Here is a 72,089-nt window from a genome sequence, read left to right as displayed (position 1 = left end):
TTAAGTCATAGCATTTGGATGTGTCGTGATCGTGATCCCAATGAAAATGACAATACTTGTCTTTGGGCCTTTTGCTGGGATCTCTCTTCATCTTGCCAGGCCATGTCAAGGTTGTATCATCCATGATTAGCATCAATACCTGGTCAATCAGAGTAGTCATTAGGGTGAAGTTGGTGAACCTTCCAGTGGGAGGCTCGAAGCACCTATCCTCCCGTCGGTCTCCGGTTCTAGTCATCTTCCGTCCCCCATCTTGCCATGCATCTTCTACCCTTTCCCTTTTATTGGGTTTCTCCTCTCAAGCTAGTAGCGCGTCCTCTACATTCATGTACTTAGTAGCCCGATAAAGTACATCTGACATGGTCATTGGGTCATTCTTGTACAAGGAGAACAAAAACTTCCCCTTCCTCAAACCATTTCCCTTTCCTCAAATCATTGATGAACGCAGCAACAAGTATCTTATCATCAGCTTCTTCTATTGAGAGGGCTTTCTTATTGAAACGAGTTAAGACCTTAGCATCTCGCCCTCTTCGTTGCTTGATGCTCATCAAGCATGCGGTGGACTTCTTATATCTATGCCCCCCGATAAAGTGTAAGGCACATGATGCGCTCAACTCCTTGAAGGTACCGATGGAGTTGGGCGTCAATCTGCTAAACCATACCCTTGTGAGACCCTTCAGTGTTGTTGGGAAGGCTCGGCACATGATCTTGTCCGCCACACCTTGTAAGTGCATGAGGATGTTGAATGACTCCAGGTGGTCCAAGGGATCTTTTGACCCGTCATAGGCTTCAATCTATGGTATACGGAACTTTGCAAGAAGGGGGAACAAAGTGATGGGTGCCATAAATGGCGAGTCCGTCCACTGGACCAACTCGACTAGGTCATTTGACACCCGACCCTTAAGGGCGTTTATCTTGAAGTCCATCATCTCCTTCATTATCTGCATCTCCGCGACCATATATGGTGGTGCTGTATCTATAATGGATGGACAGCTAGTATCTTGTCGCTCTTGTCTGCTCGGGGCATTACTGCATTCTGGTCCTTCTCAATCCCTCCTTTCGGTGCTGGTGCCATCTTGCTCCTCTCCACGTTTGTTGGGCCCACCATCCCTTTGGCACAGTTGTTCCTGCAGGTTGTGGTTTTGCTTAGTAAGGTGTTCCACTGTCGTGGCTAGGGTCTGTACCTATCTTTCAAGGGTAGTAGTGCATGGTTCATCTCTGTTATTATTGTTGTTGCCATCAAGCGAATGAGTACCATACAAGTATTTGTCTGGGAAGTGTTAATATGGCTACTATTGCTTTCTTGAACTTCCCCACAGACGACGCCAACTGATGATGTCAAAAGTCGTCAGTGAGCCGTACAGTCCTCACGTGCTCTAGACAGAACCTACGAAACAGAAACAAAGAAGACCTTGAAAAGAGTACCATTGTGGTATCGGCTAAATGCCCCCCAAAGGTTAAGTTAGAGAGAATTTCTACAACTCTAGAGTGTTAGAGCTAGGAGAATTAAGTGTACCTTGATTTGTAAAGGTTTTGGGGTATTTCCTTGTAGGGAAGATCTTCATCAATATTTGCAATTTAAGGGATTATTTCCTTACAGAGATGCCTATAATTATGGTGGGGTATGGAGCACAAGATATTTCCATACTAGAATCCTTGGAAACTACCTATGCCATGTGGATGCCATGTAGATGCCATAAAAGTGACACGTGGATCCAACAGACCGTCTCCTTTTTATCCGTTCACTTAAAAGTGTTTGTCTGTCTCCTTACCTTTTTGTGTGGGTCTCGGATCTGTCTACCAACTATACTATCTCTTCGGGTTACCTTGTCTCTAAAATCTGAACCCGTTAATTCAATCTTTCTACCTTGGGATTTACCCCTATCAATATATATATATATATATATATATATATATTTATATAATAACTAATAGCCGAAACGTTTGACCTTTTGATGACTACTCCTCATTACGCCACGTGATTACATAAATTACTAACATGTTCACTTTAAAACACTAAACAATTGTATCTTTTAAGTGAGGTGACTTTTGGTTTAGTGGTTTATGAGAAACAATTTTCTGATTCTCTTCATATTAAAAGTTTCTAAAAAAAAAAAATTAAGTTCTTCTTCTCAAAGAAAAAAAAAATACAACGTTTTGACTCTTGGGTAGTAGTTACAAATCCGTTTCATATTCCTACCCATAAAAAACCTCTATTAAAAAAAAAAGAAAAAAAATCAAACACTTTACTTTGTCTCTCTCCCTATACGCTCCTCTCTCTTTTTCTTTCTCTCTCTCTCACTCACTTCTGAAATGTTTTTCCTATGCACAATTTTGAAACAATTTCTCTCTATTTGGTTGAAAAACTCAGAAAAATGGCTTCGTTGCGTCAAAATTTCCTAGTTCAATTTCTCCAAATGACTCCACCAGCTTTGAATCTTTCTACTCAAGATACCCCAAACGCATCAGATCAGATCTCCTTGAATCCTCAATTTTTGTTGTTGTTATCCTAATCTGTTTGCTAATGAATAATTTGTGGTTTTTCGTTTCCATTTTGAACATTCTTGATTTAGGATGAAAGACAAAATAAATTTGAGGCTCAAATGTTTGGGATTTGGGGTTCCTAATTAGGGTTGGCTGTAATTATAGATTTCACTTCCTAATATGTTTTCCTCTTTGTACTTTTTTTGTTTTTCCCAGGGAAACACCATTACAGTGGGTAGTTATAGATTTTATACAGTTACAAATAAATTTCACTTTATATTTCTTTAGACAAAAATCAAAAACAAAAAATTCTACTTCCTTCTGATTCCTCACCCTCTCTTTTTAAACGGTGGTGAACCTTTGGTTTTTACAAAAACTTTTTCGGGGTTGTAATGCTATGTTCCATTTTAGTTTTTCGATTCAAGTTATTGTCAAATTTTTGAGTCATATTACAGTCTAGGAAATTTTAATTCTCTTTTACTGGACTCACTTTTTTCAGATCTCCAGTTGAAACTTCCAAATTGGGCGAAGGTGCGTTGTTCAGAAAAATTTCTCACACACCTCACACAGTCGCACATCTTTAGAGAAACAAAAGAATGCCTAAATTAATCTATAGAAGCAACGTTCTGCCTAGGTAGTTACAAAAAAAATTCTGTGGTTTCATCTCTCTTCCAAAAACAAAAAAAAAACAAAAACTTCTTTCTTCTCCCTCTGTTTCTTTATATTCTTCTCTCTCTGTTTCTTTACATTCTTCTCTCTCTCTCTCTGTACTCTATTCCAGCAACAACTTTGAAACATTTTCTCCACACAAGTTTTTCCCTATTTGCATAAATACTCAGAAACTAGACTTCTTTTCTACTTTTCAAAAATAATTAAAAGAAAAAGAAAATTGAGTGAGAGAGAGAGTCTGTAAGATTTTGAAAGGTAAGTTTTTACAAATTTTCCCCTTTATATTTCTGGTTCTTAATTTATTCTTCTGTTAATAAATGGTTGATTTTGTATTTACATAATTTAAATTTTACTATTAATTGGCTAATGAAATTTGAGGGCATTTGTCGACGAGGAGGAGGATAATATGTGCTATATGTTCAAAGTCCAGCAAGATTTGGCTTTTGAGATTCGTTTTACAAAAGAAATACAGTTGACAGAAATCTTGATAAATAATTAATGAAATAGAAAAAATATATACAGTATATAAGAATTTGTTTTTGTTGCATGTAATACTATAGGTGTTGAACAATTATTGTATTACAATGTTAGGGGTGAATTCATTGAATTTTGTGTCATTGTTATTCTGTTTTAGTACAATGCAGCCATACAGATGCGTTGAGAGTTGAAAAGAGTTTTAGTTTCAGTTATTTCAAGCATTCCAATTTAATTACCTGCTTGGTAAATCTTTGTTTTAAGGCATTGAATAAAAAAAAGATATGTTATCTATTTGTTTATTATTTTTACTCAACCTATTATTTGAGGATTGAATATAGTGAAAATGGCTGCTTTCCTAATTGTTGCAAAAAAAAAAGAAAAAAAAGAAAAAAAGAGCAATCATTCACTTTGTTTTTTTTTATGGGTTTGGTTTGATACTCTTCAAAATTTGTATTACATGCTGAAATTGGTAACATAAATGTGTGTATGTATGTTTTGTTTGAAATGTAATTTTCCAATTAGTTTTTGTTTAGATGGTTTTCCTCGCCCTAGTGTTCACATACTTGTGTTGGAGGTCCTAAATTCATTGCCTCCATAAATTTTGTACGCATTTTATCTTTGCATCTTATAAGCCTTCAAAGAGATTAATGGTAATATCCCTTCTCTGATCTTGAAAAATTGCTAGTATGTCAGATAGTAATTAATTAATTCATCAATCTTACTTATTTTAACATAAGTGCTAATCAAATTTAGAAGGTTTGCATATTATGCCAAGAGCAGCAGCTTTTGTATTTAGATTTTTTCGAGATTAGCATGGAGTATTTCAGTTACAAAGGAAGTGGGTCTACCACAAGCCAAAAATATATAAATACATAATAAAGAAAATTGTTTTCGAGATTACATCTGATGTAATTTGCCGGAGCTTAACATCTAAGAGAATGTGGAGTACATGATATTGCTCCAATATTCATGTTAGCTGTAAAGGATTAGGAGTTAAGTTTTAATTTTGGAAGCTAATAACCTGTTGTTTTACTAATTTACTTTGTTCAAACACAATCTGTATTTTGTATGTTTCTTTCAAGCCATAAATGGAAAATTGTTGTAATACCACTTTTTTGTTTCTTGTGTAGGAAAAAAAAAGTTTCCATCATTGGTATTGAATTTTTTTGTATCATCCAACTCAAAATTCATTTAAAAATGTGTAATATACCTTTCAGTCTTGCATAGTGATAAAGGTGTTCATTAAAGCTTGCTATTTGTTAAGTCTCTCTCAACCGTCTCTCTGAATCTTTGCTTCAAATTTATAATATCTAATACCATGCCCATCCTGCGTAATCATATATAACTAAGTTATATAACTTATATTGTAGACCAAGTTGCAATTTCAACAGCTAATACTATGATGGGAATTATATCCGTAGCCTTTTGTAATTTCCTATGTTAAAACAGAGTTCCATACATTTTTATATCTATAATTATTTATAGCTGTGAATTGATTTTCTCATGCTTAACATTTACCCCTCCAATGCAAAGAATTATTGTAATTCTTAGCCTGTATGGATTGTATCATTTGAGTTTTGCTTTTTCCTTTGTCTCTGTTCTTCTGCTTGCAATATTCCAGCTAAATATAGCCATTTTTTGTTTCTTTGTATTACTATAGTTCTTAGCATGTATGGATCATTCTTCTTCAATTGGTTTATAGAAAAGAGATGAGATTTTATAAGGAGAATGCTTGGGTCAAGATTGTCATAGCATTGAGTATCCGTGATAGCTAATTGCTGTTGCTATTGGTTTATGTGTAAATTAAATGTCTAGAACTAAGATAGATGTGGCAATAGTGTTTATTGAAGTTCTTTATAAATTGAATCTTTAGCTGCATGATTTACAATTAATATGAAGTTGTATGTTTTTATTGTTGCAAAATTTTATTTGGATTCTAGCTTTAAGCCTAGCTAGGTAAACATGCAACGGTTGCAATTCTTTGTAAATATTTTTCCCCTTTTTTTTTTTTTAAGATGTTTTCTTCATGGGTAAATCAACCTCTTAATGATTCCTTTAGCCTTTTCTTTTTATCATAAGGTTGATTAATTATTTTTTTATTTAACTATCCCATGCATCGCACGGATTAGTGACTAGTATATATATATATATATATGTATATAAAAGTAGTTATAATCAGATATTTATTTTTTTTAATGTCAGATTATCCATTCTTTTAAAGATACCTGGTGCAACAGTAGGAGTACTTCAATTATTCAATTATCTTCTAAAGTTTGTTAGATCATTAAGCAAGTTAAATTTCGGACTCAGGGAGGACAACTTTATGCTAGTTCCAGCGTGAATTAAGAACTCTGTTATCATTCGGGATTTGTAAATTGTTCTTTTTAATAGGACTTCTTAGTATTTGGACAACTTATTATTTATTTATTTTTTTTGGAATTTTTATGTGGATAAATTGCAGGTTTTGTTTGAGTCTAGTTATTTTAGTGCTATTTTGTTCTTTGGCATTTGGATTTCTTTGTTGTTGTAGCCCAATTGTAGTTAGTAATACGTATTTATATTTAGATTTAAAAAAAAAAAAAATGTCAGATTATCTATTCTTTTAAGCATATGATACCTGGTATCATGGTAGGAGCACCTCAATTGTATCTCTATAGGGCATCATAGATTTCACTCAATATTTTTATACTACAGAACTCAATTTTCAAAATCACAGAGTACAAATGAAATTTTAAAATAACAAATTATATTGTTCTCAACCCTAAATCATCCCATCTGAGAGAAGAACAAAACTTAATCCAAGAAATAATCACTAACAAACCCAAAATGCATGTGGAATTTTGTTTCTTATTCTGAGTTTGATATTTTGAGTGCTAAACCCACCAACCAATTTTTCAAACAACACATCAGAGTAAAAAAAAAAGTAATTAAGTACAAAATTTAAAAGATAATTGGAGACCATACCATAGGGTTTCAAGCTATGGCTTAAGGTTTAAAAAACCATATTAAAATTATGAAAACAGAGAGAGGAGGAGAGAGGTATGAGACCGTAAGAGAGAGATCAGATGGAGAGTATCGGGCAAGATTGAGAGAGCTTTGTAGTTGTGAAGAGAGATGGGCAGATCACCGGAGAGTGACAGATTTTGAGAGAGACAAGTGATTTCTAGTGAGGGATATTTTAGAGAAACAAGTGAGACCTCAGAAGAGAGACGAGAATAGAGAGGAGAGAGAGTTTAGAAACTTAAAATGAGAGGAGAGTAGAGTTTTCTTTTTTGAAATTCATTTCATGGGAACTTGATCTCCAATAAAATTGAGCTCCACTTAAAATTTTTGTTTATAGTAGCGTTGAGTTTCACTTGACAATTTTTATTTATTAAATAGATCCACATCATCCACTGCCTCATGGCCAAATTCGCTTAAAACTCGATTTTAGTAGGGTCAAGATACAAGTAAAACTCAATTTTATTAATGTTGAGTTCCAAAAGAGTGATATTTGATCATATATTATAGTTCAAAACTAGGGATGTTTGACTACATAATTTAAAAATAAAGGTTAAATAGCCATTTTTCCAATAAAATCTTCCCGAAAGCAACCTTTGCTTTAAACCCGTTGTTTTTTAAGCAATACTTCAAACCCTACAGCTTTAAAACCCTTTATTTTTTGTAGTATAAAGCAACACATTTGATCATTTTTGTAGGAGAAATTTGTTGGTTTCAACGATTCATTCACCTATGTTAAATAAGTTGACTAATATCCAATTTGTATTCGTACAATGTTCAATTTTCAATTATTTTTATTCACTTCATTAGACTTAAAATATTTGTGAATGTCTTTCCTATCAAATGGTTGTGAAGTGGTTTAGCATACACTTCACACACTTGAGTTTATTACTCTAATTACAGATGTGTACTTCAAGATATAGGCTTGGATAAAGTTTGGCTATAACTACCACTCAAAAAATTAACATAGCTACATGTTCTGAAAATATAACTAGTGGATTGTATGTTCTTAGCACATATGTCAAATTTTATGTCAATCAGATGTTATTTACTGTTTGATTTGTAAACTTATTTTCTATGCATAATTTTAGAATACAAAGAGCTTGAAATTTAAACATTTAATTAATGACATAACTATTATTTTGGAAATTTTAGATGCATGAAAAATATAAGAATAAAATGTAATCTAATAGTGAATTTTTCAAAATTCATCACCAATAAAAGATATTAAGTGGAGTTGTAACCATTGTCTACAAACAAGTTTTTACCCAAACTTTGTCTTATACTCTTTTTTTTTTTTTTGGTGGAAAATAAATCAAAATTGATGGATAAGGTAAGAGAAAGGAAATGACCAAAATGTCCAAAATGCTCAAGTCATTTTAGGTAAAATGACCAAAATGCCCCTAGTCAATCCAGGGTTGACCGAAGGTCAAAATGGGTCAAAACCACACCAAAACAACATTTTTCATCTTTTTAAGCCAAAATCGAGGTCATCAGAGATTTTAGTCAGCTTTGATCAACTTTGACCACATTTGACCTAAGGTTAACTCTTAAGAGCGATCGAAAAACCTAATTTTGATTTGACAGTCATAATGAGTTGGAACCAATGCCATTGTGAATATTATTTAATTCCCTTTCCAATGACTTCTTATAGGTCGAAATCGGAATTAAAACAACTGAGATATCTTGAAAACCGTCTTAGGGCGCGTCAATTTGCTTCATGAGGCCATAACAGTTGATCCAACCGTTAGATTTTCAAAATGCCAAGTTTTCTAGAAACTAGACATCCGTAGCTTTCCAGTACTACTAGAATCAACTCAATTGGAGTTTGGAAAATCCTTCAAATGAGCAACCAAAGTCAGAACAGAAAAGCTAGAGGAAAAGACAAAGTTACTAACGTCAACATGACATAAGCGGCGTGCACGAAATGGACGCTGTAAGGTTGAAATTTGATCAACCATCTTGTTGGCTTTATTTCGTGCAAAATTTGCTTGTATTTTAGCAATTAATAACGTTGTATTTAGGTGGGAATCATGTAAGGGTAGTGTGTGAGAGAATGTGAAGAAATGCTCAAGATTGTGAAAAGAAACAGGGACTCGCGACTGGATCTCATGGGTGGCTCGTGGCTTGTAAGTCGCCAGAAGTTGCACATGTGCCAAGCATGCCAGAAGTTGAAGCATCATGCTAGCTGTTGCACTACAGGACAAAAGTCCTAGGTTGGCTAGGCCATTAGCTCGCGACTTGAACTCACGATTCAGTCTAGTCGCGAGGCCAAGTCGCCAGACCACTCTATTTGGGAAAAACTAACTCTTCGCATTCCTTTCTCACCCCAATATATATAGACCCTTATACCCACGAAATGTAGAGAGTTTCTAGAAAGAATTTTGAGAGAGAAACCCCAAAGAAAAACAAGATTGACTCATCCCCAATCTTCACATAGAGACTCTTCAAATTCCTCTACTCTCAACCTCTCTATTGTTATATCCTTGAGAGGTTCATTACCAAAACCTTTTCTCACCATACCCACATCTGTGAGAAGGCCATTTGGTGCTTAGAAAGCACTTAAGAAGGGACCAATTTCATATTGGTTGATGCTATGGTTTATAGCAAAATCTGGTAAGCTAAAGAAGACAAAGGTTCAGCGCAACCTCGTCGAAGTAGAAGCTTGGAGGGCTTAAGTACACTGGGTAGATTAGGCTTGGAGGGTCTTCTGCTATTCATGTATCCCAACTACATTCTTTAGTGAATTATTTACCGCTTGGAGGGCGGCGGAGAGGTTTTACGTCGAGGGCTTTGGTTTCCTCTTTGATTACACATCATTATGTTGTCCTTGTGTTTGCATCTCTCTTCCCTTAATCTTTGCCATTTAATTTCTGCTATGGATGTGATTTTATTTGATTTAGATTGTTTATCAATTCTGTATTAAGCTTATGTTCATATTCCGCACATTAATTGTTTGATATTAAGCTTGAATTAGTAATTTGTAAATTGGGGGTCTAAACGTTTAAGGTGTTTTATACACTAATTGAACATTCAAATGCCATCCGTACAGGGCGTCCACTTAGTGCACGCAAAGTCTCAGAAAGCATGCCAAGTAGTTAAGCATCTTTCTAGGCAATCTCTCTCTCTCTCTCTCTCTCTCTCTCTCTCTCTCTCTCAAACACACACAAAAACCTTTGATTCTTCATTTTTTTTTCTATACATCAAAAGGTAGTTTTCTTGCTCACATCTCCCTCTCCTTGGTCCATATACCTTAGATTTGAGGTTTAGGGGTGTAGATGTACCTTTTAAGCTACAATCTACACCCATTTTATTTCCTAGCATGTTTATTGCTTTCTTAGCATGTTTTACCGCTTTGATGTTATTGGCCTAGCCTTCTTGGGATAGGATATGTCTAAATAATTTGTTTGTGCTCTTTGCAATGTTTATGTGCTCGGTGCTTTGTTTGGATGCTATGCATGGTGTTTTTATAGCTTTTAACTTCTTGTTCACGCATTTTTATTATGTTTTGCTTTTTTGGGTAGGGTGTAGATTTAGATCTAGTGGTCTAGGCCTACATCCATACAACCAAGTTCAATTTGCTTTTTTTGGATTCGTTTCTATTTGCATGTTTGTGATGCCATATTTGGGTGTTTTATGCTTAGATCTATGCTTTTACCTTTAGGTCTGTGCTTTTATGCTTAGATCTCATTTTTTGCATCCTTGCAATGTTCATGTTTGGTTTCCCTTTTTGGGTTTGTGTTCTTCCACCTTTGGTGCCTCTTAGTTGTGTTTGGTTGCATTCTTCCCCTTTTGGCTTGTTTGGGTGCAATCATGTTGGTGAGATTATATCTTAGTGATTTTAACTAGCTTGCCGCTTGCATTTCTCTCCATTGCTTAGTGTTGCATGTTCGAGTTTCTCGTGTTAGCCTTGTATGTGCCTTATAACATTATTAGCTTTTCCCTTTGTGTGATAACATGCTTTGCTTCCTTTGTCCTTGCTATGCTTACTTTGTGTCATCTCGTGTGGTTTTCTTGCTTTTTTTTTTCACATCTTTGCATCTTTGTTTACATGTACATGCATGTGTCTTTGGGTGCTTATTTGTGTCATCAAGCATAGTTCCTACCCACAATCTTGTGTTTTTCATTCCCGTCTTTGTACATGAGATCCCGAGTCCCTTTAAGGAACTTTTCTTGATGGACACATGTCATTCGTACTCCAATCTAATGGACTTACGGACACCAAATCCAAACCCACATTTGTCCTTCTAGGACACCCTATCTTGCTTGCTTGCTTGATAACATGCTTGTTTTCCCCTTTGCATGCTTTCTTTCCTCGTTTTCTTGTTAGCATGTCTCCTTTCACTTGCTTGATTGCCTTACTTGTTCGCTTAGTACTTTCTTTGCTTCTTTGCCATCTCTTTCGCTTATCCGCTGGCTCTGTGTTTTCTTTGTTTATTGCATTTACACTTGGAGCATAGATGCAATTTCTAAAATGCAAGCAAAAAGGGCAAACCCAAGAGGGTAAACATTCATAAATTATGGGGCTTAGAGTCTCCGTGGGGTCCTCTTTATCTCTCTCTTAGACTTTTCTTTTAGAACCATGTATATAGCTTTCTAGATTAGGGTTTCTTTTTTTGTACCTTGCTTGGGTCGCATTCTTAGGGTATAACAATATCTGATTCTTTACTTTTTCTTGTTCCTTGCTTCAGCCATACCCTTGGGATATTGGCAATGTTTGGTTTATTTTCCTACTTTGTGTGTTTTGCATTGTGCATGAATATATATATATATATAGGGGGAAGCCTAAAAAGGGAAGATCACCCAATAGGCTTAACCCGAGGAGCAGTTGGGTTTAACTGTTTATCACACTAGGCCTAACAAAATTAGGAGAGTCCAGTTAGTGAAACCGAGGAAGGCAAACCACTTGAGGAGCCTGAGAAGCAGACATTCCTCAGGAGATCGGAGACAAACCATCAAGGCCAAAGGGGTGAAGGCCAAGGAAGGAAGTGGTGATATGCAAGCAAGGGAAGGAGGAGGCTTCCAAATGAAACATCCATCACCTCCATATTTAATGTACTATACCAACTCAGCAAGTTGCATGAATGGAAGAATGACCCCTGAACAGTGCCCCACAGCCTCCAACCTACTCTACTACCATCAGCAAGGCAATAATGGGATAAGTATCTAAGGAGGGATCAACGGCCCTCAAAATGGAAGGTTGGGATGCAATCCAAGCAACCATATATAGGAAGGAAGATCCTTCTAGAAGGGGGATTGAAAAAAGTGGAGAGAGAGAGAGAGAGAGAGAGAGAGAGAGAGAGAGAGAGAAATAAAGAAACAAAGAGAGAAAGTGATCACTGTGTATCCAAAGACTGTGTATTAAAAGAACCATCCCTCCTTGACTAGGTCAAGGAAGAACTTAAATAAGAATCTCTCTTTCATTGTTGGAATTCTTTATTATTGTTGTCCTTACCAATTTCCTTTCTTCAAATTATTATACCAATGTTATCAAGGCTTAAAATGTTGACCTAGACCATCCATCTCTACAAATTTCTTGTATTGGGCCTCCATTCTAACCCATTCTCATCCACCTTGGGCTCGACTGTTTTTTTTGCCCCCTGCAATTGGCACAGTCTATTGAAAAGGGTTATCTTGAATTCGTGTTCATAGTTTCGAGTAATTAAGAGATAGCAAATTCAAGTGGAAGCAGAACTATTGCTCAAAGTGAAGGACTAGAATCAATGAGGTCTAGGAGTGGGGAGGAGTTTGTGAATATAGAGCCTAGAAGGGATCGAGTGCTAGCCCAATCTCCCAGCATAAGGGCTTCACTTGTTTGCCTTGACCACATAAGTTAAAGCCATTCCATTTCCTCAAGGCATGCCCTACGAGACCAAAAGGTGCATGATCTTAAAGCAGAAGTTCGTCATTTGTGGTAGCAACTTCATCGACGGGTGTATATAAGGGAGCACAAAAGCCCCACACTAGGCTCAAGCTCTAGCTAAAATGATGAGCGGAGCCACATAAGGAGAAAAAGAAGCCTATGAAGCAATGTTCATGGGGCACCTCTCACTCAGTGAGGGGAGAAAGGCACCCCCATAGAAGGAACGGGACACTTCCTAAGGTAACTTGGGGGGTGATGCCATAAGCAGGGCCTTGGGCCAAATCTCTCAGTCACTGTTCTCTGGTTATATTGAAGATGTGGAGCTCCCTCGTCGCTTTATACAACCAGCCTTTACAATTTACCGTGATAAAACAGACCCAGTAGAGCATGTGAGTCATTTCAACTAGAGAATGGCCATTCACTCTAGAAAAGAGGCCCTCATGTGTAAAGGTGTTCCTTCGAGCTTTAGTCCCACGGCCATAAGATAGTTTGATGGGTTGGAAGAAGGGTCTATAAGTTCGTACAAAGAATTGAGAAGGGTGTTCGGTGCCAGATTTGTCACATGCAGCAGAGTTCCTAAACTGCTAGATTCCTTGCTCTCTGTGGCGATGAAAGAGGGAGAAACCTTTAAGACATATTCAAATAGATATTGGGAGCTCTTTAATGAAATTGATAGGGATTTTGAGGACGTGGTGGTCCGTGCCTTTAAAGTAGGGCTTCCCATAAATTCGAACCTAAGAAAGTCCCTTACTATGAAGCTCACGCAAGATATGCACTAGCGGATAGATAGGATAGAGAAGTATAAAAGGGTGGAGAATGACCAAGTCTAGGGCGAAGGAAAGGCTAAGGTCTTTACGCCCGAGCATAGAGACCCTCAACTTGACATTTCGGCCCAAGTTGGCTGAGGAGAAAGTATTTCTACCTAAACCCAGATATAACACCTAGACAGTGAACTCTATATTCAAGGAGCCAGTGTACTAAGTGTTGGAGAAAATGAAAAATGAGCAATACTTCAAATGACCAAACAAGATAGGTGGGGATCCCACTAGACAAAATCCGAGTCTATACTTTTAGTTTCATTATGACCAAGGCCACACGACTGAGGTATGTAGGACCTTACATGATTTCTTGAATCAGTTGATCAAAACAGGAAAGCTAAAGCAGTTTATGCACCAAACGTCCAAGCAGGGAGAGTAGTCAGGTTTTGGTGGGGACTATCAACGTTATTTTTGCCACTCTAAGAAGGGAGGTTAACCACTTGTTTGGGATAATGACCATCTCTCCACAAGCTGCAGTTGGAGAAGATCACAGGGAATCCAAGCGGAGGAAAAGTGAAGATGAGTTAATCTTTGGCTTCAAGCCCTATGACAATGCCCTTGTGGTCACACTTCGAATTAGGGAGGGGGGGGGGTTTAATGTCAAAAGAGTGATGGTAGACCAGAGAAGTGGGGTTGAAATTATATACCTCGACCTATATAAGGGGCTAAGTTTGAAGCCTGAGGATCTTAGTAAGTATGATGTCTCCTTAGTTAGGTTTCATCGAAAAGTATTGACCTCCAAAAGGATGATCAATTTGCCAGTACAAACAGTAAATGAAGTAGTGGAATTAGATTTCATTGTTATGGATGACTATTCTCCTTACACGGCTATTTTGGCAAGGCCTTGGCTGCACACTATAGGGGCTATTTCCTCCACCCTACATGTGGAAGTGAAGTACTCAATGGAGGGTGTGTCGGGGAATTGCTGGGATGCTAAACTGTGGCTAGGCAGTGCATGGTTGTAGTTGTGAGGTATTAAATGCTATAGATAAATCACTTGGACCCAAGCCTCGTATCATAACAATCAATGACTAGTAAGACTAGGGCTCTAGATGAGACAGCGAGAACTAATGTACAATTCAAAGAACTAGAGAAAGTGGTCCTCGGAACAAACGAGGAGAAGTTTTCCAGGTCGGGACACAATTACCACTAGCTAAAAGGGCTCAGCTTTTAGCCTTCCTAAGAAATAACCTATATGTTTTTGCATGGAGTACATATGAAGCCCCTGCGGGTTGATTCGGATTTTATATGCTATCACCTTAAAGTATACCTAATAGTAGTACCAAGTAAGCAACAACCTCGGCGATCCTCTAAGAAGCATGTTGATGCGGTGAAAGAAGTGGTCAACAAACTAAAAATGGCAAGGGCTATCAAAGAGGTCTTTTATCACGAATGGCTTGCTAACACGGTTATTGTCAAAAAAAAGACGGGCAAGTGGAAAGTTTGTGTGGACTTCACCAATCTTAATAAAGTCTACCCTAAAGATCCCTTCTCGGTCCCAAGGATTGACTAGTTTGTCAATGCAATCTTTGGCCATCCATGGATGAGCTTCTTAGATGCTTTCCAAGGCTACCATCAAATTCCATTAGCATTACCAAACTAGGAAAATACTACATTCCTCACCCCAACAGGAAACTATCATTACTGAGTAATTTTATTTGGTTTGAAGAATGATGGATCTAATTACCAAAGGATGGTAATAAGGATGTTTGAAGCTCAGTTGGGTAAAAATATGGAGGCCTACATAGACAATATGGTGGTGAAGATCAAAGAGCTATCTGAGCACCTAGGAGACTTGAATGAAGTCTTCTTTGGCCTATGGAAATACAAGCTGTGCTTAAATGCTTCTAAGTGTTCATTCAAGGTGGGATTTAGAAAATTCTTGGGTTATATGATTACCCACCAAGGAATAAAGATTAACCCCAATCAAATCAAAGCCATTCATAATTTGCACCCACCTTAGAAACCAAAAGAGGTATAGCGCCTGATGGGAATGACAGTCACTTTAAATAGATTTATATCTTGGTTGGCTAAGAGATGTAGGCCATTCTTCCAATTGCTTCATTAATGGAAGGATTTTACATGGATTGAGAAGTGCGATAGGGCTTTTAAGGAACTAAAGAAATATCTAGCTCACCCTTAATCTTATCTAGACCAGAAATAGAGGAAGTCTTGTATGCTTATGTAATAGTCACGGCCCATGCAATGAGCCTAATTTTAGTTTGAATAGAGGAAGGGGTGCAAAAACCCATCTACTACATAAGTAGATCCCTCCAAGAAGCGAAAGCAGGGTATCTCCCTCTAGAGAAGGCTATCTTAGCCATTATACATGGTACTGAGAAGCTTCCCCATTATTTCTGGGCTCACACGGTTATCATCCTTACCTAGCTACCTTTGCAAACTTTGCTTAGGAAATTAGACTTTACAGGGAGAGTGGTAAAGTGTGGGTCCATCCTGGGAGCGTTTGATATCAAATATCTCCTTCGAATAATCGTAAAAGGGCAAGTTTTGGCCAACCTATTGGTAGAATTCACTGAATGGGCAGAGACAGAAGTGTCCAAGGATTATCTTAGGCAGACAGAGAGGTGATGACCATTTTTGTAGCTCCTCTACCATATTGGGAGTTGTACGTGGATGGGACCCTAAATCAGAAGGGCTCAGGGGTCGGAATAGTTATGATCTCCCCAGAATGAATTACCATCAAGAAATTCTTGAGATTGGACTTTTTGGCCACCAAAAATGAAGCAGAGTATGAAGCCCTCAAAGCTGGCCTGAGTTCTGTCAAAAAGTTTTGGGGGGGGGGGGGGAGGGATCCATTAAAGCTTTTGTGACTCAAGGCTGATAGTGGTGTAACTCCTGGGAGAGTTTGAGGCCAAGGATCAAAGGATGCAATGGTATTTGGGCTAGGTAAAGCATCTACAAGCCTACTTTGGAACTTTCACCATAGACCAAGTGTCTAGAAGCAAGAACACTCATGTTGATTCACTAGTAAACCTAACCACTTCTGTAGACACTCAATTTTGCACCCATAATTTAATCTTGGAAGATGACTAGAGTAAACATTCATATACCCAAAATTTAGAGTTGCATTACATACATTAATTCATTTACTGCATATCATAAAAATGATCTTGAGATTCTAATGGTCATGATGGTATACCCAATTCCCAAATCGGACTGTCAGGTCTTCACGGTCTGCATGCATTTTTTTGGGTGGAACTAATCTTACATGATTAATTTAAATTAATTCTGATTGGTTAAACAATTAAAATTAATTAAATAATTTTGTGATTGGTTGTTGGTTAGTGTCAAAAATAGGCCTGTTTGCATGAGAATAAAGTGGATAATCAGATAACAAAGAAGTTATAGATAATCAAGTTATTTTGGAATATTTATCTATAAGTTAATTATCACTTTAAAAACTTGAATATCAAGAAAAAGGGATTAATTTTTAGAATACAAATAAAAATGCGTCTAGGTGCAATTTTCAGCTCAAAAATCCTTAACCCAAGAGTGCTTGTTGGTACTCTAGGAGTGCCAATCAGCACATAGCGAGTGTCAACTGGCCCAAATGCTCAACTCGGCCCATGAGTTTCCTGATTGAGATAAAGCCGATCTTTTTTGGAATTTTGAATATAAGGATGCATTCCAATTCGTATTTGATCTCATTCAGTTTATTTTTTAAGCATCCCAATCTCTATAAATAGAGGAAAAATATCAGAATTAAGGGCTCTTCTTTTCTAACTTCTCTACTCCCCTTACATTAAAGATGTTCTAGAGGCTTTTGTTTTAAGAACTTCTTTTTTGTAAGTAAAATATTTTAGACCTCAAAGAAGTGAAAAGTTCTTTGATTTCAAAAATATTCTTTTATTTAAAGAGCATGCTCATGTAAGAGATATTTAGTTATATTCTTCTATCTTTTATTTTTCTTCCATTAATTAGTATGTTGTGGTTGTCCGTTGCATGAATGTGGTTAATATGTTTGATTTTAATTGTGCCTTGTTCTTAATACATGATTGCCATGCTTAGATTTTGTTGAAATTTTCGTTGACATGTTCTTTAGTTGATTGTTTGTTTTAATTTTTTTTCTTTGATTTCAAAATCTGCTAATGGTCATCAAAACCTTTCTTTTTAAAAACTCAAAACTGATATGTGTTAGGTTCTAAAGTCTTAGGATTTTATGTATTTAGAACTCTAATTTGTATAGTTGGCAAACCATGATCAAAACAATGTGTTTAGAAGTGTTTTAGTCTAGCTCAAAGTTGTTCTTTTATGTAAAGTTGGAATCGAGTTAAAGTAGGAAAGCATTGTGCCTTTTAGCCTGACTCGATCGATCGAAAGACAAGCTCGATCGATCGAAGCTCGGGCAGAATGATTTTCTGCAGATTTGTCCAACTTAGCCCTAAGTGTTTTAAAATGTTTTTAGGGTTTCTTATTTATCCTAAGTATAAAAGGCAAACCCTAGCCACGTTTTAGTGTTACTCATAATTGCGGTTTGTGTAAATCTCTTGTGAGATCTAGAGGAGCTTTCCTTTACACAAACTTAGGGTTTTCAAGGAGAAGATTTATCTACACCTTGATGATCAACTTGGTTGCTGCCATTGAAGCTTAAAGAAAACACAAATGGGTGTGCTTGTATCTGGTGGTGAATCCAAGAAAGAAGGAGTCCGTGGATTCGGAACTTGCACGTGGTTGTGTTAGTAAATTCTACTGGTTGGTAGCAATAAGAAATCGAGTGTGGGGGCTTGTAAATCCTATTGTATGAACTTCGATTCTTTCAAGATAGTGGATTCAAGTTTACCTTGAGGATAGCTAGGTCAAATCCTCCCCAGGTTTTTACCGGTTTGGTTTCCTAGGTGATCATATCTTGTGTTATTTATTTTCCGCTACTTTGCATGATTTGATCTTTGATATTGTGATTACCTAGACTTATTTAATTGGACTAAGTAACAACTTGGCTAATTACCAAGGTTAACTCAATTGTTTAAGGGGTCTAAAAACTATCAATATTTATTTTCATTAAATACAAATCTAAATTTTTTCTAGTCTCAAAATTGATTTGTATTTTCATTAAATACAGATATGTATTTTTTTCTAGTCATAAAACTGTATTGTACTGTATTTTTTCAGCCACAAAACTAGTTTGTATTTTCATTAAATACATATTTGAATTCTTTTTTGGTCACAAAACTGATCTGTATTTTCATTAAATACAGATCTAAAAATTTTCCTTTTAAAAATTGCATATTTTGAAATTTCAAAGAAGGAATTAAGAGTTAGGTTAAAGTCTTTCTTTTTAATATGTGATGCATGCATAGTAAGTTTGTCTCATGAATGTGAATCTTCTTTTATAAGTCTTTTTTATTTACTTTCAAAAACAGGTTTGATTTTTACAAATCAAATCTCTTTTTTTTTTCTTTTCTTTTTTATCCTTTACAAAAACAAATCTCATTTTTTTAACTCTACCAACAACAGATTTGATTTTTCTTGATAAGATCTTTCTTTCTACCTTTTACAAAAACAAATCTGATTTTTACAAATCAAGTCTCATTTTTTTTACTTTTCAAAACAAATCTGATTTTTCTTTAAAAAGAGGACATTTTTCATAAGGCAAATTTATTTAAATTAATTTTGTTGAGTGTTCAATCAAAAAAAAAAAAATGTCAAGTGATTGTCATGTGTGTTATAACGTATCATTCAACATCATACAAAAATGGTATATAATGGTTATTAGAGTCTAGAAGACCAGACTTTGTTTGGGCGAAAAGGGTGCCTAACACCTTCCCATTCCGTAACCTAGCCCCCGAACTTAGGATTTTGGTTAATAGATTAGTGTTGTCTTTAATTTTGGTAGAATGTAACTAGGACCAAAGCCTTGTAAGGTTAATCTACCAAATTGTACTTTTTTTATTCAATCAATGACATTTGATATATTTTGAATATGTAATTTTATTTATTTTTTCTTATTTTTTTGGTATAAAAAATAAGTGGCGACTCCACACCACTACCCAAAAGAGAGGTGCTTTAAACCACCCAAATCTCTTTTTGAGGGCACCCCTTAAGTAGTTGCAGTTTCTCATAGTGGCGAATCCACTGGGGATGTAAAGGGCTAAGTTTTGTATTAGACTTTAAGGGACCAACTATATACTCTTGTTTTTTGTATGATGTTGTTGGTTGTTTGGTTGTCTATGTCTTGAGATGTTTGTATGATATTTTTTGTTTATGTTGCCATGTTGATTGTTAAAAGTTTTCCCTAACTTTCATAGTGTGTGCCATTGAAACAACAAATATGTATGCACCTATCTCAACATATGGTAGTAGTAGCCCAACGTCACCAACTCATAGCCCAAAGACACTAGATCATTTCTTGTTGACTATAAATGATAAACCATGCTGTTTGGACCAACGTAATGTTTATTACATTACAAGTTGGGAAGTGCAACATCCTAGTAATGGGAAACAATGAAACAACAAACCCACCCTAGAATGTAATGACTTAGAACCTACCCTTAGGCTGGTCCATGTTAAAATTGCATTGCATTGTTGCATGTGTTTGTTTCGTAGATTGATGTAGATGGGGACCTAGGTTTGATTAATCCAACCAAGCCTTTTCTTAGGGGAGAATTTGGCCAAGATCAGAGGGAAGACTCCAAAGAGATCCCAAGATAGACATTCAAGCTAGTAGTTCCAGTTCCAAGCCCATCATGCTATTAAAACTCGTGAGCATAGAAGACACTCCACTGTTGCAACATCACAATCCCATGTTCGACCTATAAGATAGTCCAAGCCACAAGAAGTTCAAAGACTCCTTCACTATGGCAGAAGGGGCAGAACATCCAAACACTAAAGAACCCATGAAGACTCAAGAGCTACTAAACACCATGGTAGCTAGCCAAATCCAATTGAGGGAAGAGAAGAACCTTATAGTGCAACAATTTCAGAACTTGAAGGGTGGCCATGAGGAGGATAAGACTGATCATAATCCCCCAACCATGGAGGGTGAGAAGAAGATCAATGATAGGATAAACAAGGTGGAAGAGATGATCAAAAGAGCCTCTAAGATGGAAGATCTCATGGACTACAAATCACTCTCACTTTTCCCTGATGTGAGATTGCCGCCCAAGTTCAAGATGCCAACCTTGGACAAGTTCGACGAGACTGGCTGCCCAAAGTCCTATTTGAAGATGTACATGAGGGCCATGCAACCCCTAAGAGCAATTGAAGAATTACTTGCTCAAATGTTTCAAAATACCTTGACGGGAGCTGCTCTTAGGTGGTTCCTCAATCTAGATGATGCTAGAGCAAGGATTTGGGAGGACATTCGCCGCGAGTTTCACAATCAATACAAGTACAACATAGAGGTGGATGCGACAAGGAGAGATTTGGAGACCACTAGGAAAGAACCAAAAGAATCTTTCTCTACCTTCATTACCAAGTGGAGGTTCAAAACTGCACAGATGATGAATAGGCCGAGTGAAGAAGAACAATTAAACATGGTTGTAAAAAACTTATTGCCTGTATATCATAAGTATTTGTTTGCTTCATATTTTCCTATTTTTAAAGCTTTGATTGCTGCTGGAACTCAAATTAAGGATGCAATAAATAATGGCACTATAAAGAATATGGACCCACCAAGGTTTAAAAAGAATTTAGGTTCTAATTCTAAAACTATAGAAGTTTATAATATATACAAGAATGATCCTTACCAACTTATTGATCCTAGGAGAGAATTTTTTGAGTTGTATATGCTCATGAGTCAAGTGTTTGAAAAACTAAAAGCAAAGGGGTTGCTAAAACCCTTAGACCCAAGACAAATCCCAAACCCATTGCCTGCGAGATTTGATGATGTGCCTACCATTAAAATCCTAGCCATGACACTAACAAGTGTTTTGGCCTTCGTCATGCAATTTAAGATCTAATAGACGCTAAGGTGACTGTACCACCTACAAGGCCTAGCATCACTAATAATCCCTTGCCAAACCACAATTTTGGGAGAGTACCGATGATTAATTGCCTGACGATTGAAGAGGAAAGTGAAGAGGACCCGTTTGAGTTGATTTATGACCTACCCGAGTGCTTTATGATGACATGGGAATAGTTGATGGGTGTGAGATCCACTGCAAGGTATGATATATGGCGTGAAGATGTTATAGAAACCCAAATTACCCAACATCCACAAATGGGACACTTTAAACCCCAATCGGACTGCCCAACATCCATAAATTGAGGGAGACACTTCAAACCCAATCAAGTTACCGAAGGCCTACACATCCGCCGGGGGGGGGGGGGATACTTCAAACGCCAAGATACCAATCTAAGTGATCCATCAAAAATTGCCCACATCACAAAAGTGGGGAGACACTTCAAACCCGCACATTTGGAGAAAAACAACTCGATAGAAGCCTTGAACAAATCCACTCAACAAACACCAACTGAAGAGGATGAGGTCATCAAGCAAGTACAGAAGACACAAGCCAATATATCTTTATGGGGTTTACTCATGGCCTCATACAAGCCCTATCAGAATCTAGTAGACCTTCTCAATCAAATCCAAGTCCCTACAACCACTTCTTCTCAAGATTTGAATGCTATAATTGGGTCTATAAGTAGGGAACTCACAATTTCCTACTCTGACAAAGATTTGACAAAGAAAGGGAAGCACCACCATGACCAATTGCACATTACTCTAGATGCCAAAGCCAAGAGGATTCCAATGGTCTTCCTTGATGGTAGAAGTGCCTTAAATGTGTGTCCTTTAAAAACTATGAGTTGCTTAGGCCTAAGTAATGATCAGCATGTAAGGGCGTATGATAATAGTAGAAGAGAGGTCTTGGGAACCATAACACTGGAGCTCACTATAGGGCCAATGATCAAGAAGGTGGAATTTCAAGTTTTGAACATAGCATCGTGCTTCAATATGCTCCTTGGGCGAGCCTCCTAGTGATAGAGCGGATGTAGATGTAGGACCTTTCTATGAAGACCACTTTGATGATGACGTGGACTACTATGATGGAGACGTAGAGGATGATGCTAAAATTGTACCTATAGATATGGAGAATGGTGCTGAAAGTGAGGAAAATGAGCTAGAAAATGTGTTGGAAGCTATAGGAGATGAGGTGGAAGTTGAAGATGAAGAGGCCTCGGAATGGAGCTGCATTACTGATGTTAATTCAAGGTTAGGTCCTCATTATGACAACCATGGTAAAGAAATTCCCTGAGTTAGAGTCATTCAAGGTCAAGGTCAGGTCCTCATTATAACCCCATACACTAAGGAAGAAGATGACATAGATGCTAGATTGGCCACCCTAGACAGAAAGCTGATGGTCCACAGTTTCAAAAACTTAACACTTGAGAGTCTTGAAGGTGAAGATGAGAGAATGGAAGGGAATGAGTCAGAATACCTCCCTTAGTACATCCACCTGAGCAATAAAGGAAGGCAAGATCTGTTTGGTGAGTGGATGGATAGTGTAGAGTGCCTGGATGCTTATGTGACTGGCAAGCCCATAGATATGGAGATTGATGGTGAAGGCATGGAATATATGGATGAAGACCTCACGGTACTGATGTTGAAGGAAGAAGAAACTCACTGGGAGCCACCCGCCATAACCGAGTTAAAGAATTGGGCATGGGAGGGAGCCACCCACCCCATGGAAGACTCTGTGAAGAAGATCAAGACCGTTGAGCCAATCACTCCTACCAAAAATACTGTTTCTATCCCTATTGAGTCTGTTTATGCTAGTATTATTGTTCCTATTGAGTCTATTTGTGATCATATTCCTTAGAGTTTGTTTCTGTTGAGTTTGTTAAGAACTCTTTTCCTTATAATATTTTTTCTGATTCTGCTTATTTGTTGGTTTTGATTATTTTTATTTCAGAAATTGGTAAAGAAGCTATAAAAGAAGAAACCCAACCTATTAACTTGGGAATTGATGATGAACCTAAGATGATACAACTGGGCAACACTTTAACCTCCTCTAAGAAAGATGCATTAGTTGCCCTACTGACGAAATTCAAAGATGTATTTGCATGGTCATACGAAGACATGCCTGGGATTGATACAAATATAGTCAAGCATTGCATTCCAACAGATCCAACCATGAAGCTGATCAAGCAAAAGTTGAGAAGAATGAAGCCAGAATGGACTCTCAAGATAAAGGAAGAAGTTAAGAAACAATACAATGCGGGATTTCTTAGGGTGGTCAACTACCCAAAATGGTTAGCTAATGTGGTACAGGTGCTGAAGAAGGATGGGAAGGTGAGAATGTGTGTAGACTTCCGAGATCTCAATAAGGCTAGCCCGAAAGATGATTTTCCCTTGCCTCACATTGACATCCTAGTTGATAAATAGAAGGACATGTCTTGTTGTCATTTATGGATGGTTTTTCAGGATACAATCAGATAAAGATGGCACCAAAAGATATGGAGAAGACCTTCATCATTATTCCATGGGGGACGTATTGCTACAAGGTCATGCCATTTGGCCTTAAGAATGCTGGTGCTACTTACCAATGTGCAGCCACTACTTTGTTACATGATTTAATTCACAAAGAAGTGGAAGTTTCTGTTGATGACATGATAGTGAAGTCCAAAGACCGTGAAGGGCATATACTAGCTTTACAGAAGTTCTTTGAAAGAATCCAATTTTATAAGTTGTGGTTGAATCCAAAGAAGTGCACTTTTGGTGTCACATTCGGAAAGCTGTTGGGGTTTATGGTAAGTTAGAGGGGAATTGAAGTCGATCCTGAAAAAAACAAGGAAATTGTAGAGATTAAGCCTCAAAGGACTAAAATGGAGATCCGAGGATTTTTAAGGAGGATACAATACATCAGCAGATTCATAGCCCAACTCACCATGACATGTGAGACACTTTTCTGACTGCTCAAGAAAGAAATTCCCACAGTATGGAATGAAAAATGTCAAGAAGTTTTTGAAAAGATTAAGAATTATTTGATAAAGCCACTAATACTGGTCCCACCAGTATCTAAAAAGCCACTATTGTTGTATCTCACAACTACGGATACAACAATGGGGGCTTTGCTTGCTAAATACCTAGAGGAGTCTAGGAAGGAGAATGCAATCTACTACATTAGCAAGAAGATGCTAGCTTATGAAGAGAAGTATTCACCACTTGAGAAGGCATGTGTAGTACTTGTATAGGCAACCCGTAAACTCAGACATTATATGCTTGCTTTCAAGATCTTGTTGATTGCAAGACTAGACCCTTTGAAATATCTCATGGAAAAGCCTGTGCAAGATGGGAAGATAGCTAAATGAGTTCTACTTTTGTCAGAATTTGATATACAAAGCTTGCATTATGGGGTTACAAGTGGCCTTAGGCCTTGGAGTGAAAGAGTTGGAAGTATATGGTGATTCAGCCTTGACAATTTCTCAAATTCAAAACAAGTGGAAGATCAAGGAAGAAAAGCTACTGCCTTATCATGAATGTCTTCAAAGGTGGGCCTCGAAATTCAGTAAGATTCAGTACTAGTATATGCCAAGAATGTAAAATTAGATTACTAATGCTTCAACAACAATGGCATCCATGATGGATGGACCTACAGAAGATGAAGCTCGACCAATAATGGTGGAACAAAAAGAAGAGCTAGTTTATTGCATGTCAATATAAGAAAATGAGGAAAAGAATGAGGAAGGTGAATGGTATTCAAACATCCTACAGTACCTCAAGGATAGGACATACCCAAAGTCTACAAACAAGAATTACCAATTGATCATTAGAAGGTTGTTCACTAATTATATTATTTATAGGGAGAGGCTTTACAAAAGATCATATGACAGAATTCATCTCCTTTTTGTGACTGCCAAGGAAGCATAACAAATAATTGAAGAGGTTCATGAGTCAAGTTATGGGCCACATATGAATGCACACATGCTATCACAGAAAATAATGAGACAAGGTTATTACTGGACTACTATGGAAGCAAACTGTGCAGCTCATGTTCGGAAGTGCCATCAATGCCAAGTCCATGGAGATCTGAAGCACATGCCACCTATGCCATTACATACCATGACTTCACCCTAACTGTTTTCTACATGGGGAATAGATATTAATGGGAAAATTCACCCAACAACATCCAATTGCCATGAATTTATACTGGTTGCTATTAATTACTTCACTAAATGGGTGTAAGCTGCCTCATACAAGGTTTTGAACTCAAAGAAAGTTGTTCAATTTATTTAGACTAATATCATTTATAAATATGGGGTACCACATGAAATGATCTTTGACAATGGGCTGCATTTCAATGGAGAAAAGGAGAGACTACTTTGACAGTTCAATATTCAACACCATAAATCCTTACCCTATCGTCCATTGACCAATGGGGCAGTTAAGGTTGCAAAAAAAAAAAAAATATATATATATATAGGGCAAATTCTAAAGAAGAGCATGAAGAACTACAAGGATTGACATCTACAATTACCCTATACACTTTGGGGGTATAGGACCTCAATTCGGTCTTCCACAGGGGCCACTCCTTATTCATTGGTGTATGGGATGGAAGTAGTCCTTCCCATTGAAATGGGTGTTCATTCGTTGAGAATAGTACTAGAGAGTGAAATCCTTGAAGTAGATCGGTTGCAAAGTAGATATGACCAATTATGCATAATGGATGAGAAGAGACTCAAGACCTTGTACGACATTCAAGGTTACCAAAGGAGACTAAGGAAAACTTTTGATAAGAGAGTAAGAACTAGAGATTTGAAGTTGGGGGATTTATTCCTGAAAGAGATCCGAGCCCCAATTCAAGAGACAAATGGGAAGTTCAAGCAAAATTGAGCAGGCCGATATATTATCAAGTAGATATACTCTGGGGGAGCAGTAAGGTTGATGGAATTAGATGCAAACTCTTTTACTAAGCCAACCAACATGGATCAATTGAAGAAATACCATGTCAGAGGTGGTAGTCTGAAAACACCTCATCTAAAGTGATTACAAATTATGTTATTTCCTTTCCTAGTTTGGTAAAAAAAAAAAAAAAAAAAAGAAGCTCGCTAGGTTGAAAATCGGAAAGGGCGATCTAGGAAAAAATTAGGGCATAAAAAAAAAAGTGGTAGGTTGAAAACCCGAAAGGGCGATCTACACAAAAGGAGTGTAAAAAAGAGAGAGCGAGAGAGCCTACTAGGTTGAAAACCCAAAAGGGCAGCCTAGGAAAAAGTTAAGGTAAATAAAATGAACTACGTGATGACCTAATCCTTCTACCAAGGAGGTGTGTAGGCAACCATGTATTGGTCTAGTCAGCTTCCCCAAACCCACCATTTACCCATTAAGCCAAAAAAAAAAAAAAAAGTTTTCAAAATCTAACCATTCCATTAAACCATGCCATTACACAGAAACAAAACCCAAACCCTAAACCAAACCATTTAAAAAAAAAAAAAAAACCCTAAAAACCTAAACCCTAAATAGAACTCTTAACTTGAAAGTCCTAAATAATTCCTAAACCTAAGAGTTTTACATCAACTCTTAAAACAAACGTGTTCAAAGCTAAAAATAAGAAGATCATTTTTTCTTCAGTCTTTACTCCTTTGGTTGTTCATTGGTTCCATCTATGCTAAGTACTTTGTCATCTTTGTCCTTCCTTCTAAACTCATAGTTGTCAGCCTCATGTTCTTCTCGGTTGTCCTTAAGAAATAGTTTTCTCATAGCAACCGTGTCAACCTCCTTATTCGCAATCTTGTTCACCAACTAGTTAGAATATTCCATGGTCATCTTGTGAAAGTGAACCTTAACAAAAGATTGATCCACTTGGTCAGCCATCTCAACAACATATTTCTTGTAGAATTAGGATTTGTGTCCACAGGAATGAAATATTTTCTACCTTTTCCATGAGGCATTCCTTGCTTATATTGAAATTGCCTCAAGAGTCTATCCGCCTTATATAAAGTTGCTCTCCTTAATCCAACTATGAAGATGTGATCTAATCCCAGGGACCGCAACAAAGGAGGTGGGCACTTCCACCAATAACAATTCCATCGAATTGAGACACTAGATTTCTTGGTCAAAAATTTCACCCAGTCGCTTTCAGTTTGACACTCAGTTTTAAGGGCAGTCCTACTAAGGAAATTTCCAGGACCATAATCAGCAATAGTAGGCATGGCAATCATGTCCAATCTTTCCATCAACCATATCTACAAAGTCAAAGGACTCCCAAGAAAGATTTGTGACTCTCCACCAAGAAATACAGAGCTCAATCCTAAAAGAGTTTTTGCCAAGATCAGAGAATTAGGATTATCACCATCCTTAACTTGACTCAAAATGCCAATAGCTTGAGCATCCACAAAACCAGGCCTTCCAGAACAAAGAAAAAATTCTCCCACAAAGCAAAAATTCTTCTACATGTTGTTAGTCACTCCATGAGTACATTTGTTAATTAGTCCCAAAACAACTACATGAAGATTCACCATGTGGCCTTTAATTCTTCAATTGTGGGACAAAGTTCAACAGTTTTATATCAGAATACATGGTCTTTAGTATCCCAAAACGTCACAGCAGCATGGAGGAAATCCCACTTGATCTTGACATTCCTCAAAGCCTTGATTCCCTCTAGCCTGTAGGCTGTAAAGTTGGTATTGGTACTAAAATCAAAGCTACAAACCCATTTATTTATATCATGAATGGTTGATTGAGGAAAATTTTGATTGTTAGTCATGTATAACTCTTACATGTGAGTATTGTTTCTTGATAACTTTGATTCAGAGATTTGTTTTCAGGATTGGTGCTAAAATAAGCTACCTCAGTCCCTATCCAGGTTTAAATAGGTTTCAATAGTTTGTAGCTGACAAGAAAAGTGTTTCATAGTCCAAAACGGAGAAAATATTTTTTGAAAACTCAAAAACACATAAAATGCATTGGAAAAGTGCTAGGAATCGGGGCAAAATTGGGTGTGCCCAAAGTGCCGATTGGCATCCATCTCAACCAAGGCCTGATTACCCTGTTTGTGTTTTTTGGCACTTTACGGGTCCGTTTAGACTCTGTTTTTCACTCAAAAAATTGATTGTGAAATAAAGTTTCTCAAAAATTTGCATGGATTTTCAAATTGGGGCATTGAGACGTGCTTTGTCCATTTTTTTTTTTCAAAAGAAACACCTGCATCACTGGTTTCAAAAAAAAAAAAAAAAAGGGAAGAAAAATTAATCAAATCAAGATTTTCCAAAGCCATGCATTCATCTCTTAAACTAGGGACATTTGGCTGTGCCTTATCCCCTCTTTCTAGAACAAATAAAAATCACTCACTCCTTTTCAAAAAAAAAAAGGAAAAAAGAAAAAAAAAAGTGAGGATAAAAATTCTTTTCAAAAAGGTGAAGGGTCATCATGCATAAAGTTTTCAAACTAAGGGCATTTAGTCATGCCTCATTCAGGTAAGTGCAAATCCCATCAGAAGTGGCCAGATAAGTTCAAATTGTTTACTATAAGACTTCATCAAGTGAATTCTGAACTTGTCTCATTTGAGTTTCAGCAAGATCAAAAGCAATGCAAAGATAAAAAGCTAACAGCGGAAATTAATACAAATTTTTCTAACACTTTTTCTTGTCTTTGCAGGAAAATTAAAATAAAGGTCAAGCATCATTTGGACTTCAGGTCTGCCTGTGGGAAGATCTCCTAGACCTACCCCTAGAGGAGCCACCCACAGTGTCTCCTTCCTGATTTACATAAAACTGGGATTCTTGTTGCTGGTTCTGAAGTTTAAGATTTCCAATTCTCTCCTCCATGGATTTTGTGTTGGCATTAGCCATTGCCATTTGGTTGTTCTAAAGAATCAATAGAGATAAGTGCTAAATTCATTATCATGGAAGTTCAAGAAGAAACACTAGGGAAGCATCATCTTTTACCCAATTCATTTCATTGAGCACATATTGAGATGACTAAGTGCGCGCCACCAATTGCAAACCTCCAATCATCCGCATGCTTTCTTCCATAAGATCAACACTGACCTGAAGCATAGATCCACAAGTTCACAAATAACTTAATGAACAAAAATGAGGACAAGAGACTAAAGGATTCAGGAACATACTAGGTCATTCCAAGGGACATATGGGGTGTACTCTAGTTGGTTTAGATTCATAGAGCTGTATGACCTATCAGGGTTCATCACTTCATATTGCCAGGAAGGAAAATAAGGATATGAACTAAAAGAGCCATCCACATGGCTCGGAGGAGGACTCTCCTCCTCTTCAGAGGATGAAGCCTAACTGTTCAACATGCAGACATTTTCAAAAAAGTTGAAACAAGGAGTATAAGAAATGCAAGACATGATGCAAATTGACTTTGGAAAGAAAGGAAGCTACTAAGGTTATAGGAATGCCAGCCATACAACCTTGCAATTGAGTCTGGACAAATTCAAGATAGTCTCCTGGTGTCCTCGACACAACATGGCGGACTCGAGCTAAGAGGTCCGCCAATCGGATGGAAGGACAAGGATAAACTGGAATCGTCTCAAGAGGGTACACATGTTGAACTTGAGTTAATACCTGATCATCAAGATACCAATACCTCCCATGGCTACACTCAAACAACACTTGACGACCATTCAGCTCTTGAGCCCATTCATACTCAGCACGCTCCTCACAACCAAGCCAAGGATCCAAAGACATCTAAAAATTACAAAAAACTCAAAATGAAAAGAAGCCAAACCACATAGCACAAAAAAGAAAGAATACAAAAACTCTCAACCAAACACAACCCCTAGAACAAAAAACTCACATCATTTGTAGTCAAGTTATTAATCACCATGTGCCAAGCTTGCAAAAAATTCTTAGGAGGCGTTGACAAATGATACTTAGGCAGCCACTAAAAAAACCTTGGATACATGTCGCCAACGTCCTCCAAAACTTGAGGATCAACCTCCAAAATACTCAAGCATCTAGACCGAAGAGAAAATCAACACATCATTAATGGCACAACAACCAAAATGACCTTCCAAAACACACATAGCCAAGAATTCAAAACCTCACTTGGCAAACAAATGGTGCACCTCCTAAGCTTAAGAGGCTATGTCAAGAAAGTTGAGTCATAAAGTGCAAAAGGGTTGCGTAAGCCATGCCACCCCAATCATAATGTTTGATCTGGCCAATATCCCTCAAACTCCACAAATAGTGCAAGCTCACAGTACTACCCAAGTCTAGACATAAGAGAGTTCCAATGAAGAGAAGCATGAACATGCAGGTGCTGGTTGCTACAGTCTTATAGTTCTCAATATTGGTGTACAGCCATATCAAGGACACATTTTTGCTCCTAATTTTTGAAGGCATCACACCCAAAAGACTTTTAATCTCTGCTGAGGTGATGAAATCATTAACTTTAATTCTTTCACCAACCAGTTTCAAGTTAGTAATGGATGAGAAGTCATAGGGTGTCAACATCACCTCACTAATGCTTGGAAAATGGAAAGTGCAAGTAGTGTCCTAGAATCACCCTGACAAAGCAAGGAGTAATTAGAGATCCTTATACTTAATGGTATCATGATCTAATAGAGCTTGGAAAAAGGTTTGGAAGCCGGCTTCATTAATGATGTTCTTAATTTCCGGGGACAATATCTCCCATATGCCTTTCTACGCCTAGAGGCTACCTCTACTTTTGAAGTTCTACAAAACACAATTTAGCTAATCATTGAGATGTCCATTCATGACCAACAAAAATCCTATGCCAAGAATCCCTTGTCTAACACCAACAAAAAATTTTCCATATCCAACAAAAAAATTCCATGTCTAACAAAAAAAAAAAAAAAAAATCCCATGTCCAATGCAAAAATCCATACCACCACAAAAATTTTCCATACCCATACCCATAAAAGTTTCCATGCTCATGAAATAAGACTTACACATTCCAACAAAATTTCCACACTCATCAAAAATGAGTTTGTTCAATCAAGCCTACACATCAAGTTCTCATGATTTCAATACCCATAAAATTCAAGTCAAAATTCATTCAAAAATACCACAAGTTACATACACGGCCAAGCTTCATGAGTCATCAAAATTGTCCAAATTTCATCATGCCAAATAACTCAACAATTCAAATATGCCCCAAAGCCAAGAGCACAACATGGTCAGACCAGGGTTTCCAACCAAATCATACAATGTTCAAAATTCCAACAAGAACAAACAACAACAAAATGACAATGTCTCAACATCAAGCTCTCAACAAAGCATAAAATCAACAAAGTTACCAACAAAGAAACCAAAAAAAAAAAAAGAAAAAAGAAAAAAGAATGAGCTCACCTTGAAATCCTTTTTGAAGTGTGGAGCATGGATCTTAGGTTCTTGAAGGAGCCCCTCTTCCTCATTCCGTTCAAGGAATGGGTGGTATTTCTTCCCATTGAAAGTAAGAAAAGATGGTCCCTTATAAGATGCCATTGAAAATGCAAAAACTGAAGGTTTAAAGATGGGTTTGTTGCAAAGGTGGTCAAGAATAAAAAGATCTGAAAAGATATTTAGGGAAATGAATGAAGGCAAGTTTAGAAGTTTAGGGAAGTGATTTTCTAAGGAAGAAATGGTGGGAAGATGAAGAAAATGCGAGTGGAAGAAGTTTGTGAATATTGACAATGGTGGAAGAATGAAGTGTGAAAAAAAAAAAAAGGAGATGAAGAAAAGGAAAAAAGGGGGCCAAAAATTTGGCCCCCCCACTTTTAACTCACCTGAGTTGTTAAGTCAACTTAGGTTTGACTGAGTTGACTTAGTCAACTCACCCAAATATATATATATATATATATATATATATATATATTTATTGTTTTTTTTAAAGGAAGAAGAAAGATGAAATAAAAAAAATTCAAAGATTTTCGAAGACAGATGGTATCGATTTCAAGAAAATTTCAATTTTGAAGGAAGGGAAAATAAATTTTCAAGGATGGTCAAGAACAAAGGGTATAAAATTTCAAATTTCAAAGAAACAGAAGAGGGAGAAAAAAAAATAAAAAAATAAAAAAAACCTTTTCAAAGGACTACAAAAATCAATCAAGGCTTTCCTTCTAAAGAGGAAAATTCAAGTCAAAGAAAAAGAGAAAGAGGAAAATCACACATCTCAAAATAGTTGAACAACAGTGCACCCATCATTTAAAATCTAATCCCAAATTTTCGACTTTTGCAAGCAAAACCCCAGGTTCCAAGATAGAGAAACCTATTGGTTACCACCCATTTAGATCAAGGTAGAGAAACCCCTTGGTCGCCACACTTCAAGATAGAGATAGAGAAGTATCTCAATCACCCAGGTTCCAAAATAGAGAAGCCTTTTGGTTACCTCCCATTCAGACCAAGGTAGAGAAGCCCCTTGGTCACCTCTAGATTCAAATTGAGATAGAGAAACCTTTCAATCACCCCAGGTTCCAAGATAGAGAAGTCTCTTGGTTACCTCCCATTCAAATCAAGGTAGAGAAGCCCCTTGGTCACCTCCAGATGAAAATTGAGATAAAGAAGCCTCTCAATCGCCCTAGGTTCTAAGATAGAGAAGTCTCTTGGTTACCTCCCATTCAGATTAAGGTAGAGAAGCCCCTTGGTCGCCACAATTAAAGATTGAGATAGAGAAGCTTCTCAATCGCCTAGGTTCCAAGATAGAGAAGACTCTTGGTTACCTCCCATTTAGATCAAGGTAGAGAAGCCCCTTGGTCGCCTCCAGATTCAAATTAAGATAGAGAAGCCTCTTAGTTGCCTCAAGTTCCAAGATAGAGAAGCCTCTTGGTTACCTCCCATTCAGATTAAGGTAGAGAAGCCCCTTGGTCGCCACAATTAAAGATTGAGATAGAGAAGCTTCTCAATCACCTAGGTTCCAAGATAGAGAAGACTCTTGGTTACCTCCCATTCAGATCAAGGTAGAGAAGCCCCTTGGTCGCCTCCAGATTCAGATTAAGATAGAGAAGCCTGAGGTGTTCCAAGATAGAGAAGCCTTTTGGTTACCTCCCATTCAGATTAAGGTAGAGAAGCCCCTTAGTCACCACAGTTCAAGATTGAGATAGAAAAGCATCTCAATCATCCCAAGTTCCAAGATAGAGGAGCCTCTTGGTTACCTCCTATCCAAATCAAGGTAAAGAAACCCCTTGGTCGCCTCCATTTCCAGACTGAGATAGAGAAACCTTTCAATCAGCCCAGGTTCTAAGAGAGAGAAGCCTTTTGGTAACCTCCCATTCAGATCAAGGTAGAAAAACCCCTTGGTTGACATAATTCCAAATTGAAATAGAGAAGTCTCTTAATCGCCCTAGATTCATACTGAGATAGAGAAACCTCTTGGTTACCTCCAATCCAAGTCAAGGTAGAGAAGCCCCTTGGTTGCCTACAGATTCATATTAAGATAGAAAAGCCTCTCAATCTCTCCAGGTTCCAAGATAGAGAAGCCTCTTGGTTACCTCCCCTTTAGATCAACGTTGAGAAGCCCCTTGGTCACCTCTAGATTCTAGATTGAGATAGAGAAACCTCTTAATCGCCTTAGGTTCCAAGATAGAGAAACCTCCTGGTTACCTCCCATTCAGATCAAGGTTAAAAAGCCCCTTGATCATCACAATTCCAAATTGAGATAGAGAAGCCTCTCAATTGCCCCAAGTTCAAAGATAGAGAAGCCGCTTGGTTACCTCCGATTCAGATCAAGGTAGAGAAGCCCCTTGGCCGTCACAATTCCAGATTGAGATAGAGAAGCCTCTCAATTGCCCTTGGTTCTAAGATATAGAAGCCTCTTGCTTACCTCCCGTGTAAATCAAGATAGAGAAGCCTCTTAGTTGCCCCCCACATATGGATTGAGATAGAGAAGCCTCTCAGTCACCTCAGATTTCAAGATTTAATTTAGGTTTATCAATTATCAAGTAGATCAAGTATTCCAAGTTCCCATTTTTCAAAACAACAAAACACTAGTTCTATGTTCCCAAGGTTTTAGGTTCTAGGGCTAGGTAATCTTTGAAAAGTCAACCACGATTTAATCATGACCGCTAAAATCAATTTCTTTGTTTTGTATTGACATTCGCTTTGCAAGCTCTGTCAATGAGGGGCATTCTATAGACACTCAATTTTGCACCCATAATTTAATCTTGAAAGATGACTAAAGTAACCATTCACATAACCAAAATTTAGAGTTGCATTACTTATATTAATTCATGCATTGCATATCATAAAAATGATCTTGAGATTCTAATGGTCGTAATAGTATGCTCAATTCCCAAATTGGACCGTCAGATTGAAAGATATCACATGATTAAGTCTTTATGATCTGCATGCACTTTTTTGGGTGGAACTGATCTTGCGTGATTAATTTAAATTAATTTTGATTGGTTAAACAATTAAAATTAATTAAATAATTTTGTGATTGGTTGTTGGTTGGTGTCAAAAATAGGCCTGCTTGCATGAGAATAAAGTGGATAATCTAATAACAAAGAAGTTATAGATAATCAAATCTTTTTGGAATATTTATCTATAAGACAATTATCACTTTAAAGACCTCAATATCAAGAAAAAAAGGATTAATTTTAAGAATACGAATCAAAAACGCGTCTAAGTGCAATTTTCAGCTAAAAAATCGTAAAAATAGAGTCCAAATTGAACCAAAACTCACACGTAGGCCTAGCACCAAAGAGGGCTTGTCGGCACTCTTGGAATGCCAACTAGCCTAAATGCTTGGCCCAGCCCGGCCCGGGAGCTTCCTAATTGAGATAAAGCCTATCTTTTTCGGATTTTTAGAGATAAGGATGCGTTCCAATTCGTATCTAATCTCTTTCAGCTTCTTTCATAAGCATCCCAACCTCTATAAATAGAGGAAAAAGATCAGAATCAAGGGCTCTTCTTTTCTGACTTCTCTGCTCCCTTTACGTTAAAGACATTCTGGAGGCTTTTGCTTTGAAGAAACTTTTTTTTTGTAAGTAAAATATTTTAGATCTCAAAGAAGTGAAAACTTCTTTGATTTCTAAAATATTCTTTTATTTGAAGAGCACGCTTATGCAAGAGGTATTTAGTTATATTCTGCCATCTTTTTTTTTTTTTTCTTTCCAACAATTAGTATGTTGTGGTTGTTTGTTGCATGAATGCGGTTAATATGTTTGATTTTTATTGTGCCTTGTTCTTAATACATGATTGCCATGCTTAGATTTTGTTGAAATTATCATTGACATGTTCTTTAGTTGATTGTTTGTTTTAATTTTTTTCTTTGATTTCAAAATCTGCTAATGATCATCAAAACCACTCTTTTAAAAAACTCAAAAATGATCTATATTTTAATTAAATACATATCTAAATTTTTTTTGTTCTCCAAAATGATTCGTATTTTCATTAAATACAGATCTGTATTTTCATTAAGTACAGATTTGTATATTTTCAGTCATAAAACTAGTCTGTATTTTTTAATTAAATATAGTTCTAAATTCCTTTATGGTCATAAAAATGATTTGTATTTTCATTAAATACAGATCTGAAAATTTTTCTGAAAAAGTTTTCCTTTTAAAAATTGTAGATTTTGAAATTTCAAAGAAGGAATTAAGAGTTAGGTTAAAGTCTTTCTTTTTAATATGTGTTGCATGCATACTAAGTTTGTCTCATTAACGTGAATCCTCTTTTTGAAAGTCTTTTTTATTTACTTTCAAAAACATATTTGATTTTTACAAATAAAATCTCACTTTTTTAACTTTTCAAAACAAATTTGATTCCTTTTAAAAAAATCTTATCTTTTTTATCCTTTACAAAAATAGATCTGATTTTTAAAAATCAAAACTCATTTTTTTAACTCTACCAACAACAGATCTGATTTTTCTTGATAAGGTCTTTCTTTCTACCTTTTACAAAAACAAATCTGATTTTTGCAAATCAAGTCTCATTTTTTTTTTTTTCAAAATAGATTTGATTTTTCTTTAAAAAGAGGACATTATTCATATGGCAAATTTATTTAAATTAATTTTGTCAAGTGTTTCTCATGTGTGTTATAACATATCATTCAACATCATACAAAAAGGGCATATAATGGTCATTAGAGTCTAGAAGACTAGACTTTGTCTGGTCGGAATGGGTGCCTAACCCATTCCATAACCTAGCCCTTGAACTAAGGATTTTGGTTAGTAGATTAGTTTTGTCTTTAATTTTGGTAGAATGTAACTAGGACGAAAGCTTTGTATTTTTTGGCATAGATTGTAACTAGGACCAAAGCCTTGTAAGGTTAATCTACACAATTGTACTTTTTCTATTCAATCAATGACATTTGATGTATTTTGAATATGTAATTGTATTTATTTTTTCTTAATTTTTTTTTGGTATAAAAAATAAGTGGCGACTCCACACCTGTGTCTAATAATTTAGTAGGTACTATTATTAATGAATTGATGTTATTCATGACCTGTGTCTAATTTAAATTTTCTTTATCTTGATGTGTTACCACTGCTAAGCTTTTCAAGATGTAAAGCAAAATCTAGAACAATAGGGGGTCATTCCCTCCATTAGTCTCATGATTAAATCTAAGTGTTAAACAGAACCTCGGCTAGGTTCGACTCCTCAGGTCACCTGCCTTTGGTAAATTAACTCCTAAAATAATGTGAGGGTTAAGCATAACCACGGTTAGGTTCAACTCCTCGATCACTTGCCTTAGGTAAATTAACTCTTAATTAAATTTAAGAGTTAAATAGAATCTTGGCTAGGTTTTGATCCTCGAGTCACCTGCCTTGGGTAAATTAACTCCTAAAATAGTCTAAGGGTTAAATAGGACCTTGGCTAGGTTTGACTCCTTGAGTCATTTGTCATGGGTAAAGTAACTCCTAAAATAATCAAAGGGTTAAACATAACCTCGGCTAGGTTCGATTGCCTTGGGTAAATTAATGGTCAGTTAATTCTTGATTAAACGAGTAAAACACAACCTCGACAAAGTCCGATCCCTCGGGACACTTACCGTATTCAAAATTAGTTCTTTAAATGTTAAACGAACTTTTGATTTGTCTAAATTCCACATAAGTTTCTAGAAACTAATGTGGCTCTTAGACCTTTAAGATATTTGTGGTGTTGAAATTCTAGGCCCTTAATTACCCTACCTAGTGTTCCATCTTTGACAGGACAATGATATCCATCATGCCAGTCTCCCAAAATGATCAAGAAGTCCACATCCAAGCCTTTGTTTGTTTTAGGAAGATAGGAGATCAACCTAACCGTGGAAAACCTAGTCCTAAGGTAAAACCCCATGTCCTTGTTATCCTAACAACTATATACCCAATTGATATCATGATGGGTGATGGGTTAGGACCACACCCATCTTTTTGTTCAGCTAAGCCACGCTACACACTACCCGAAAAAGATTTGGGAAACATTGGGTGGATAGATCCTAAAGAAGTTAAGGAAGTCCCTTATAACTCCATCCATAAGGATCCTCATCCCTCCTTCTATAAAGGTTGTCATGGGGATAACTACGTCCACAGTCTGCCTTTCGGTTTACCAATCCCCTAATTCACAATGTTGTATGGTTACACTGGCGGGAATATCATACCTAGCATTGAAAGTCTCTCTGTTTTTGGGAGTGTCTACTAAGCTAGCAAATCTACCCATCCTAAAGAACCAAAAAAAAAAAAAAGCAAAAAAAAAAAAAAAAAAAACTCTACACTAAGCAAAAGCTTGTAACACTTACGAGTGTAGGAAATTGGACTCCTTGAGTAGCCTTTCTAAAGGTAAAGTAAATTTTTCTGAAAGTGGGAAGAATGACCTCCACCTCCCTTTATATAGGGATGAAAAGAGAGCAGTAATTTTCCTGCCCATTTACTCCGAAAAACGTCAACCGTAGGATCTTTGTCTTACCATAGAACGTGGGGGACACGAAGCTGTCTGTAGCATTAACTGCAGTGTTAAGGAAACCAAGTATTAGGAGCATGTCTAGGGCAGTTGAGAAGACATTCCTACATGGGAACACACCCAGAGCATGCCAACTCCTCCATCTCCTACCAAAACCCCACTCCCTTAAGCAACAAAAGGAGTGAAGTTTTAAGGGGCTATTGTGGGAGAGGTAAGCCTGAAGAGGGAAGATCGCCCAATGGGCTGAACTTGAAGAGTAGTTGGGCCCAACTGTTCATCACATTAGGCTCAACACAATTAGGAAAGTCTAGTCAGTGAAACCGAGGAAGGTAAACCACTCAAGGAGCCCAAGAAGTAAACACTCCTCGAGAGACTGAAGACAAACTACCAAGGCCATAGAAAGGAAGCCTCTCAATCAAGGGAAGGAGGAGGCTTCCAGATAAAGCATCCATCACCTTCATATTTAATGCACTATACCAACTCAACTTACCACATTAATGGCAGAATGACCCCTGAACAATGCTCCCACAACCTCTAGCCTATTCTAACACCTCCAGTAAGGTAGTGATGAGACAAGTATCTAAGGAGGGATTAACTGTGTGCATGATTATTGCAGTGTGATTGTCTTCAATCCATGTTAGCTAGTGACATTGGTTTCCCAGTCTATGCGACATGCATCAACGTGTTTAATGCTTTGGTGAGCTCCAGTTTGCTTTAGTATGAATATATTGACACATGCTGTATACACAAGCATGAAACCTTGCTAGTGCACTATAGCACACCAAACATAAAACTCAGCCAAATTTTCACCTTGAAAATGGGGCATCTTTTTGCCATATTTTCATAGCGAAAGCTTGGTGAGAATAGTGTTTTGTGTGCTGAGACATCTGTCCCAAAATGCTGTTGAATTCCCACCATGAAAATAAGGCGAAATGCTCTCTTTGCAGTACTATCTCTTTTCTCACTTTATTATTTTTATTCCCTTGTCTCTCACTGATCACATACTCTCTTCTCCTTCACTTTATTATTTATATTATTTTAATGGGTGAATTTAAAATAAATTTTTTTTTGATATTGAATGCATTGTAAAGTAAAGTAATATAATATATAAAATACATTTCTTAAATGCTAAAAGCTAAATGTTTTAACACCATTGCTGTTAATGCGAGAAAAATCTTTGCATTTTTTAATTATGTATACGTGGACAGGAAGTTTCCACATTTTGATAGATATACATGAGACATCATAAATATATCTTACCAATTACCTTATATTTGAAAGGAAAAAATCTCTCATGTGCCAGGCGCATGAGATACCATGAGGCCTACCTGCCTTTGAGAGCAGGTCTCATGCTTATGAGATTAGAACTCATTCAAAAGAATTTTGACTCATGTATCCTTTATATAAGGTTTATTTATACAAATCCCAGCAAAGCCATGATGTCATCCTTGGCTATTTTACCCAAAAAAAAAAAAAAATCCCTTGGCTATATATAAAGAATCTAAGAGATTTATTATATACAGCCAATGGGAAGAAGTGGGTGCTTATACAAAAAAAAAAAGGGAAGAAGTGGGTGAGCATTCTACACGTCTCTGATATTTTCACTCTCCAGTGTGTCCAATGAAGAAAGCAGAGCTAGTTTTCGTTCCTGCACCGGGTATGGGTCACCTCGTTTCAATACTGGAGATTGCAAAGCTTCTCGTTTCTCGAGATGACAGGCTCTGTATCACAGTCCTCATCATGAGGCTTTCAATAGATTCCAAGCTGGCCGCCTACATCAAATCTCTCAATGATTCCTCGTATACTGAATGTGTACAGTTTATTGATCTCCCTCAAACTTCTTTCAAACAAGAAACCAAACCCATGGTTTTCGTTTCTTCATTCATTGAAAGTCAGAAACCCCATGTTAAAGAAGCTGTTACTAAGCTCAAACAGACAAGGTCAGGTTCTAACTCTCCTCGACTTGCCGGATTTGTGGTCGACATGATCTGTTCATCTATGGTAGACGTGGCTAATGACTTTGGGGTACCTACTTATTTGTTTTGCCCATCGAGTGCAAGCTTTCTCAGACTCATGCTTCATCTCCAAACCCTTCGTGATGAGCAAAAGCAGGATATAACTGAGTTCAAAGACTCAGATGCTGAGTTGGCCTTGTCAAGTTTTGTGAACCCAATCCCAGCTAGGGTCTTGCCTGGTGTGGTGCTCGACAGAGAAGGGGGCACTCTGGTCCTTGATTATGCTAGAAGGTGGAGAGAAACTAAAGGTATCATTGTGAACACGTTTTTGGAACTCGAATCCTATGCAATTCACTCATTTTCTGATGCTACAAATACTCCACCTGTTTACCCTGTGGGACCCATCTTGAACTTGAAGGGTGAAGATAGTCATGTGGGGTCGGGTGATCAAAGCTCTGATATCATGAAATGGCTTGATGATCAGCCTCAATCATCTGTGGTGTTCTTGTGCTTTGGGAGTAGGGGGGGTTTTGGTGACAATCAAGTGAAGGAGATTGCAAAAGCATTAGAACGAGGTGGGTTTCCATTTTTGTGGTCCTTACGCCGACCCCCTCCAAAGGGAGGGGTCTTTGCATTTCCCACTGAGCATGAGAATTTGGAGGAAGTCTTGCCAGAAGGATTTTTGGATCGGACGGCTAGGATTGGAAAGATCATTGGATGGGCTCCACAAGTGGCAATCTTATCACATCCTGCAATTGGAGGCTTTGTATCGCATTGCGGGTGGAATTCAATATTGGAAAGCCTTTGGTTTGGTGTGCCAATTGCTACATGGCCACTCTATGCTGAACAACAGTTTAATGCCTTTGAGATGGTCAAGGAGATGGAATTAGCTGCGGAGATCGTGTTGGATTATCTAACAGAATATACTGATAACCAAATTATTGTGACTTCTGAGGAGATTGAAAGAGGAATAAAGCAACTAATGGAGAATGATAGCAAGATTAGAAAAAATGTGAAGGAGATGACTGAAAAAGGTAGGAAGGCCTTGATGGATGGTGGATCTTCCCACTTTTCATTGGGTCGAATAATTGATGATGTTATTACAGATAGTATGCCATGAACTTATTGTGTTTTTTTATTTTACTTTCAAAGCATTAATTGTGCTTTATGTTTCTAAATCATTTCTGTTTTGTTTTTTGTTTTTTTTTTTAGGCTGAGCCCTTATCTTATATCTTAATATTAATCTATATATAAAAAGTGAGAGTTTGAACGGTTTTGTGTTGCATTTGGATGGCGGTTTTGTGGAGTCTTTTGGTTTTGTTGCTCGGTTAACTTAATACCATTGAAAAAGTGTGTGGTGCAAGAAATGATCCCGAAAGAGTTAAACGACAAACAACATGATTGCAAAGGAACTGGCTGCGGGATATGTGCAGATTTACATTGTTATCCTTAAAAAGTTACATATAGGGGGGGGTGTTATTTGATCTTTTAACTATTTTATTTTTATTTTTATTTTTTATGTTGATATACTTTATCCTCTTTTGTTTTCTTCTAACAAAGGAGTGGTGCTCTATTTACAATTTTGAGGTTCGCAACCTTAGCTCTAACATAGTCTTGATAATTTTTTACAATGACATTGCATCATGAAAATCCTCACACAAGGATCCTGGTCTTTTGGTAAGTATTTGATTGGTTTGTTTAAACCAAAGGACAATGAATTCGTTAATAATGCTGATAGGCCAAAAATGAATTGACCCCTTGTGATAAATTAACCAATTAATTTAGCCAAGTGAATTAATTAAGTTAATTAACATGTAAACACGTGGTAGCACAAACAAATCACCAAATAACTTAATATGCAGCGGAAAATAAATAACACAGTGATTTGTTTACGAATGGGGAAAACCTAATTGCAAAAATCCCACCTGGTGATTTTCAGGTCACCACTCCCGAAATTCCACTATTATCACAACTAGTATTTAACCCGCGCATTGCGTGGGATTATTTTATGAATTAGAAAACAATCAGCTTAAAATAAGGAAGGGGGTGGATGGTTAGTTGTTCAGATAATGATGTTAATGTGTAGGTGTTCTTCTAAAAGACAAACATAACTTAGCATCAACACATGATCTAGAGAAAATGTTAATTGAAATCTCATAAGTTCTAACTAATTGGTTCAAGGCTTTTTTATACCCTCCTTATCAAGGATTATTAAATTAATAAGTCTTAAACTATCGAAATCTTGCAAATGTCCATAAAGCAATTGGTTTTATGGAAGATATGCTCAATCTGTTTGTTGGGAAAGGTCCTTAAAAGATATTCCTTCAATAATTTAAAAATATAAATATAAAAAAAAGAAAAAGGTTGTAATGTTTGGTTGCTAAGAGAATTAATCATAAATTCCAGAATTTTGTTGCTAATATGCCAAATTCATGACACATTAGTGTCTAGATTGGCATAGCAATCAAATTGGTTCATTTTGCAAACTTTAAAGATAACTATTAGTTATGAAGCACTACTAATTAATACCACGTTTATGTCCCTTCTTCAACCTGAAATTTTGCCCAAAATATGGAGTTTGGACCATTCATTCAACACACAAAATATCATATTCTCTCTAACAATACCCACATTTACTATTCCACACCATCCAACTAATTGCTTTCACATGTTAAAAACATGGGGAAAATAGCACTAAGTTGGAAATTCCATATGATCATTGACAGAAATTTTAAAATGGTCTTTAACCATGATTAGATGTCCATATTTTATTGGTGTAGCAGAATTTTTAGCAAATTTTTAGTCATTATTTCATTTTCATAATGACTAATAAAGTATCTATATATAAATCACTTTCTCAATAAAAATAAGTATCTGCAATCAGCCACATTGGCTGCTGCATACACTATCTACCATTAATATAAAAGTTTAAAGTATCTAACCCTAGTAATTATGCAGATAGTGTGGAATATTAACTAAAATCTAAGAGATAATCAACTTTGTATAAAAAACATTACACTTTCAAATTTCAAAGTTCTACAATTTCAATCCCTCTTCAAAAACAGCAAAACAGGTAGGAAGGAAAACAGAAACTGAAAATTAAATTGAATTCTGTATTACACATTCTCTTTCTATTTCTTTGCTTCAAATTCAGGTCCCCAAAAAGAAAGTTATTGGAACCCAATCCACCACTCTTTTTGATCTGTATAACAAAAAAAGTAAATCGCAAGCACATTATGCTGTTAAAAATCAACTTCTCAATTTCATAATGTCTTCCTTTATTTTAACTCAATAAGAAACTTTGTAAGTGTACTATCTTACATAGGTCTAAAGCAAATTTGAGAGAAGCCAGGATCGATGGACATTAGAAAGAAAACACGAGTTCCATTTTGATCATTGAAGAAAATGCAATTCCTTTTATACCCATTAAACTCTTCAGCCGAAATCAGTAAACAAAAATCATTACGCAAAACAAAAGTTCAATCACCCAAGTTTTTTTTCCAACTCTATTGATCCCACTCTTCATCCAACTTATACACTTTCAAATCAACCACTTTAGGACCAAAGATAACAAAAACGGCAGAGTCATTTACATTAGTTCAAGGCGAATTGGGAAACATAACTACATTATTGGCAGACCTACATTCAATCTGAGTTTATGGTTTGGAACATTAAAAAACTCTTATGGAGAAACAATAATCACAGAAAAATGTATCATTAAGATAAACAAACAAAGGGAAGAAAAATCTCTTCAAAAAACAAAGTAGAGAAACAAACAAACAAAGATGGCGTAAATCGAATGGACGCTGTTTCTTAGGAAGATACAAAGAGAGGTATTGTGCAAATGTTACACTGTTTCTTAGGAAGATACAGATTCTCACCAAAACTAAATGGAATCATAGATTCTCACCAATGTGTCTTATATTTATTTGATTTAGCACCTCTTGAAAGCAAGGAAAAGCTTTCAAATCACCATATTGAACGTATTATGTTCTTATAATACAACAAATAACCAAAACAAATAGGGTGAATTGCAATTGTATTCAATTTTCAAAATTACAAATTCTGCAACCCAAAACTACAAAACTTACATAGCAATCAGTGACTAAAATTATTTGAAACTTACACGAATCAACATGCTGCTTCCGCATAATACCGATCTTGGGCAAAAATAATCTAGCATAACTGAATTCAGAGAGAGAGAGAAAGAATTGTATATCAAAATGGTGTGTGGGTATTCATAATCTTGCAAGTTTAATAAGAATTTGGAAACTTTCCCCTGTGCTCATCAAGCCAACAAAAAATATAAAAAGCAAAAACAAATATATAGAATGTTTGACTATGGCAAAGAAATAAGGAACCAAGCCAACAAAAACTTAGGCATACACTGCCAATATATATATATATATATATATATTGGCTTCTTCTAATTACCTTCCACGGCCTTAGGATGCTATCTTTTTTAAAAAGTGATGTGCAAAACTTTTCTTTTTAAAAAGAGATGCAAATGATAAATAAAATAAAAAAGAATTCAACACAATATATAACTTTAACAAAAAACTCACTGAAAGCTTGACCATTAGCAAGAAACAGATATTGGCAAACAAAGAATAGATGAAAAAAAATATTTTCAGAAACTCAGTAGGATAAAAATAAATGTATAAAAAGTTCTTAAGAAGCACTTTAATTTATCAATCACAGTACCTTATACCTTTTAGGTTGATGACACGAACAAAAGTGACAACATAACTAACAAAAATTTATTAGGTTATCAATATTTTGCGTATTCAAACTTCCTAACAATGGGGAAAGAAATACCCTTTCTTTATCCCAGATTTAGGCCTCTTATAAACTTCATTTTCCTCTTTTTGTAACAATGACATCACCACCTTAACAAAAACAGTTCCCATGAATCAAAATTCTTAAGAAAATCTAAATATCCCCATAAAGTAATCTCCAAAAGGATTATAAGCAGAGCACTTACCTATAGGACTGCTATATTATCAGTGGTATACTTAGGCTTCCCAAGCATTAGTGGTATACTTTTTCCTTATTCCCATATCTACATCAGATTGGCTGAAATTACATACATGAATTCTACTTGATGCAAATGCACTACAAAAAATTATTGGGATTGGACCATGATTTCCCTAGCACAACAAATCCATATGAGTCACATAATTACAGGAGAGACATTAGTATATACATAAAGTGCAATATTACAAATAGAACTCAATTTAGAAGTTGCTTTTGGCTCATTTAAAAATTTTCCAAAAAGAATAACTTGCCTTGCTATCAGCCCCATCAGCCCTATCAGCCATATCTTCAGCTAAATAACATACTACATATCCTTTTGTCTTTCTCTATTAATATTTTTATGTGACTAAGCATTTGTAGTAGTTACATTACCTCAAATTCAAAATATATATGATAAATCATTGTTAGATACTTCTGCAACTTAAAACCATGTTATCACCCAACTAACCTGACATTCTAAATCCAATCATTAATAGAATTAATGATTGGCCAACCAACTGCAAAGGGGGAGGTTTCTCAACAAACAAAAAAATTAAACCTGCAAAGGGGGAGAGATTATTATCAAAAGCAAATATGTGTTGGCCATCTTTTTAAAATGGGCTGCTCAATTTATTTGTAATCTTCATCTCAATTGAACATAGATCATAATTTCCTTAAACACCTGGAAATGTAATGATTTGTAAACACAATTTGACTAATGGAATTGTAATGATTCATATATCATTATTTTCAGCCTCCTTGAAACTTTCAATATACATTCTCTATGGAAAGATGCACTTACTAATATATCCTTATTAATCTGTCAATATGATTATCTTCTCAAAAATTTAAAATATATACCTAAAGAAGTCATACCTTGAAAATGTACCTTTTTTGAACCTTCAATCCAAGTGATGCAAATGCATCAACAATTATTTAAGATTTCATCCAATAATTAGAATGCAACATACATTTGAAAGCCATGAATCAGTGCTTTACTAAAATAGCAAACTATCAATATCACATCCAATATTGTTTATTTGTAAGAAAGATGAACAGTTTAATAACAAAATAAATAAACAATAAAATTGGTATATGGGAGAGTTAGGATTTCTATTAGACTTAGAATGTGCAATAGTGTAAGTATCCAATAGTATTATACTCAAATGTAAAAGTTGCCTACTCACTATCCATTTGTATGAGAGGAGAGAGAGCCATTGTCAGAAGAGTACAAAAATACTAAGGAAGTAGAGATCTATCTCAATTTGATAGGAAAACACAAACCCAAGATTCACCTTTCAATCAAAAATATGAACACAAACAAAATATATAAATTTATGAACATAGTCAAAGGTAGTTGGGCAAGTGATATCTTAAGAACTAAAGAGAGATCACAGACCCCCTAAAAGAACATATTATGAAGATCTAAATTTCTAATCTCTTCCACTCATTTATCCTGGTAACCAATCAGAAATAAAATTAAATAAAATACTTTGCATGAGCAACATCGGACATGCATCACTTCCAATGCTTTATCAACTAATTTGAAGATTTAATTGAAATAAACATAAAAGCAAAGCAAAGCAAGAGCAATAGCAAAATCAAAAACCAAACCCAACATACTGTATTGTCTTCCCAACAGTCAGATAATTCTGGCGAAATCCCATTAAGAGAAAATCACCGTAGCCTCTCTCCAACGGAACCATCTTAGTCCTTGAATCTTGATCTGTTCGAATATCCCATTTGTTGGCTTGCAGAAAAAGGAGAACACGACCTCTAACCAAACATTGTAAATGCCCAACCAGACCTTGTAAATGCCATGAGAGGCAGTCTCCTAGATTTGAGTGGGGATTTTTGTGGTTTTGAAGTGTTTATTGAGATTGTGCAACGAAGAAGAAGAAATATGGGTTTTAAGAGACAGTGGTGTTTGAAGCAATGAATTGGTATTAACGCTTAAGGGAAGTTATTTAGCTTTGATTGAAGCATTGTTAGTTTAGGCAGCATCTTTAGGGATGAAAAGTTATGTGGGTCTGAAACATATATACTGAAACTGTTCAATCCGCAAAATGAACAGGCACCATTGTTTGGAAACTAAATAAGTAAACGACTGAAAAAGGAACAATGAGAAATAGTCAATAAAAAATCAAACCCAAAGTACCAATCCATTAAAACTACAAACTTTGAAACACAAATTGAAAGAGATTTCAATAAAGAGAAAAAAAGACCTAACCGTACCCATTCTTCTTAGACTTTGGGTTGCCTCAAAGGCTTGGCCTTTCCACCTACAAACCCAGAAATAAATAAAGAAACATAAACAAAGAGTGCAGTCGAGATCGCATAGTGAATCTATACTTGAAAAAAATCAACAGAGAGTCAAAGGAACCTACCCAATAATAGCTCTGGCGGTACGACGGCAGAAGAAATAAAGTTTCCTTGTGGTTGGAGGCCGACGGTAGTACCGGCCCTGAGATGTCTGTCTTTCTCCCCTGTGCCTTAACAACGCATCCTTTCAGTAATTTCTCTCTTCTCTTTTAAAATCCAAACCAAATGTAACCCAAATACCTAAATAAAAATCAATCCAACCAAAATTCTCAAAACTAATTCATATTTCATACCTAGATCTAAGAAGGGATGGTGATGGCCGGCCGCATGAACTCTGTCTCTCCCCTGTATCGCAAGCTTTGTTTTTTTCTCTCCTTCCCTTTCTCTGCATCGCTCGTGTTTTTTTAGTTGCAAGCCTTTTTTTTTTTTTTCATTTTATTTTAACCGTTTTTTTTTATATACTCATAGAACATCAAACGGTGTCAAGTTGTCAAGCGATATAATTTTTCGCTTCTTAATTGTAAACGTGGCAACATTTTAAGTGACCTACGTGGCAGTATTTTAAGTGACCCTTTTTCCTAACGTGGCAGCACCTCGTTAAAGACTTCTGTTATTATATATAATATTAGACAAGTTGTTACAAGTAAATTAATCTCAATGCCTTATACCAACCTACAGTTGAACCCTTATCCCAATATCCAATTGGACTTGTTTTGTAGTGACAATTTCTCTTTTCGATGCACGACTCCCAAGTATATGACTAATCAATTGTGCGGATCCCAATACGCGACTTCAATCACTAACTAGAGAAGGTTGTTGGCTGCAAAGTTCTTTAGTTCATCCACACGATGAAGATTAAGAAGATGCTTGGTCACAAAACTCTACGGTGCACAAATACAGCAACTTCTTCAGAAGAGATGAATAAGGGCGAAACTTTGTCTTAGGTCACAATTTGCTTGAACAAACTATTCTCAAAACTTGTACAACTTGTGAACACTTTGACAGCCTTTAAAATAATCCTTTTATATGTGTAGGATTAGAAGAAAAGAAGGCCCAAACACATAAAATCGGATTAGAGTCAAAACAGAACTAAAATTCTATTTTTCATAAACCTCAACAGATAGCTGTCTGTCAAGGTGCTGTTGAGCAACTGTTGAGCTTTAATGAACAGCACTTCTTCAGCTTGAATTTTGGACAGACTTGCATGTTTTCAATACTTGATCTTGAAACATAGTTTCTTGAAATTTTAAACACATCCTAGATCTACCCAAATACAAGTAAAATGTGTTTTGTCAAAGGATAAGCCAATTACATAAAATAGTGACATATGTTCCTAACAAGTGACTCACGTATGTCCTAACAATCTCCCCCTTTAGTAATTCGTGACAAAACCACAACAAACAAATGAACATATGAGAAAATTCATAAATCACTTAACTCATATTCACTTGTTAAATACAATAAAATTTATTTTAACACAAACTCTTGAAAAACTTTGCAAGAAGTGAGTTTATGGCAAGTAGGCTTTGACAACCTGTATTTCTAAAACACTTTAAACAAAACTCATCAAGGTATCTTTGTGTGAAACAGAAATAATAGATTGCATACAAATAATAAGAAGCATGTGCATAAAGAGAAAAAAGAAACAACACATGTAAGGGTAGGTGAAAAAAACATACATCATATATATAAAGAAGATAAGTACAATGTATGTCAAAAATGGTCACAAGACCCATGTACAAGAACAAATGTATCTAAAATAGAGAAAAAGAAAAAGATACATGTAATCCTCACTACATCCCTTAGATACCAACACTCCCCTAACAAAAATGTCCTATACTAACTCTCCCCCTAAGAATGACTACTCTCATCTATCCAAAACTACTTCCCTTTTTTGTCACGAGTGACAAAGGGTAAGAATGTCAAGTAGACATCTCATCGGTAAGCTAGCATCTCCATCATCATCATCTGAAGCATCATCGTCATCACCATTCTTATCATCATCATCCTCAGAATCAGACGCCACTAGAGGAGGTGGTGGAGGAGAAACCTTAGGAGCAAAACCACCCATGGTCGCCTGTCGTTGTGCAATACGACCGACACAAACCTTCACCTGATACAACTCCATAAAAAGAGTATCAAGGCAAGCATCCATGCACTGCAACTATGCCATGATGTCTCCTAGAGTCACATCGCCCGAAGAAGAGGAGGGAGCAAATGTGGATGGAGTAGAACGGGAGGGAGGAGTTGCGAAATCTGATAGTCGAGACCTAAACTGTACCTCACTACGTTTAATGGTAGCATAGTCTATGGCACACATGATAGGAAAATGGTCGGAAGAGAGAACAGGAACAAAAAAATGGCTTAGAATCCTCATGATAGCCGAAGGGAAAATGAGCTTATTACGAGTAGCCGTATCCCTATACACATCTAAGATAGATAGAATAAAGTGTAAAGGAAAATCTATAGTGAGGTGCTCTAACAAAGAAAGCAAAAATCGAGCACGAGGCTCTGTGATAGAGTTATAGTGAGAGAGTGGGTGCAAAACAAAAGTCATCACCATATTCATGAATCTAGGACCTTTAGTAAAAGGCCGACATGGTGTAAACTGACGATCACCCCAATCTGTTGGACGCTCGTAGAAAGCGAAAATCATCTTGTCTTTGGACATAGTCCTCAAACGCTCACAACCGGGGTAGTTAGGATGCTCTGCCCTCGAAACATGAAGCACATCCGCAACAAGTTGTGGTGTGACTACAGCACACATACCTTGCACGTGAGTAGAAAAAAGAGGTAATAAAAAATTGAAACCATGCATGTTGGAGTAAAACTCCTGAATCAGCATGGTAGGGCAAGTGACCGAGATGTCACACAGTGACTCTCATCCCCGACTGTGAATGATAATGGGAAGATCAGTGTTGGCAAAGTCTGCCAAAATGACTCAGCGTTCCGAATGAACACCTCGTCGAGAAAAGTTCTCCGAGAAGTTCTTTTGGGCATCGTCATCATGGAATCGAATGTGAGAAGGAGTAGGATCAGAAGAAGACGATGCCCTAGAACGCAAAGGGTTCTGGGATGGAGCTGACTTACGCTTAGGTGCCATAAACACGACAATCAGAAAAGATCCAAATAGTTCAAATATAGCAAGTATATTGAAAAGATAATACGTATGCATGGGGAATGCATGAACTTGTGGTATGCAAAAGAAATTGTATCATGGTCTTAGCCCAATCCAATCCTACCAGCACACAATCAATTTGCACACATCTAAATGCATAATAATACTGTTATTATGCTAATGTGATGCAATGCATGAGATTTGAAACTCATTTAAGTAAAAACCCATCCCAAAATTTCAACAATAACTTATCAATTTTGAAAAACCCCAAATTTTTCATAAACCCCAAAACCTAGGTTTCAAAACATGAATGCATGTAAATGAAAGAGATTAGAAGCTTACCAAGTAAAGGAAAACTTGAAAAAGCATGAAGAATCACTTAGGAAGAGGTTTGGAGTGAGAGAGAAGGTGTTTAGGTGAGGAATAGGTGCGGATAGATCGAGAGAGATCGAAGAAAATGAGAACTGGATCGCGACAACCCAATATATAGCGCTTTAGTAATTCTCGATAGATAGAGGTGTCGAGAGGTGTCGAGCCATCTGTCGAGGTAGGTATCGAGAAAAACAACATCGACAGATATAGCTATCAAGAAGGTGTCGAGAAACAAAGCAAAGACACAAGAAGAGAAGCTCAATCGATCCACCAGTTGTTGAGAAGCTATCGAGGATCCAGGAACTTTCTCATTCGATCAACCAGCTATTGAGAATCTGTCGAGAATGCGATAAGAAAATACCTTAAGAGCTCGACAGAAAGCTAGGCGATGAGGAGATATCGAAGAGGTGTCGAGATTGCTTAAAATGCGTTTTTCAAGAAGGAAAAAACACAGATATGAATGCAATCAAGCATACAACTCAACCAAAGATCCAAGCAACATTTTAAGCTCTTAAAATCATCTCTCAGCAAAAATTTTAATCACACTGATCCCAAAAACACACATACACACTAAACATGTTTAACCAATTTTATATTTCAAAAACAAGTTAAGACAGTTTAGTAAGCATACATTAACATATGTAAAACCTTGTGATGACCAAATCACATTGTACATGCACATGTATCAAGAGTAGCAAAGAATATTGTGTGTTGTGTGTGAAAAATATCGCAAGATTGTATAAGTGTATATATGTTATGACGATTTGAAATATGAGAAAATCACTTTAACTCACACACAATTATAATTGCTTGATGGGGACTATCACCTTCGAGGTACATCCTATAACTCCCATATCTCCTAGAATACACGCTTGTAACTATATTTAAAGTATTTTGATCATTTTGCTTTTCATTATCTTTGCATATTTTATTTAAGCAAATCATGCATGGGCATATAAGAGAGAGAAAAGAAATACCCAATGATGGTAAGCATTTGACATTCCAATTTTGCTATGCCGAAGCACACAAATGTCATTGACACTGCTCTTTTGCTATGCCGAAGCATACTGGTGTCATATTATGATTAGTGGGCAACAGTGGTGAAATGGTTATTTATGCCTTTCTTTTAGGATTTTCTAGTCCTTCCCATCAAAAAAAGTGATACGAGTGTTAAGTATAAGAGATCACTTAATCATACTCATCACAAATAAGAGCCACAAAGAACACTTGCTTAGTTGTGCATAGAGATGCTCATCTAAACTACAAGAGATACAAAGTTTAGAAAACTTTGTTTCAATGGCCATCCAAGGTACACAAGTATCAATATACAAAAAACACACACTGTTTTTGTATTTTTCTGATTTTTCAAAAAAAAAAATTTATATGATAAACAAAACAAAGAAAAACTGAAAAATAACCAAACAAAACATATTAAACAAAGCAAAGCATAAAAACTAGACTGACTCAAAACTTGAAAGTAAAACACACAAGTATTGCACACACAAAAACAAGTCACTTGGATCCATTTTCCTTCCACACCCTGGAAGAACATTTCCTTTGATTAAACCCTTGAATCGGCGGTGAGGGGGAAAAATTAAAACCGTTCAAGTTCGAAAGGAACATGAGGGCTTTGAGAAGATCTCCAAGGGGAGCAAGAGAGGATTGAAGCTGATTCTGGCTTCTAGATGCTATCATGCCATTGCTCTATTAAGTGGCAAGCCACTTATAGCAATTTGGTCAAGTATGACTGGCAACTCCACAATGATGACAGAGATGCTGTTTCTTTTGTTTAGACTATTAAGAGTTAGCTTTCTAAGCCTTAGGATTCTTAGCTTCCTTCTTATCTTGTTTAGGGGGTGCTCCTAAGATAGATTTACCTTTGTCTAAGTTCTCACTAGCTAAATCAGTTTTAACATTATTATTCTTAATTTCAACATTATTGCTAGGAGGAATAAAAATAGTAGTACTAGTAGAAGCAGTATTAGAGGAAGAGAAACCATACCCTAAACCTATTCGATCAGAAGCAGATTTCTGAAGACTGAGCATCTCATTAAGCTTTGCACTTAAAGTCCTCTCCAATTAAGGTCTGACATGAAATAGCTCCGCTTCAAGCTTCTTGGTCTTCTCAGCTAAGAAATTGTTCTTGTACCTTAGTGCTCCAATAGTCTGATTAGCCTCATCAAATTTTGTGGACAACTCTTCACAATCAAGTTCCACATCATTGAGCTTCTTGGCAGCTAGCCTATACAGTTTCTCATGCTTTTTAGAAAGCTTGTATAGTTTCTCAAAGGCTGTATGGATGTCATCTTAATCATCCATCTTCTCAAACTTGTATTCCACCAATTCCTCTTCTTCAACCACATCTTCAACAATCCCATCAGTAGGATTAATAGTGGCAGTGAAGGCATTCAAGATTCTGTTATCCTCATTGTTGGAATCATCCTCAGGCTCGATGTCGCTCAAAGTAGCAGCAAGTGCCTTGCTTTTCCCAATGCTTTTGAGATATATAGGACACTCTTGTTTCATGTGACCGAATCTTTGACACCCAAAGCACTTAGGTCTTGTAGGAACAGTGTACTGACTGCCATCCCTTGCATCCTTCTTCCCTTTATCTTGGATCTTGAACTGAGAAGAAATAGATTGCCTACGGTCCTTGTCGAAGCCCTTTCCATTTGCATTCTTCATAAACTTCTTGAACTGCTTAGTGATGTAGGACTTCATTTTAAAATCTTCATCATCTGAAGACTCATCTGTCTCATTGCTCTTCGCCTTGAGTGTCATGCTCTTGCCTTTACTCGTCTTGCCAATCCTTGATAACCCTAGCTTGTAAGTCTACAGATTACCAACCAGCTCTGTTAAAGGAATCTTGTCAATATCCTTTGATTTCTCAATTGCGGTGATCTTGGCATGAAATCTCTCGGGTAGAGATCTGAGCACTTTTCTCATAATCTTAGGTTTAGGAATGGTTTCCCCAAGATTGAACGCAGAGTTTACTATGTCCTTGAGCTTGGCATAGAACTCATCAAATAACTTATCCTCCTCCATCTTAATCTCTTCAAAGCTTGTAGTGAGCCTCTGTAGTTTTGAATCTTTGACAGCCTTGGTTCCCTTATAGGTTGTCTGGATAATGGTTCAAGGCTTTTTGGTAATTTCAATTGAGGATATCTTCTTAAACTCCTCATTGGTGACCGCACTGAATAAGGCATTCAACGCTCTACTGTTGAAGTTTACGGCCTTGATCTTGGCATCATCCCAGTCAGCCGGCGCTTCCTTCGGCTTGGTCCAGCCTATCTCAATAGCTTGCCACACTTTCTCATCTAAAGACTACAAGAAAACTCTCAAGCGTACTTTCCAGTATGCATAGTTAATACCATCAAATAAAGGAGGTATGATTAAAGACTGTCCTCTATCCATGACAAATAGTAGTCAATAGATCAGCACAACAAAGATTAAAACCTAATCAGAGTGTGCCTGCTTTGATACCACTTGATAGGCCAAAAACAAATTGACCATTTGTGATAAATTAACCAATTAATTTAGCCAAGTGAATTAATTAAGTTAATTAACATGTAAACATGTGGTAGCAAAATCAAATCACCAAATAACTAAATGTGCAGTGAAAAATAAATAACACGGTGATTTGTTTACGAATGGGGAAAATCTAACGGCAAAATCCCCACAGGGTGATTTTCAGGTCACCATTCTCGAAATTCCACTATTATCATAACAAGCGGTTACAAGTGAAGGAATCCTAGTACCTTATACCAACCTACAGTTGAACCCTTACCCTAATACCCAATTGGACTTGTTCTGTAGTGACAATTTTCCTTTTCGATGCACGGCTTCCAAGTACGTGACTAGCCAATTGTGAGGATCTTAGTACGCGACTTCAATCACCAACTAGAGGAGGTTGTTGGCTGCAAAGTTTTTCAGTTCATCCACACGATGAAGATCAAGAAGATGATTGGTCACAAAACCCTACGGTGCACAAACACAGCAACTTCTTCAGAAGAGATGAACAAGGGTGAAACTTTGTCTCCGGTCACAATTTGCTTGAACAAACTATTCTCAAAGCTTGTGCAACTTGTGAACTTGTGAACACTTTGACGGCCTTTAAAATAATCCTTTTATATGTCTAGGGTTAGAAAAAACACATAAAATCGGATTAGAGTCAAAACAAAACTAGAATTCTGTTTTTCATAAAGCTCGACAAATAGCTGTCTGTCGAGGTGCTATCGAGAAGCTGTCGAACTTTAATGAACAATACTTCTTCAGCTTGAATCATGGATAGACTTGCATGTATTCAACACTTGATCTTGAAACACAGTTTCTTGAAGTATTAAACACATTCTAGATCTACCTAAATATAAGTAAAGTGCGTTTTGTCAAAGGATAAACCAATTACATAAAATAGTGACATATGTTCCTAACAAGTGAATCACATATGTCCTAACAAATGCAATGTTTCTTTAGACATCCTTTTGGATATAAATCCATAGTCTCTCTCTTCGATGTTTAACCAAGAACAATGTCGAGATTATAGGAAAAATATCGAGCATGGTGGAGCAAGTTGATGAGTCTCCGAATGGTGAATGTCGTGGTAATTATATATGGGTCTGATTTAACATTAACATCAACCAACCTCTCTACTGGGGTAGGTTCATAAACTTGGGCAAATCCAAGTCACTATGGATATCTTATTAGTATGAATGCATGCCAATTTTTTGTTATTGGTGCGACTTATTAAACCACGATGACAAGGATTGCAAACTCTGGATCAATAAAGGTGGCGCATTATCAAAGGATGAGCAACAATATAGAGCTTGGCTGCGGACCGCCATGGGAAACCTCTAACAACCCTAGGATTGGAAAGATCATTGGATGGGCTCCACAAGTGGCAATCTTATCACATCCTGCAATTGGAGGCTTTGTATTGCATTGCGGGTGGAATTCAATATTGGAAAGCCATTGGTTTGGTGTGCCAATTGCTACATGGCTACTCTATGCGGAACAACAGTTTAATGCCTTTGAGATGGTCATGGAGATGGAATTAGCTGCGGAGATCATGTTGGATTATCGAACAGAATATACTAATAGCCAAATAATTGTGAGTTTTGAGGAGATTGAAAGAGGAATAAAGCAACTAATGGAGAATGACAGCAAGATTAGGAAAAATGTGAAAGAGATGACTGAAAAAGGTAGGAAGGCCTTGATGGATGGTGGATCTTCCCACTTTTCATTGGGTCGAATATGGGATCTTCCCACTTTTCATAGATGATGTTATTATAGATAGTATGGGGGTTTTTTAAAAAAATAACTATAAAACACATACTATATTATAAGTTAGCCAACGTTTCAAACTTATTGCATTTCTAACAATTCAAGTCCAGTGGAGTCGATTTGCCCAAAAAGTTGGCGTTAGGAAATTGAGTTTACTGAACTCGATTTCTATACATAGAAATCGAGTTCAGTAAACTCAATTTCTATGTATAAAAACCGAGTTTAACAAACTCGGTTTGTGTACATAGAAATCGAGTTTAATAAACTCGATTTCTATGTAAAAAAACCTAGTTCTTCTCATCACCTCCATCAGCTCCAGCTTCTTCGACCAAGTATCATCAGTTTTCAAACCTCCACTTCTCTCCTCACAGACTCATCATCAAAACCCATTGGGTCCTCTCTTCTTCAACCCAAAACCCAAAACCCTTTCTGTTCTCTTTCTCCTCTCTGCCAAACGCCACCTTTCCTCCAAACCCACAACCTCCTCTCCTTCCTTCGCCACTCACTTTCCAACTCCTTCATTCTCTTCTTTCTATCAAAGCTTCCCGTTTCAACATCTGGGGCGCTAAAGACGATGATGTTTTACACGCAAGAAGAGGGAATGAGAGTGAGAGAGACGGACGGCGACGGAGCGGGAATGACCGGATCTGAGAGAGACGGACGGCGACAGAGCGAGAATGACCGGAGTTGAGACTACGTCGCCGTCGCCGTCCCTCCGCTCCGATGTTGTAATCTTTTTTTTTTTTTTTTTTTTTCTGTTTCTTATGTTCTTTTTTTGAGCTTTTTTTTTGGTGTAATGTGAATTAAGTTGAGATTTTTTGAGCAAAAATGATGAGCAGATTCTTAGTTTCATTGATTGGTTTTTACACATAGAAATCGAGTTTATTAAACTCGATTTCTATGTACACAAACCGAGTTTAACAAACTCGGTTTCTATACATAGAAATTGAGTTTACTGAACTCGATTTCTATCCTAACGCCAACTTTCTGGGCAAATTGACTCCACTGGACTAGAATTGTTAGAAATGCAATAAGTTTGAAACGTTGGCTAACTTATAATGTAGTATGTGTTTTATAGTTATTTTTTTAAAAAACCCGATAGTATGCCATGACCTTATTGTGTTTTTTTATTTTACTTTCAAAGCATTAATTGTGCTTTATGTTTCTAAATCATTTCTGTTTTTTTTTTTTTTTTTTAGGCTGATCCCTTATCTTATATCTTAATCTTAATCTTAATCTATATATAAAAAGTGAAAGTTTGAACGGTTTTGTATTGCATTTGGATGGCAGTTTTGTGGAGTCTTTTAGTTTTGTTGCTTGGTTAACTTAATAACATTGAAAAAGTGTGTGGTGCAAGAAACGATTTTGAAAGAGTTAAATGACAAACAACATGATTGTAAAGAAACTGGCTACGGGATATGAGAATATTTACATTGTTATCCTTAAAAAGTTATATATGGACTAAATAGTGTGTTTTGGGGGGGAGGTGTTATTTGGTCTTTTAACTTCTTATTTTATTTTATTTTTATGTTGATTTACTTTATCCTCCTTGTGTTTTCTTCTGAGAAAGGAGTGGTGCTCTGTTTATAATTTTGAGGTTCGCAACCTTAGCTCTAACACAGTCTTTATAATTTTCAACAAGGATCCTAGTGTTTTGATAAGTATTTGATCGGTTTGTTCAAACCAAAGGACAATGAATTCGCTAATAATGGAATATTTCTTTAGACATCAACCAACCTCTCTATTGGGGTAGGTTCATAAACTAGGGCGAATCCAAGCCACTATGGATATCTTATTAGTATGGATGCATGCCAATTTTTTTGTTACTGGTGCCTTATTAAACCACGATGAGAAGGATTGCAAACTTTGGATCGATAATGGTGGCACACTATCAAAGGATGAGCAACAGTACAAAGCCTAGTTGCGGACTGCCATGGGAAACCTTTGACAACCCTAGGTAGTTCATTCTTTTACTATCCCTCCCTTAACCCCTCCCCGCACCACCAAATCGACACCTGCACCTCCGCCAAGACCAACTCCCTCACCGGCCAATTCTACCAACCAAATAGAAAAGTCAACCTCAACCCTCGAAATGAAAACAACCTTGACTTTAGTTATCACCTCACTCTCTACTCCTACCCTGTCCTTTTCCATATCCATGTCATTGAAATTGACCAAGACTTAAACCACTTTCCAAATACATCCCCATCACCCATAAGTACACAAAACCTTCGTCCTATACTACAAAACTTTGATAGTTCCTCCATCCCATGTCCCCTAAAGTCAACCAACTCAGAAAAAGAAGATCTTGCATTATTGGTCGTAGAACTCATTACCATCTCTCTCCTCAACAAAGCCAATCATTTCGGGGGCATAGATTCTCATCAAACATTCCATAGACATCACCTCAGAAAAACCCTTAGGCCCAAACCCAAAGCTACATACATGGAAAAGGCTTGAATTGACCTAATATGCAATGAACACTAGTGAAGCTAGTGACAAATCCACAAGCATAAAAAAAAAAATAAATAAATAAAAAAAAAACTTGACTACTATGATAGAAGACAAAGCTAGTCTCGATAAGAGTTATGACTGGATGTAGACATGAAGGTTTTAAGCAAACTTATGGTAGAAAACTTAGGATTGGTGGCAGTTGCTTTGCAATGCCGCTAGTCACAATAAGTATCCTAAGCTGGAACTGTTAGGAGCTTGGGAAACCTTACATAGTTAACACTCTCAATAGAGCATGGAATAAAAAAGCTCCTATCTATGTCTCTTTAACGGAGACAAAGCTCACCATCGAGCAATTGAATAATTGAAAGCAGCATTGGACCTACAACCAAGGTACATGTCATAATTTTTTTACATCAGTTTATTGATGCCCATGTGGTTTGTGCTAATACAAGTCAAAAATGGTGACTCACCAGGTACTACAGACAACTTGACGCTAGCAGATGGGAGAAGACATGGACCTTGCTCAAATCCCTCATTTGGACAAACACTCTCCTATGGCTTTGTATTGGAGACAACAATGAGATCATTAGCCAACATGAGAAAGCTAGAGGGAGCTTAAGACTAGCTTGACAAATGGCTAATCAATCAAAGGGCAGGTAGCTAGATATAGTAGAGTTCTCACCATTTTTAATTGCTAATCAATCAATATTTTCATGGAAATGCTAGTAATTTTAACTCCTACTAGCTAAGTTCAAATCATAATAATGGACATAACTCGAAACCTATATTTTTCTAACAATTATGCTTTTACATAAAAATTCATAACAGTGGCATATCCACTTCATTCTTAAATATTTTGTTCATGGTATAAATAAAAGCATCAATATGCTAAAAAAATCGTATATATAAGATTCAAAATTCACGAACATATATTTTTACTTAAACCATGATTATATGCAATATCTCTAATTAAAAGGTTTTAATGCATGATAATTTTTTAAAACAAACCTTATGCTTATCAAACGCCCATATCACATATCCCTTATCCCTTATCTAAAAGCAAAAGATGTGAGATATTTGAATAAGAGGAGCTCAAGTATCCACGTTCTCGTCACATAAATAAAGGACCAAAACTTATTACTGACAATTCTTCCTAAATATATAAACTTACACATGAATGACAACTTAACTCTCAAACATAAGAAAATCTTAATTCTCATCTCAAAGAGGTTCCCCATAGTAATATACATACATACATACATATATATATATATATATATATATATACATATATACAAATCACATAATCGAGAGAATCCATTATTCATATCAAACAATACTATATCAAAAGACAAGTCCCAAAGGTGAGTCCCCTTCTTTGACACACTTAGAGCATCTCCAACAGATGCAATAACTCTATTTTTTGGAGATAAATTGCTACTGTTCACGCTTCAACCAGTTTGCTATACACAAAACTTTTCTAATTTTATTTTTATTTTTTTTTAGTTGCTATAGTGCTTCTATTAATTTAGAGAACATTGTAGCAACTTTATTCCCTTATTTTATCTATAAAACTTGAACAGTGGTATTTTTTTACTATTCTTTCTCTCTCATCCAAACGTTTTTCCTTCTTCTCTATTGTGCTCTTGGTTTCTCTTTAGAAAGCTCTCTCTCTTCAAAAACTCCTCTCTCACAAAATCAACCCTCACCGCTGCTCTCTCTCACAAAAGAATTCACACCATGTCTTTCAATCAAAGTTTGCTTAACCACCTGTGACAAAGAATGGAGTTCTGAAAACATTGGCTTAACCTTGAATATCGATACCCAAAATTTTGATTTAATAGGGCTTTTGTCATGTTTGAATTTATTAGTTTATCGTACGAGTTGATGATTTGGTGGTTTTGAATGATTTTCTATTGTTCTTCACCACTATATGGGTTTAGGTTTTGGGTTTTTGGTTCTTTTCTCTCTGTCTATCTTTCACTCCGTTCTTGATCTTTTCTCTATTTTTTGTATTAAATTAATCTTATTAGAGTCAATAAACTAATCTGATTCCCTTCTACACACCCAAACCAAGAAAAACAAAAAAACCCAAACAAACAAAACAACAAACAAGAAAATAGAATTGTTTTCCTCATTTGACTCCCACCAACCCAAATTTCATGCCTTTATACATTGCTTTCCTTTGCCTCTTCAATAATCAGGTCAGTAATTCAATACCCAATTTTTTCTTTTTAGAAAAGAATTCATCTTTAACTATTATTTTTTATTGTTTATCAGTAATATTTATGTCTTTTTTTTTTTTTTGGTGTGGAAATATTGAGAATCTGAATTCTGGGTTTTTTTTGTAGATGAAATTGTGATGGGTTTCAAGCTCTAATAAAAAAAATTTGATCCAGTTATATATATATATATATATATATATATATTTTTTTTTTTTATTTAGGGTCAACCCTACTGATTGTGGTTGTGTTCTCTGCTGAATTGACTTTAAAGAATTCTTGGTAATGGCAATGATGTTTGATCGCTGAATTCATATTGGGTTTTGCATGTTTGTCATTTTTCCTTGGTGGGTTTTTAATATCTCTGTGGTTGGAATGGTTTTTGGAATTCGTTTTCTGGGAATTCTTGTTTTTGTTGTTTTTAAAGAGCATTGTCATAATTTCCATATGATTCTGTGAGTTTTTGTTTCTGAATATGATTTTCATTGATAATGCGTGAATATGTGTTTCTGTAGCTAAAAATTAAAAAATTTATTGACAAGTGTATGAGTTCTTCTTGCATTGAATTACTTGGGCCATGAATTAAAAAGTAGGGAAAATCTTAGAGTTCTTGTTGCAATTGACTTATGTAGCTGTGTGTGTGTGTAAATAATTCTATGAATGAAAATGTAAGTGACTAATCTAAGAGTTCATGTTGCATTGAGTTGTGTAGTTATAGAATATGGTAATTTCTATTGTTTAGTTCCATGAGATTTTGTGAAAATTGTTTTTGAATGTACAATCTTAATTATGAGATCTCTTGTGCTGTTAATTTTTTGGGCTGAGAACGAAAAATTTATGGACAAATTTGAAGTTGAGTTTTTTAGAATGTGGCGATCATTGTAGTTTTGTTCCTTATGGTTTCTGTCTAATTGAGATAAATTATTGTTAATTGCTTGAAACTGTGATAGAACTGGGACTATGAACTGAATGAAAAGGATTCCTTACACATTATATAATTATTGTTTCGGTGTAACTAAATGTAAATTACTGTTTTTGTTTTTGTTACTAGAAATGGATTCGAGTATTCCAACAGACACATCTTTCACTAATCTTTTAGAAGATAGTTATGATGAATATATATCAGGATCTTCACATATAAGTGGTGAAGATAGTGTTCCACAAGCTCGAGCATTTAGCCAAACGTCTCCACCCCAAGTTGAATCCACAGCTAAAAAATTACGTGGCAACAACTTCTCTATAGAAGAAGACGTGCTTCTTGAAAATCTGTTGGAAAGTGGATTTGAAGAAATAATATTTAAATGAGATAGAGAATCTGTTGGAAAGTGGATTTGAAAAAGTGGGTAGCTAAAAAGTAAAAGTCACTATTCATTCTCTAAACAATACAAAAAATTTGGAGAATTTGTTGGAGATGGTCTTAGCTAAGTCCTTAATTAATAACAATTTTCCCTTGTAAATTTGCACTAAATTAAATCATTATTTCGCTAAAGCAGTAAAATCCATAGACTACGTTTTGAATTTATGAAGCTTCTACCTTACCTAGGAACAAAATTCTATAGCAACATGTTGTTCAGGTTATATTTTTAAGCCAACAAGAAAACTTAATCAACTAATAAATAAATTTCATAATAAAACAACACCTTTACATAATAAACTCAAATATAGAACAACCTTTACAGTCCCTAAGCAGTTATTTCAACTCAGTTTTCCAGGTCATTTAATATTTTCAATCTTTTCAAATTGCTAACATAATACTACAATTTCCAGCTTCTATAATCAGAGTGAAGAATATAGAAGGGAAACATAAAGCAAGCAATTACACCATTAAAATTACCCATAACAAAGAAATAATTTATTTACTTACCCAAAAACTTTGAAACTAAAACTTTAGTATTAAGTGTCTGATTTTTTCTTTAGAGAGAGATATCTATATATTCAGTAAAATAGAGAGAAGATTGTTGGTGAGAGAGAGAAGTATGGCTGGTGCAAGAACTAAGAAAGAGACCAAAGAAACAAAAAAAAAAAAAAAAAAAAAAAAAAAAAGAGGAAAACAGTGCAGCATAGATAAGAGAGAAAGTTGGGGCATGTGTCTCATTATAAGGAGAAGGGTTGACGACTCACCCTAACCTCTATAATCTTCTTCCTATTGTAAGGTTGAATTTTTTCAACCATCTAATTGGCTTTATTCCGTGCCAAATTTGCTTGTAATTCAGCATTTAGTAACCCTGTATTTAGGTGGGTTTGATGTAAGGGTAGTGAGTGAGATAGAGTGAAGATTGCTCAAGAGTGTGCAAGAAAACAGAGACTCGCGGCTAGTCCTCGCGGGTGACTCGCGGCTTCAAGACGCCAGACGCAGCACACGTACCAAGCATGCTGGAAGGTGAATAGTCATGCAAGCTGGAGCACTACAGGACAAAACAGGACGACTGGCCATACGGTTATCTCGCGACTGGATCTCACGACTTAGTCAAGCCGCGAGGTCAAGCCGCGAGCCACCCCCGTTTTGTAAAACCTGACGTTTCACATTCCTCTACCACTCCAGTATAAATACCCCTTTTACCCACGATTGTAAGAGAGCTTCCAGAGAGAATTTTGAGAGAGAAACCCTAAAGAAAAACAAGATTGATTCACCCACAATCTATACATTAGAGTCTCTTCAAATTCCTCAACTCTCTTCCTCTCCATTGTCAAATCCTTGAGAGGCATTATACCAAACCTGATTCTCACCATTATCATTACTGTGAGAGAGCTGTTTGGATTACTGGGAAGCAGTTAGGAAGGGACCAATCTTCATTGGTTGATGCTACGGTCTAGTAGCGGAATCCGGGAAGTTAGAAAAGAAAAAGGTTCGGCGCAACCTTGTTGGAGCAAGAAGCTTGGAAGGCTTAGGTGCACTGGGTAGATTAGGCTTGGAGGGTCTATTGCTGTCCATGTATCCCAACTGTATTTTCTAGTGGATTGTTTACTGCTTGGAGGGCGGCGGAGAGGTTTTATGCCGAGAGCTTCGGTTTCCTCTTCGATAACACATCGCGTGTTGTCTTTGTGTTTGCATCTTCCTTCCTCTCTATCTTTGCCTTTTTATTATCTGCTGTGGATTGTGTTTTGTTTTGGCTTAGATAGTTTTTAACCAATTCCATATTATAACTTATGTTAAGTTTCCGCACACTTGTTGTTTAACATAATGCTTGAATTGGTTAAGTTGTAATTTGGGAGTCTAAACGTTCAAGGGTGTTTATACACGTTTTTGAACTTTGAATTGGTATCAGAGCGGGTACACTTGTTGTGGTTTTATTACCTAAGTGTGATCCTAGACCCCTGTGTTGTGGTAGTTGCTATGGAAAATATCATACTGAATTGTAGCTTAAGTATTTGTGAAAATGACTCTGTGCATATGTCTGAAGGGTGTTTTACTAATGATCTCGTAGAGTTGTTAAAAACTAAGAAACATGCTAGAGTATTTGTTCACATGCTGGAATATCTTGAAAATCAGAATCATGTCTTACACAGTAGCATATCTGAATCTAAATCATTGATTAAGAAATATAAAAGAAAGAATAGAATGTTGTGTGAGATGATTGAGAGTCTGAAAATGAAAAGTCAATCTGAAAGAAGCATGAAAACTGATGATGAGTTTGTGTTTAAAGGTCAAGAATGTTTGTCACATGTGAACCTATTTGTGCATACCTCATTGAAGGTGTTTAATGCATGTTTGTGGTATCTTGACAGTGGGTGTTCTCGCCATATGACAGGGGATAAGTCACTGTTTAAGACACTCAAAGAAAAGATTGGTGACTATGTGACCTTTGGTGATGGAAGTCATGCTCAAGTCCTAGGCAAAGGAACCATTGAGATACCTGGTTTACTGCTGTTAAAAGATGTGTTGTACATAAAAGAGCTGAAGGCAAATCTGCTGAGCATCACTCAAATTTGTGATGACGATTTCCTGGTACAATTCTCTAAGAAGGGATGCTTGATCATCAATGAAGAGGGGATTCAAGTTTTGGAGGGAAATCGGACTACAGATAACTGTTATGGAATAGTTCCCACGGCACCCATATCGTGTAGAAGTGCTCGTGTGGATATGTTGGAGCTGTGGCATCACAGATTTGGGCATGCCAACTTCAAACAAGTAGCAAAAGTGTCCAAACTTGAAGCATTTGAGGGACTTCCTAAGTTTGGAAAGGTGAAGAAGACCGTTTGTGGTGCATGTCAAATGGGGAAGCAAACTAAGGCAAGTCATCACAAGGTGAATGTGATTGCCACTTCTCGGTGCTTGGAGTTACTTCATGTTGGTCTAATGGGGCCTACCAGAACTAAAAGCCTAGGGGGGAAGAGATACATTATGGTCATTGTGGATGACTACTCAAGATACACTTGGGTTGACTTCCTTAGAGAAAAATCAGAAGCATGTGAGAGGTTGGAGATTCTGTGCAAGAAGCTACAAAATGAAAAAGGGGTCCCTATTGCCAAAATTAGAAGTGATCATGGGAGGGAATTTGAGAATGCAAGATTCGAGTCCTTTTGTGAGAAGAATGGAATCAAAAGAGAATTTTCAACCCCCAAAACTCCACAACAAAATGGAGTGGTAGAGAGAAAAAATCGTGTGATTCAGGAGATGGCAAGAGTCATGTTGCTTAACAAGCAAATACCTCAAAAATTTTGGGGAGAAGCTGTCAACACCTCGTGTCACATTGGCAATAGAATTTTTTTTCGAGTTGGTACAAAGAAGACCGCCTATGAGATATGGAATGGGAAGAAGCCTAAAGTGAAGTATTTCCGGGTGTTTGGAAGTAAATGCTATATCCTAAATGATCAGGAGAATCTTGGGAAGTTTGATGCAAGAAGTGATGAGGGTATTTTTCTTGGGTACTCTACTACGAGTCGAGCGTATAGAGTGTTTAACAAGAGAACAAAGACTGTGATGGAGTCCATAAATGTCAAGATTGATGATGCCTTATCTAAGGTGGAGATGATTGATGATGTAGAAGGGCCGAGCACCAAAGAGCCCGATGTTGAGGTAGAAGTTTTGGATATAGAAGGTGAAGAACCTATACCAGAAGTAGAATCGACTCTCATCAACACAAGAATGGAAATGAGATCGATGTCTAGAACATCAAGTCCTCTTACTCCTCCGGAGGTTCATCCTCCTATCTCTCGAAGTGATGAAGTCTCCACATCAAAAAGGCCATCTTCAAGAGTTATTAAGAACCATCCGGAAAGCAACATCATAGGATCTCTTGATGAAGGTCTTCGCCTCAGAAAAGGAAACATTTTGTTAGCCAATCATGTAACATATCACTGCTATCTTGCACAGTTTGAACCAAAAAGGGTTGAAGAGGCTCTTCAAGATGAGAATTAGGTTGAGTCAATGCATGAAGAGCTGAATCAGTTTGTGAGGAATGATGTGTGGGAACTTGCTCCAAGGCTTGAAAACGTTCATGTTATAGGCACAAAATGGATTTTTAAAAACAAAACTGATGAAGATGGAGAGATAATTCGAAACAAATCTCGGTTAGTAGCTCAAGGATACACTCAAGTAGAAGGAGTAGATTTTGATGAATCTTTCGCTCCTGTGGCAAGACTCGAATCCATTCGAATCCTCATGTCCATTGCATGCACTTTGAATTTCAAACTCTATCAAATGGATGTAAAGTGCACATTTCTGAATGAATATCTAAATGAAGAAGTGTTTGTTGAGCAACCAAAAGGATTTGAGGATCCTCACTTTCCAGATCATGTTTTAAGATTGAAGAAAGCCCTTTATGGCTTAAAACAAGCGCCTAGAGCCTGGTACGATCGTCTTACACATTACCTTCTAGATAGAGGTTTCAAAAGAGGGTCTGCCAACCGAACTCTGTTTGTCAAAAATGATGAAGATTATCTCCTTGTGGCACAAGTCTATGTTGATGACATAGTGTTTGGGGCAACCATCGAAGATCGTGCTACTGAATTTTCTGAGGAGATGAAGAAGGAATTCAAGATGAGTATGGTGGGGGAACTCACATTTTTCTTGGGTCTTCAAGTCAAGCAATAGAAGGAGGGTATATTTGTATCTCAAGAGAAGTATGCCAGAAACATTGTTAAGAAGTTTGAACTAGACTCCAAAAAACATGCCTCCACTCCCATGAGCTCATCCACTAAACTGAATGTCGATTCATTCGGAGTAGAAGTAAGTCCTACATTATATAGGAGCATCATAGGGAGTTTGCTCTATCTTACAGCCAGTAGACCGGACATTGCATTCAGTGTTGGCATTTATGCCAGGTACCAAGCTAATCCAAAGGAATCTCACCTGACTGCTGCTAAGCGAATCATTCGATATGTGAATGGTACTTCAAACTATGGTCTGTGGTATTCAAAAGACTCAAATGCTTGTCTTGCTGGGTATTCAAATGCTGACTGGGCTGGCAGTGTAGACGATCAAAAAAGTACTTCAGGCGGCTGTTTCTACCTTGGTAACAATCTTGTCTCGTGGATGAGCAAGAAGCAGAATTACGTGTCTTTATCTACTGTTGAAGCAGAATACATCACTGCTGGAAGTTGCTGCACTTAGCTTCTTTGGATGAAGAAATTACTTCATGACTATGGAATTCCTCAAGAAACGATGTGTGTCTTCTGTGACAACACCAGTGCCATAAATCTTTCCAAGAATCCTGTCCAGCATTCAAAATCTAAACATATAGAGATACGTTACCATTTCATTCGGGATCTGGTAGAGGAAAGAGTTGTGTGTCTTGAGTTCATACACACCGACAATTAAAAGGCGGACATCTTCACCAAGCCTCTCGATGGTCCACGGTTTGAATCACTCCGTAAGACCATTGGTGTTGACTAGACATGTCACCATTCAAGAAAGCAACTGTGAAAGGAGGTAGTTCCAAAGGGAAGGAACCCGTAATTGATGTTGATGATTACCCACCTCAAACAAAAGAGACTCGCTCTTCATCAAAGAGATTTGATCCCAACAAGTTTAGATCCTATGCAGCCTATCAGTCTTATGAGAATTATTTTCAAAATGCTACACCATTACTAGAAAGAACTGTGGATCAGTCCTCACTTCATGACACTGACATTCCGAAATGGTTTGCTCACAAGGACTGGAATTACCTTTTCTCTGATCTGGATGACGCGTATGAAGATTTGGTAAAAGAATTTTATGCCAACGCAATAATGGAAGAAGATGAACTTAAGTGCTAGGTTCGGAAAAAGAGCTTTTCTATCTCTCCTGCATATCTAGCAGAAATCCTTCACATCAACAGACCAATATTCTGACATTCACCGGTTTATGATGATCTCTGTCCTGATGAGGAGCTTCTCAAAGAAAGTCTTGGTCAAGACTTGGAGTTCTCACCCAATAGAAAATCCATCAGTGTTTCCTCTCTTTCTCCAAAACTGAGAGTGCTTACAATTATGATGTTTCACAATTTGTACCCTTTATCAAGCACTGGGTATATGAACCTCGGACGTGATTTGTTTCTTCATGATCTAATCTCTGATGTGGAAATAGACATCTGTACTCATATCTTTCATGTTCTGCACAAAACGGTTTTTCGAACTGAGTCTCGGATATGCATTCCTTTCTGCAGTCTCATTTCAAGGATCTTGAAGCTCAAGGGAATTTATCCAACGACAGATGAATCTCCTATCTCAAAACCAAGTCCAATCAACATGCGTACATTCAATGCAAGCATTGGACATAGTCGGAAGAGAGCCAAACCAGAAACTTCTGCATCTCATAGTGGCTCTCATTTTAGCACTCTCTCCCTTGATGAGAAACTTGATCGCATTGTATCCTCTGTCCACGAGTTGAATACAAAGATGTCTGGACTCACAGCTTCTCTACACCATCACAGCACTCATTGGGATATAAAATTTACCTCTCTTCAAACTCAATTGGATCAAATTCAGAGAAAGCTGGAAAGAGGATGAATAGCCTATTCCATGACAAAAAGGGGGAGTGATAGGCATGATCAGAGGGGGAGGATATTACCTAAGGGGGAGTGTCTTTACATTCTTCTTCAGTTTAAGTTTTCAGTTTAAGTTGATATATTGTGTTTTGTAAACTGTTATATGGTGGCTTGTACCCATGTGCTTTTGTAAGCTTTTAGGGTTAATGTTTTATGCATAGTTTGTAGGCTTTATGGTATGTACTTTGCTTAATGCAGCCTTTATGCTATGTTGAAATCAGTACTTTAATCTAAATGTCTTGCATTTTGATTTATGTACTGTCACTCTTGTGCCCTTGTAGGATTGTTCCTAGATGCATATACCTTGTGTATTATGCATTGGTTGAGTGTTGAGCATACAAGTATCTTGCCTTGTGCTTGTTAGCTTGTATGTCCTTGTGCTCACTCCAAGTGTGAATGAGCACTGTGATTACTACCTTGTGGTGTTCACTTGGTTGATCAAGCCATGGTTTGTTTCTTAACTCCATCTTTGCTTGATCACATATTGCCTGTTTCATATGCATTTTATGATTTTCTGCTTACAATGATCATGGTGTATTGTTGTGTTTCAGGAGTATTATGTTCATATGATTCAAGTGCTTCACAGCTTCTAGAGTTAGGTGTGAGTGAGTTTTGTTCAACTGTTCCCAACTCACATGTTAAGTCTAGAGTCTGTTTTAGGGTTTTGTCACGGAATAGCCAAAGGGGGAGATTGTAAGGTTGAATTTATTCAACCATCTAATTGGCTTTATTCTATGCCAAATTTGCTTGTAATTCAGCATTTAGTAACCCTGTATTTAGGTGGGTTTGATGTAAGGGTAGTGAGTGAGATAGAGTGAAGATTGCTCAAGAGTGTGCAAGAAAACAGAGACTCGCGGCTGGTCCTCGCGGGTGACTCGCGGCTTCAAGCCGCCAGACGCAGCATACGTGCCAAGCATTCTGGAAGGTGAACAGTCATGCAAGCTGGAGCACTACAGGAAAAAATAGGACAACTGGCCATACGATTATCTCGCGACTGGATCTCGCGACTTAGTCAAGCCGCAAGGTCAAGCCGCGAGCCACCCCTTTTTTGCAAAACCTGACATTTCACATTCCTCTACCACTCCAGTATAAATACCCCTTTTACCCACGATTGTAAGAGAGCTTCCAGAGAGAATTTTGAGAGAGAAACCCTAAAGAAAAACAAGATTGATTCACCCACAATCTATACATTAGAGTCTCTTCAAATTCCTCAACTCTCTTCCTCTCCATTGTCAAATCCTTGAGAGGCATTATACCAAACCTGATTCTCACCATTATCATTACTGTGAGAGAGCTGTTTGGATTACTGGGAAGCAGTTAGGAAGGAACCAATCTTCATTGGTTGATGCTACGGTCTAGTAGCGGAATCCGGGAAGCTAGAAAAGAAAAATGTTCGGCGCAACCTCGTTGGAGCAAGAAGCTTGGAGGGCTTAGGTGCACTGGGTAGATTAGGCTTGGAGGGTCTATTGCTGTCCATGTATCCCAATTGCATTTTCTAGTGGATTGTTTACCGCTTGGAGGGCGGTGGAGAGGTTTTACGCCGAGGGCTTCGGTTTCCTCTTCGATAACACATCACGTGTTGTCTTTGTGTTTGCGTCTTCCTTCCTCTCTATCTTTGCCTTTTTATTATATGCTGTGGATTGTGTTTTGTTTTGGCTTAGATAGTTTTTAACCAATTCCATATTATAGTTTATGTTAAGTTTCCGCACACTTGTTGTTTGACATAATGCTTGAATTGGTTAAGTTGTAATTTGGGGGTCTAAACGTTCAAGGGTGTTTATACATGTTTTTGAACTTTGACCTACAACAACAAAAGAGCCTATATCTTCTATAACATCAAAATCATACGTACTTAAAATAATTAAAATAATGATAAGTATGTAAATCCATAACAATTAATCATGCAAATTGGTTGGGATACTACAATATGCATATCGTATCATAAAATTGTACGTGTCGTATGATATATAAAGATATAACTTAAGATGAGTTTTTTTTTTTTTTTTTGGGGGGGGGGGTTTAAATTTTGTACTATTATTTGAATCTAAAATTTTTTTATAACAATTGGACTATGCACTTACATTGCACTTTTATATTTACAAATTTATTTTCTATACTATGAATCGGGTATTAACTGAAAATATAATTATTTTTTTATTTTTGTCATTATTGTTATAAATTTAAGAAATTAGAATGTCAAGAAGAAATATTTAAAAAAAAATTAAAATAGAAGAAAAAGAAGAGATAGTTAATGTTGATGATGAAGAAGAAAATTTCAATGAAGAAATAAGTTTACAAAATGATAAACATGATGATAACATTGACTTTGATAGAGTTAATTAGGAAAGATGATGGATATAATAAAAATGAATTATTATTTTGGGTCATTTGTAATGTGTTATAACTTTTGAGTTTAATCAATTTGAATGTGTATATTATAAACACATGCTAGCCTGATTTATTTAGTTAGCTTGTTAAATATGATTATGTAAATGATGAATAAATTAATCATTAGTTAAATATATTCAAAATTTATAATGAATATACTCTTTATATATATAATTTTTTTTATATTTTATTAAGTGTTTATGTATCTTATGACACACAACACGATATAATACATGATGTAAAAGTAAATAAATTCACAATATGATTTACGTTTTAATAACTATAATTTCATAACCAATTTGTAGGTGCCTCCTTTCAAAACACCCTTGAGTCCCAACTCCAACCTTCACCATCTCTAATTGGAAATTTGTATTGCCACCATCACAACAATACATTATACATCCAGCCACGTATGGGAAGAGGCATATCACCCAATGTGAATATAGCGAGATGAATGGTTAGATTCTCCTTTGTAGTGGGTAAAGAAAAAGAATCAAGAAAATTTTAAGGTGAAGATTCAATTTTCGATATTGTTCCCCCTAATCTAAAGTCTTACATGGAATCATTACTAAATTAATTATAATAAAACCTTATAAATAACTTTATTATAAAAAAATGGAGATTACATTGAATGTCAAAAGATAACTCATCCACATTCTCCTCTAGGTAGGAGTTTTCTCTCTCGTTTCCCAACGAGTTCACTCTCTCCCTTGGTGCATACCTAAGGGTTTGCTTTCATTTTTTCTTTGTTTACTGAGGGCGATGGCTAAGGAAGTGATTCAAGGGCTCGAGAACATGAAACTAACAACTGAAGAAGAAGAAATTATAGAAGTACCAGATGAAGGAAGGAAGGAGGAGATTGAAAGTTGTTCGTAAAGTTTAATTGGGAAGTTCCTTACGTGCAAATCCTATAAGAGGGCGGCTCACACTACACTAAAGAAGGCAT

General features: G+C 36.6%; 2 protein-coding genes and 2 long non-coding RNA genes across 6 annotated transcripts; 1 reads left to right on the top strand and 3 right to left on the bottom strand.

Moving 5' to 3' along the window:
• Positions 1-29,535: 29,535 nt before the first annotated feature.
• On the bottom strand, positions 29,536-31,819 carry LOC115984347. 2 transcript variants are annotated; one of them, XM_031107352.1, is made up of 2 exons: positions 31,543-31,819; positions 29,536-29,916 (listed from the first exon to the last, which is right to left on the bottom strand). In XM_031107352.1, exons 1-2 carry the CDS (start codon positions 31,675-31,677, stop codon positions 29,536-29,538), a joined length of 516 nt encoding a protein of 171 aa, XP_030963212.1. In that variant the 5' UTR covers positions 31,678-31,819. The 2 variants fall into 2 exon arrangements, with proteins under 2 accessions (XP_030963212.1, XP_030963213.1); XM_031107353.1 differs by lacking the exon at positions 31,543-31,819 and adding an exon at positions 30,026-30,099.
• A 7,764-nt stretch (positions 31,820-39,583) lies between these two features.
• Positions 39,584-41,283, top strand: LOC115986542 (UDP-glucose flavonoid 3-O-glucosyltransferase 6-like). Its single transcript, XM_031109671.1, has one exon. The coding sequence runs from the start codon at positions 39,670-39,672 to the stop codon at positions 41,122-41,124; it is 1,455 nt and encodes a 484-aa protein (XP_030965531.1). The 5' UTR covers positions 39,584-39,669; the 3' UTR covers positions 41,125-41,283.
• Positions 41,284-44,884: 3,601 nt separating this feature from the next.
• Positions 44,885-45,986, bottom strand: LOC115986543. Its single transcript, XR_004090770.1, has 2 exons — positions 45,490-45,986; positions 44,885-45,119 (listed from the first exon to the last, which is right to left on the bottom strand). It is a non-coding gene; the product is annotated as an uncharacterized LOC115986543 (long non-coding RNA).
• A 667-nt stretch (positions 45,987-46,653) lies between these two features.
• On the bottom strand, positions 46,654-47,762 carry LOC115986544. Of its 2 annotated transcripts, none has more exons than XR_004090771.1 (3): positions 47,408-47,762; positions 47,251-47,302; positions 46,654-47,127 (listed from the first exon to the last, which is right to left on the bottom strand). It is a non-coding gene; the product is annotated as an uncharacterized LOC115986544 (long non-coding RNA). The 2 variants fall into 2 exon arrangements; XR_004090772.1 differs by having other exon boundaries at positions 47,256-47,302.
• Positions 47,763-72,089: the final 24,327 nt, after the last annotated feature.

Source organism: Quercus lobata, chromosome 4 (genome assembly GCF_001633185.2).
Source record: "Quercus lobata isolate SW786 chromosome 4, ValleyOak3.0 Primary Assembly, whole genome shotgun sequence".
Taxonomy (NCBI): Eukaryota; Viridiplantae; Streptophyta; class Magnoliopsida; order Fagales; family Fagaceae; genus Quercus; species Quercus lobata.
The sequence above is the reverse complement of the archived record's forward strand: the minus strand, read 5'-3'. Positions and strand labels throughout refer to the sequence as shown.

What these genes read in the sequence shown, in the direction of transcription:
- LOC115984347 (XM_031107352.1), bottom strand. Translation starts at nt 31,677, where the DNA reads ATGGCATCTTATAAGGGACCATCTTTTCTTACTTTCAATGGGAAGAAA. An exon ending in ACTTCAAAAAGGATTTCAAG is followed by an intron (nt 29,917 to 31,542) that starts GTGAGCTCATTC and finishes TGTAATTTTTAG; the next exon opens with ATGTCTTTGGATCCTTGGCT.
- LOC115986542 (XM_031109671.1), top strand. Translation starts at nt 39,670, where the DNA reads ATGAAGAAAGCAGAGCTAGTTTTCGTTCCTGCACCGGGTATGGGTCAC.